The 72,089-nt window shown below is 41.6% G+C and overlaps 2 protein-coding genes and 1 pseudogene across 16 annotated transcripts; 1 reads left to right on the top strand and 2 right to left on the bottom strand.

Moving 5' to 3' along the window:
• The first annotated feature begins 13,008 nt into the window (after positions 1-13,008).
• On the top strand, positions 13,009-17,437 carry LOC120105386 (putative disease resistance protein RGA3). 5 transcript variants are annotated; one of them, XR_016399812.1, is made up of 4 exons: positions 13,009-13,457; positions 13,670-16,503; positions 16,911-16,986; positions 17,091-17,437. XR_016399812.1 is itself a non-coding variant. In XM_088717964.2 (3 exons), the coding sequence occupies exons 1-2, from the start codon at positions 13,167-13,169 to the stop codon at positions 16,928-16,930; spliced, it is 3,357 nt and encodes a 1,118-aa protein (XP_088574090.1). In that variant the 5' UTR covers positions 13,010-13,166; the 3' UTR covers positions 16,931-16,968; positions 17,091-17,437. The 5 variants fall into 5 exon arrangements, 2 of the variants coding, with proteins under 2 accessions (XP_088574090.1, XP_088574089.1); XR_005507752.3 differs by having other exon boundaries at positions 13,010-16,503; XR_005507751.3 differs by having other exon boundaries at positions 13,010-16,503; positions 17,087-17,437.
• Positions 17,438-30,486: 13,049 nt separating this feature from the next.
• On the bottom strand, positions 30,487-50,426 carry LOC103708303 (spindle assembly checkpoint component). 10 transcript variants are annotated; one of them, XM_039117774.3, is made up of 10 exons: positions 50,323-50,426; positions 49,069-49,300; positions 48,813-48,982; positions 48,671-48,733; positions 48,517-48,536; positions 48,362-48,406; positions 40,289-40,356; positions 35,416-35,555; positions 31,151-31,239; positions 30,487-30,983 (listed from the first exon to the last, which is right to left on the bottom strand). In XM_039117774.3, the coding sequence occupies exons 2-10, from the start codon at positions 49,139-49,141 to the stop codon at positions 30,854-30,856; spliced, it is 798 nt and encodes a 265-aa protein (XP_038973702.3). In that variant the 5' UTR covers positions 49,142-49,300; positions 50,323-50,426; the 3' UTR covers positions 30,487-30,853. The 10 variants fall into 10 exon arrangements, 9 of the variants coding, with proteins under 9 accessions (XP_038973702.3, XP_038973703.3, XP_088574082.2 ...); XM_039117775.3 differs by having other exon boundaries at positions 35,416-35,552; XR_005507757.3 differs by having other exon boundaries at positions 30,847-30,983; positions 31,151-31,255.
• Positions 49,990-58,690, bottom strand: LOC148714304 (putative disease resistance protein RGA3; annotated as a pseudogene). The gene is made up of 2 exons (XR_015976192.2): positions 55,667-58,690; positions 49,990-50,426 (listed from the first exon to the last, which is right to left on the bottom strand). The product of XR_015976192.2 is annotated as a putative disease resistance protein RGA3 (transcript).
• Between the last annotated feature and the right edge of the window lie 13,399 nt (positions 58,691-72,089).

Genomic DNA, 72,089 nt, shown 5'->3' with positions numbered 1-72,089 from the left:
AGGAATCCTACTCGAAGTAGGACTCATGTTTCAAGTCCAATTAATTAATTCCCTTTCCTTTTTCAACTTCTTATCAATCGAATTGATTACTCGTGATTCATAATCACTTTTCAACCATCGGATCGGTCAATACTTCTAGTGTGTGTGACCCCATAGGTTCTATTCTGACTGGTAGTGAGATATATTGTGATCTCTATCACTATATCATTGAAAACTCCTTTCAATGGGTTGGAACGATTCCAACTCAACTCATTAGGGTTTATCGATCATCGAGATAATCCCTGTGAGTCCCACCATCCACCAGTGACACCTAGCAGCATGTAGTGGCTACCCAGTAGAATGGAATGATGAACCTCTAGGTGCAGTTAACGTGTGATACAGTCCTACTATCGTGGATCCCTACAGAACGGAGGTCATGGACAACTCGTCAAACCCCATCGTCTGTCATATGTCAAGATTTATTCGACTTGAGTTCGATAGTGGAAAACTCTTTTTCTACTTTATATTACTGCCCTGGCCAAGGTCTTAGAACTCAGTCTAACAAATCACATAGGATCACTCCTCTTCTATCAAGGTCGATAGATTCCTTATAGGTGCATACCCTACTCCTACAGTGAACCTACTGCAGCCAATCTACACTGCATGGACCCATATGGCTAGAGACCATGTATGTGTGCAGTCAAACTACAATAACCTCACTGTGAGTAGCCGAAGCACCGCAGGTCAAAGGACCAGTCACACTACTGCAACATCAAGCAAGTCACTGACGAGTGGATAGACATCCAAGTGACTTCTTGTCTTGGTCACGCTCAGTACCCTTGTTCTCTAACAAGCACCTGCACTATCACTTCAGTGTCCCTACACTGTGGACTCAAGTCTCGTCCATCCAGAAGGAAAGTGATCTGTGCACTGATCGGATCGATCACCGTCCTCGTGATGATCCATTGATCAGGAGCATTTAGAAATTAATCACCAATGATACATGGCTCAAATTCTCAACTCTTGAAAATATGTATCATCATCTTATTAATTTCTTGGACGATTCATAGACACATAAATAATATGAATGAAAAGATGCCTTTTATTTATTCAATAATAAACAGTCAAGTACAAAATTATGTCCTTAGAATCAACAATGTGTCAGCCAAATTGGCTTCTAGGGCATACATCTAACAATCTCCCACTTGCACTAAAGCCAATTGGTCATATATCTTAGGCCCATCTTCTCAAGGTGGGCTTCAGTCTTTTGCTGACTCAGCTGCTTAGTGAACGGGTCCGCCACGTTATCCGCGGAGTCTACTCTCTGCACCTCTACATATTTCTTCTCAACATAGTCGCGTATGAGATGGAAGCGCCGCTCTATATGCTTAGACTTCTGATGAGACCTTGGCTCCTTAGCAAGGGCTATGGCGCCATTATTATCGCAGTAGAGTGTTATGGCATCTGATGTCATCACGTCCAACTCTGCAATGAATTTCTTGAACCAGAAGCCTTCCTTAGCAGCTTCAGAGGCGGCGATGTATTCAGCTTCCATAGTAGAATCAGCAATGATCGGTTGTTTAGAACTCTTCCAATTTACCGTACCACCATTGCACAAGAACACATATCCAGATGTTGACTTCCTGTCATCGATATCAGTCATGAAGTCTGAATCTGTGTACCCTTCTACCTTTAACTCTGATGATCCTCCAAAAATCAAGAATAAATCTTTAGTTCTTCTCAAGTACTTAAGAATATTTTTCACAGCTGTCCAGTGTTCTTCACCTGGATTCGACTGATATCTGCTTGTGACACTCACAGCAAGAGCTATATCAGGTCGTGTACACAGCATGGCATACATGAGGCTTCCTATTGCCGATGCATAGGGAATCTTGCTCATGCGTTGAATCTCTTCAGATGTGTTGGGGCACATCTTCTTGGAGAGATGAATTCCATGCCTAAGGGGTAAGAGACCCCTCTTGGAGTTTTCCATGCTGAACCTCTTCAGCACCTCCTCTATGTACATCTTCTGTGAAAGGCCAAGCATCCTTTTAGATCTATCTCTATAGACCTTTATTCCCAAAATACAGGATGCTTCCCCAAGGTCTTTCATGGAGAATTCTTTTGACAACCAGACTTTGACCGAGGTTAGCATGGAAATATCATTCCCTATTAGTAGGATGTCGTCTACGTACAATACGAGAAATACGACAGCGCTCCCACTAACCTTTTTGTAAACACACGGTTCCTCTTCGTTTTTGATGAAATCAAACGTTTTGATTGCGTCATCGAAACGAGTGTTCCAACTCCGAGAGGCTTGCTTTAGTCCATAGATGGACCTTTGCAGCTTGCAGACCTTGTGATCTCAATCACTGGAAGTGAAACCCAGAGGCTGTTCCATATAGATATCTTCATCAAGATATCCATTCAGGAAAGCAGTTTTCACATCCATCTGCCAGATTTCATAATCATGAAATGCTGCAATGGCAAGCAGTGTTCGGATGGATTTCAGCATGGCTACAGGTGAAAAGGTCTCCTGATAGTCAATGCCTTCGCGTTGACTATACCCTTTTGCCACCAGCCTTGCCTTAAAGGTCTCTACCTTTCCATCCGGACCTATTTTTCTTTTGTAGATCCATTTACATCCAATAGGTACAATACCTTCTGGTGGATCTACTAAGGTCCAGACTTGGTTGGAATGCATGGAGTCTAACTCTGACTTCATGGCTTCCAGCCATTTCTCGGAATCGATATCAGATATCGCCTCGTTGTAGGTTTTGGGATCCTGTATGTGATCCCTATCTCCCACTAGGAACATTTCCTCGGTATCCTCTTCTAGTATACCTAAGTATCTATCGGGAGGATGGGAGACCCTACTAGATCTACGAGGTGGTCGAGGGACATCGTGTACTGGCTCTTTATGAATGGGTTCTATAGGATCCATGACTCGTTGCTTTTCAGAGACTTTCTCTTCAAGCTCAATTTTTCTCCCACTGCCTCTATCAAGGATAAACTGATTTTCCAAGAAGATGGCATGACGGCTCACAAACACATTGTGATCCTCTGAGATGTAAAAATTGTATCCTAATGACTCTTTAAGATATCCTATAAAACGAGCACTTATGGTCCTAGCCTCTAACTTGTCTGCCTGTAGTCTCTTGACGTGGGCCGGACATCCCCAAATCTTGAGATGACCAAGACTTGGTTTCTTACCATGCCATATCTCATACGGTGTGGTAGGAACTGATTTAGAGGGAACTCTATTCAATAAATAAATCGCTGTGAGTAAGGCATCTCCCCAAAGGAACATAGGTAAATCAGTGAAGCTCATCATGGACCTGACCATGTCCAACAGGGTCCGATTCCTCCTCTCTGACACCCCGTTGAGTTGAGGTGTACCCGGAGGTGTCCATTGTGAGACTATGCCGTTTTCTTTGAGATAGTCTCGGAATTCCCCACTAAGGTATTCTCCTCCTCGATCTGATCGAAGAGCCTTAAGAGGTTTTCCAGTTTGTTTTTCTACTTCATTCTTGAACTCTTTGAACTTTTCAAAAGATTCAGACTTGTGTCTCATAAGATACACATACCCATACCGTGAATAATCATCGGTAAAGGTAATGAAGTAAGAATAACGTCCCCTGGCTAGCACATCGAATGGGCCACATACATCTGTATGTACTAGGGTAAGTATTTCAGTGGTCCTCTCTCCATGTCCTACAAAGGGCAGTCTAGCCATTTTTCCTTGAAGACAGGACTCGCAAACTGGATATGACTCGGAAGTCAATGAGCCTAAAAGCCCATCTTTATCCATTTTGTTCATTCTGTCTTCTCCAATATGGCCAAGTCTGAGGTGCCACAAATATCTTTGGTTTATCTCATCTCTGGATCTTTTGGGTCCTTTGGCACTCACTTCTTGCTCGGTAACATTTACAGATACATCCATATGTAAATGATAGAGACTGTCGATCATGAAACCACGTGCGACTATTTTATTTCTCAAATAAATAGAACAGCAGTCTTTGTCAAATGTAAAAACATGACCTTCCTGTGCTAGACATGAAACAGAAATCAAATTTCTGCTAGCAGCAGGTACATAATAGCAGTCTCTAAGTAATAAACTAAATCCAGACGTTAGTCACAGATGGTAGGTGCCTACAGCCACAGCAGCAACTTTTGCCCCGTTGCCAACCCGAAGGGTTACCGCACCTTCCGCCAGCCTTCTACTTTCCTTTAGACCCTGCATGGTAGTGCACAAATGAGCACTAGAACCAGAATCTATAACCCAACTAGAAGTAGAAGAAACCGTTAGATTAGTTTCAATTATGAGCAAGTCTATACCTTCTGAAGGTGTGTCACCTTTCTTGTTCTTCAGGCTCTCGAGGTATGAAGGACAGTTTCTCTTCCAGTGGCCTTCGACATTGCAGTGGAAACATTTTCCTTTGTCGTTAGCCTTTTTTTTTGAACTTCCTTCTTTGGCTTCTTGTCTTTCTTCTGCTTCTTAGCAGGCTTCTTTTTCTTCCAAGTAGACTTTCTCTTGGAACCAGAAGTCAACTCAGCAGCAAGGACATTGCCCCTTGAACCTTTCAAGGCTCCCTCAGCAGTTACCAACATGTTTATGAGTTCAGTCTTAGTGCATTCAATCTTATTCATGTGGTAGTTTACTATAAACTGACCAAATGAATTAGGAAGTGACTGTAGGATCAAATCCACTTGCAATTCCTTGTGCATGTTCATTCCGAGCTTCTCAAGCTCCTCCAGGTCCTTGATCATGGTCAGACCGTGATCATGGACAGACTGCCCCTTGCGCATCTTCGCTTTGAAAAGCCTCTTGGACACTTCAAAACGAGCTGTGCGACTCTGCTCACCATACAACTCTTGCAGGTGTGCCAGTATGTCCCTAGCAGTCTTCATATTTTCATGCTGGCATTGGAGTTCATTTGACATGGATGCCATCATATAGCATTTTACTCTAATGTCATCATCCAACCACTTTTTATGCATCTCACGCTGAACATCAGTAGGACGTGTTGGTAGTGTGGGGATATCTGAATCGAGTATGTAGCCTATTTTCTCACAGTCCAAAACAATTTTGAGGTTTCTAAGCCAGTCTTTGTAATTGGTTCCGGTCAGTCGGTTGGTCTCAAGAATACGGGTCAAAGGGTTTGAAGCTGACATTGTATCTGCAGAGAGTAAAGATTCTAGTTAGACTTTTGTACTTGATCCTAATCTGTTCTAAGGTCTTTTAGAACAAATGTAACTCCCACTATTTTCTCGAATTCCTCACACTCCCCTGGTAGGAAAAACGGAAATCCCACACGACTAGGGTTTCTAGTGGGTACTGCGGTCCCACCGATTTACATGCCACCTCACCTAACAGTTATTGGTGACACATAGATGGATGAGTGTACAACTCTTGTACAATGCTTCTCAAGCATGTTGCAGTGTAACTTGGTCTCTAAGCCATGAAAACCTCACCTAACAGTTATTGGTCCCATTTCTTAGTTAAGTCAGACCCACCGTATAACCGTAGGAATAAAGTCGTCATTGGGTCCTCACCTAACAGTTATTGGTGCCCAACCCCACCTTTACCCTACAACATCTCATGTCTATAGAGAGGTCCAGCCCCCCGATGCAACTTGACCACTGTGTCCAGCCGAGACAAATCAACATCAGAAAGGCCTTAGCAGCTCTACTACAGTGGAAGACCTATTGACTTAATATTGGTTAATCAGGTCTTAGTGTTTGCAACTTGAGCCCTTCATAAGAGGTAATCGAACAATTGGCTAGGTAAGCAGGTGGGAGGCTCCCCTTACTCAGAGAGTAAGGTCCTAATTAAGTAACCACCTTTCATGCTTTCCTAGACACCAATTAGATCAATTAATCTAATATGACTTGCTCATGTCGGTTCACTCTCGACTTGATTGAGGAGGTTTTGATTTAGGTCTCAATTGGGTTTGCTACATCACATGTAAACCTATCTACCCGACTCGCATTCACATCACATGCAAACGGTACATCACAGGCAGTTATAATCGCAGCATCAAATAAAGTTAAACTTTAAATAAGTGATGATCATGGATTCTAATTAGGTCGTATTACAAGCACATGCACATCAATCGATCAAGTGGTCTTCAACTCTTGAATTGGTTCCAAGCCTCCTTGATTCGATCCTTGACCAACTCTTGATCCAATCGCCATCAACCGCTTAGACCCCTGTTCATCTCATGCATCGTCTTCGACTTGATCGTTGACGTACATCACATCACAGAAATACAACCAGATGTAAAATAAAAATAAAAATAAATTACATCTCCTTTTAGGAGGCACGCAGGCCTCTCAAAACATCAAATAAGATGCATGCAAGCATCTGAAAAATTACATGACATCACAGATCACATCGCAGGTCATTACATTTGATACCAAAAGGGTTTGAATCCTATGATCATCACCATATGCAACAATTATAATTTTCAGATCTGAAAACTAACTGATTATATCATGACATAGGTCGCTGATCATGCTAATCATGATTCTAAACTTTGTAATCCCATTAACAATGTAATTAGAATCATCTTTTTATCACATAAAAATCAACATGCAAAAATCAGCACCCCTGAAAAATCTGCATGCAGAATTTTTCAGCATGCATGATTATTCAATTTTCAGATCTAATAAGCCTTTAGATATTTAATTCTTACCTTAATCTACGAAGCCTAGGCTCTGATACCACTGTTGGAAACCCGCCCATGCCGCTGATATTTTAAAAAATTCAGATGGCAGCGGAAGAGGCATGTGCGGGATCGACGTTCATCGCATGAACGTTGTTTTATGAACCGTTCGTAGTTAGGCAAGAATTAAAAACTTTTAAATACATTAGAAGATCAGATCTTCACCTTGTGCGGGTAGATGATCACCGCAAACTGAAGTTCGTGGTCTAGGATGAAGGTTCGCTTGAAGCCCTTCAAGTGTCCGGCCTCTACGGGTATCCACACGAAGCAGTGATCCGATCAAAGCTCTGTAGTCTTCCCGGGGTGCTAGCTCCCTTGCAAAGACTTCTTTTGATGGCTGATTTTCTCTCTTTCAATCAACCCTTGATTGTGCTGGAGAGGAGGAAGAAGAAGGATGAAGAAGAGGAAGAAGAAGAATCCCCACGCAGCCTTCTTTTCTTCCCTGCGTTGGAACCAAGGAAGGAGACCAAGGAGAGGTGCACGCCTCTTCTTCTTTTCCCCTTGCTGATGGCGGCTGAACCAAGGAAGGGAGAGGGGTGGCCACGGATTGGAAGAGGAGAGGGAGAGCTCACGTAGGGTGCCGGCCCCCTTTGCCCCTTTTTATAACCATCTAGGGCTCCTACAATCTAGGAGCCCTAGAGTTATTTCCTAAGAGGGGCTCTCTTCTCCCTTCTCCACATAGAAAAGGGAGGGGCATATTCCCCTCCTCATGGTAAACCCTAATCCACATTAAGTAGGATTTGAAATGCCCTAATGTGGTCAAGCCTTAATCCAATTAGGCTTAGTCCAAGGGTGAACCAATTAGGATCCAATCTAGGTAAGTCCTAATCCAATTAGAACTTAAATCAATTTTGACTCAATTGAACTCTTCAATCCTAATCCAATTAGGAGTCTTATTGATTTATTAGATTAATAATTAATTGTGACTTAAGAAACCCTAATCCAAATTAGGACATATTTAATTTTAGTCCTAATCCAATTAGGACTCTATTTGAATCCGAAGTCCTAATCCGATTAGGACTCTAGGAATCCTACTCCAAGTAGGAATCCAATTTTGATTCAAAACTTCTAATCTCATTAGGATTGCAGGAATCCTATTCCAAGTAGGAATCCCAGTCCTACTCCAACTAGGATTCCCAGTCCTAATCCAATTAGGACTCTAGAAATCCTACTCGAAGTAGGACTCATGTTTCAAGTACAATTAATTAATTCCCTTTCCTTCTTCAACTTCTTATCAATCGAATTGATTACTCGTGATTCATAATCACTTTTCAACCATCGGATCGGTCAATACTTCTAGTGTGTGTGACCCCATAGGTTCTATTCTGACTGGTAGTGAGATATATTGTGATCTCTATCACTATATCATTGAAAACTCCTTTCAATGGGTTGGAACGATTCCAACTCAACTCATTAGGGTTTATCGATCATCGAGATAATCCCTGTGAGTCCCACCATCCACCAGTGACACCTAGCAGTATGTAGTGGCTACCCAGTAGAATGGAATGATGAACCTCTAGGTGCAGTTAACGTGTGATACAGTCCTACTATCGTGGATCCCTACAGAACGGAGGTCATGGACAACTCGTCAAACCCCATCGTCTATCATATGTCAAGATTTATTCGACTTGAGTTTGATAGTGGAAAAACTCTTTCTCCACTTTATATTACTGCCCTGGCCAAGGTCTTAGAACTCAGTCTAACAAATCACATATGATCACTCCTCTTCTATCAAGATCGATAGATTCCTTATAGGTGCATACCCTACTCCTACAGTGAACTTACTGCAGCCAATCTACACTGCATGGACCCATATGGCTAGAGACCATGTATGTGTGCAGTCAAACTACAATAACCTCACTGTGAGTAGCCGAAGCACCGCTGGTCAAAGGACCAGTCACACTACTACAACATCAAGCAAGTCACTGACGAGTGGATAGACATCCAAGTGACTTCTTGTCTTGGTCACGCTCAGTACCCTTGTTTTCTAACAAGCACCTGCACTATCACTTCAGTGTCCCTACACTGTGGACTCAAGTCTCGTCCATCCAGAAGAAAAGTGATCTGTGCACTGATCGGATCGATCACCGTCCTCGTGATGATCCATTGATCAGGAGCATTTAGAAATTAATCACCAATGATACATGGCTCAAATTCTCAACTCTTGAAAATATGTATCATCATCTTATTAATTTCTTGGACGATTCATAGACACATAAATAATATGAATGAAAAGATGCCTTTTATTTATTCAATAATAAACAGTCAAGTACAAAATTATGTCCCTAGAATCAACAATGTGTCAGCCAAATTGGCTTCTAGGGCATACATCTAACATCAATCTCCTGATTGAATCAAATAACAAATAACAAAAAAATAAGATTTTAGGATTACAAGCTTCTAGATAAGCAGATATAGCAATATAAACAAAATGTAAAGGAAGAAGCCTTCAAACAGATTTTGCCGATGGAAGACTTTGCTTCTCCTTTACTGGATCCTCTCTTGAATGCATTGATCGTTGAGGATCACTTCAATGAGCCTTTAATGTGAAGAGTGCTCTGAAATCACTTGGGATGCAATAACTCCTCTTTTCACTTTGAATGGCTCTAACTCTTCTTCGGTGGTTGATAGACTTGAATGCTCTCAATGAATTGTCCCTCTTCTTGTTGTTTAAACTTAGAACCACCTTTTATAACTTAACTTCTTGAAAACTAGCTGTTGGAGAGGAGAAAAGAGTCGTTCTGATAAAACTGTGCATCCTGACAAAGTATCCATTAGGATTGGAGGCAACTCGCCCGTCTTGGAGTCGGCTCGGCTGAAACAGAGACGCCTCGTGAAAATCTAGAGTCGGCTCGAGTTCGGGCACTTACAAATAGGCTCTCTGTCAATCTTGTAAGAGTTGGCTCGAAGAAATCGGGAGTCGACTCGCCCACGGCATTTTCAAATGTGAACTACCAGCTGTTTTCCAGGAGACGGCTCGAGAAATTCCGCAGTCGGCTCGCGTTCTGATCTTTGTAAAACTGCTCTCGGCCTTTTTCTATAGGAGTCGGCTCGTGAAAAGTTAGAGTCGGCTCGCGCACTGTAGCTTGAAAATTTGTTCTAAGCTTTCTCTGTAAGAGTTGACTCGTGAACAGTTGGAGTCAACTCGAGCACTATGCCTTGAAAACTTGTTCTCTGACTTTTCTGTAAGAGTCGGCTCTCGAAGAGTTGGAGTCGACTCGAGCACTGTCTTTAAAAATTACTTCTGTCTTTCCTGTAAGAGTCGACTCATGAACAGTTGGAGTCGACTCGCGCTCTGCACTTGAAAAACTGCTCTCTGTCTTTACTGTAAGAGTCGACTCGCCCTTTCTAGGAGTCGGCTCGAGGAAGTGCCAAACAGTAACCATGTGCCAGAGTTGACTCGAGAATTCTGAAAGTCGACTCGAGTGCAAGGCAAAAGCTTTAATGGTTCCAAACATGAGTAAAGTTCTACTTAAATTCCTTGAACCATATTCTAAGACATTCTTTCAAGTTTAAAAGTATTTTACCTGAAACACTCACTTGAATTCATTAGTACAATATGAAATATACTTAAGTATTTTGGGCTCATCAAAATCAAATAGAGGATCAACAATCACTCAGCACAACACATAAAGGCTAGTTCAATTCTTTATATATGTATTCCAAAGAGGCAGAAACTTAGAAGATGCAAAGGGTTAGAAGACTCACAATCAAATAGCACATGAACATTTATGGAGTTGTCTAGAATGATAGCTGTCACTACGTGATCACTTACACTGGCATCGTGTTGGGTCAAAGCGAACACCTGTGCATTTTCTTTCTGCTTGTGATTAGTAGGTTTGGCAGGCCCAGAGTCATTCTTTTTGTTAAGACAATCTCGCACTAAATTCTCCTTCTTGCCGCACTCAAAGCATGCTCCAAGTTTCGTGAAACAAGGCCCACCATGATTTTTACTGCAATATCCGCAAGTCTCAGCTTTCTTCCTTTTGGCAGAGTTGTTCTTTGAATTTTCTCGCTGGTCATTTTGAGTTCCTGCAGGTATGGGCCTCTTCTTGTCACCCCTTTTCTTCTCTGGTCTCTTCAAATTTGATTCGACCTTCAAGACACTTTCCAGCATATCTTTATAACTAATGAAGAGGTGAGACAACAAATGAGACTGAATCAGACATCATAAACCCTGTTCAAATTTGTTAGCCTTGCTCCTTTCAGACTCTATGAGTTGGGGACAGAATCGACCTAACTCATTAAATTTATTTGCATACTCTAATACTATCATGTCTTCCTTCTGCCCCAATGCTAATAACTCATTCTGCTTTGCTAATTTTACTGACTCGAAAAAGTATTGATCATAAATATTTTCTTAAACTCTTCCCACGTCAGTTGGTCATCCTCATTCCCATCAGCAGCTTTTATATCAGTCCACCAAAACTCAGCATTTTTCTTGATCATCAGTATGGCCATTCTAACTTTTACGTCTCAGGATACTGTCGTGCATTGAACATCTTCTCCATCTTCCAAATCCAAGTCTCTATGGTCAGAGGATCAGCTCTACCCTCTAACATCGGCAGGTTGAACTTTCTGAATCTCTCATAATAGGACTCTCGAGGTGGTGCAAGTCTAGGAGCGGCCTACATCTGGTGTTGTTGAAGGAGTTGAGCCACCACCTGGCATACTCCAGCAATGTCTGCCCTAGTGGCTGGCACATTTGGAGCTTGCTCAACTGCTGGTCGGCATCTCCTCTCACGATAAAAAGTAAAAATTTGAAAATAATAAAGAGTGTAAGATCTACTTACCGCTTTCGTCTTAAACCGTCAAACTTCGCTAGGCGACTCTGCTAGATCTTTTTAAAATACGAACAACGAAATTAATTTCTAATTGATGACTTTAATAATACAAGAAGTCTTGACCGGACGTACGAAGGTTGAAACCTTCACTTGATGAATCAGACAAAATTAGGGTCAAGATTAATCAACATAGTTCATCAATGAAGGTTTCAAGGATATTTAACATGGCCGGGGTGATCAGTCCAATAGGTAGCTCGGACACTAGGGTGGATCGAAGCCCTTTATAAGGGTCAACTCGAGTTCGTAGATCAAGTCGACACTCCGATACTGAATTTCATAGATCTTCTAGAGAGAAATTAGAGAGAGAAAATAAGAGAGAGAAAGAGAGGAATGGTTCTCTCTGTCATCCTCTTCTTTTCTTCTTTCTTCCTCTTCTTTTCTTCTTTCTTCTTTCTTGGCACAGCAGAGGAGGAAGGGGGTGGCTGGTGGCTGTGATCATGGTGGTCCAAAAAGGTGGCACCAACGGTGGTGACGGCCGGCGGTGGTGGTCGGATGACGACAAAATTCTAGAAACAAGCCCAAAAAATAGGGAAATCGGACATTTCCTTAATTTTCAGTTATTGGCTGCTCACTGGCAGCCACGACTCTATTGTGGAAAAGAGTAGGGAGGCCGCGAGACTTAACCGGAGGTCCGGCGCCAAGTGGCGGCAGTGTTGGTGGCCGAAAAGTGGAAGAAAAAGTCAGCCAAAATAGGAAAAAAAATTGGGTCTCTTTTTGGCAGTTGATTTCTGGCCGATTTCTTAGATGGCAGCTGCGATTCGGGCCGTGGGAAGAAAAGGAAGGAAAGGGAAAGAAGATCAGAGTGTTCCTCGGCTCTGGAGGCGTCGACGACCTCGATTTTCGGTGAAGATAAAGACGGGCAACCATGAGTTCAAGAAAAGAAAAGAGAGAGGAGGGAGCTCGATGATCGTTTGGTGGAGAGCCAAGAAAGGTGGGGGCATTTATATAGAAGAGACCTAGGGCCCCGGTAGCCCTAGGTCTCCGACTCCCGGTCAAAGTCGTCGGGGGAGAAAGGAGATTTGCGTTTGGATGTGGGAGGAAGGAGACTCCTAGCCGAAGTCCTCCTTCTCCTTTTCCTCACGTGCAGCGCACATGAGAAATCAGGTTGGACTCTTAGGGCCGGCCTACTGGCCCAAATCATGTGCAAGCCGGTCAATGGACTGACCCTCACACATTCTAAGCTAACTTATATCATCACATAAAAACAAAGAGACAACTATGTGTTGGAGTTTAGTTGACTCCAGCATCCTCGGCGTTCCCCATCACATGTGGCTGTGATTGTCCGGCCTCATTTTCTGGTCATCTACGTTCTACAAAAGTAGTTTCCAGGAACATGAACTGAGGTTAGCTCCCGACATAAAGGATAGCTCAAAGTCCGGACGGCTTGATGGTTGCCCAAAAGTAGCCTTCCTCGCATCCACCTAATTGTTAATATATACGTCGGTCAACGCAAGAGGTCTGACCGACAACTCTTTGGCTTCCCCCATTCGTCTCTTTTCTGTGGACACGAGCGTTCTCAGACAATCTCTCTCCCCAGATCTCAACCTACCTCTTTTGCTGCCTCTTCGTCTCTTTTTGTGGACGCAGGGGCTCTGAGAAGCAAGCAACGAAGCACATGGATGCAGCGGTTCTGTCGGCCTTTCTGCAGGTCTTGTTTCAGAACTTGTTCACTCTTCTATCAGAGGAGTGGAGATTGGTCTTGGGAGTGGAGGACGAACTGAGAAATCTCAGGGACAATCTCTCCATGATTCAAGTTGTCCTTCGTGATGCAGAGGAGAGGCAGCGCACTGACCACGCAGTGGGATTGTGGCTCAACGAGCTCAGGGTCGTCGCCTATGATGCAAACGACGTGTTGGATGAGTGTGCTACCGAAGCTCAACGCCGGCGTCTGATCCCATACGCACAGGTACGCAACTCCTTGTCTGTCATCAATCCTAAGCGTGGCTTGTTCTGGTTCAAAATGTCCCATAGAATGAAAGAGATAGCCGATAAACTAGATGCCATCGGAAGGAGAAGGAATTCCTTTGGCTTGAGAGTGGGGAATGGAATGAGAAATCAAGAAGAGCGCGGCGACCTTCGTCAGACCAGCTCACTTAATCCTTCATCACCTCTTGGCAGGGAAAGCGATAAGCAAAGGATAGTAGAACTCTTGGTATCATCGCAGATGGAGGACAGTGGAAACATTTCTGTTGTTTCCATTCATGGAATGTGTGGAATTGGAAAGACCACCGTTGCTCAGGTAGTCTATAACGATGAGGCCGTAGAGAGATATTTTGAGCTCAAGCTGTGGGTTCATGTATCCTATGATTTCAATGTAAAAAGACTCACGAGAGCCATGATAGAATCCGTAGATAGCTGTGCATATGACCTCAGCAATCTCGACAATCTTCAGAAACACCTCAAGGAGAAGCTGGCTGGAAAGAGATACTTGCTCGTCTTAGATGATGTATGGAATGAGGATACGGAAGAATGGGAGAGGCTTAGAGTCCCCTTGCTATATGGAGCCAAAGGGAGCAAGATACTAGTGACCACTAGGAGTGAGGAAGCTGCGCATATTATGAGAACCTCGACTACGTACTATTTGCAGGGTTTATTAGATGATGACTGCTGGTCTTTGTTCTGCCAGTATGCATTTGCCCGAGATCCAAATGCATTTTCTGATCTAGATGATATCGGAAGACGGATTGTGAACAAGTGCAAGGGCTTGCCTCTGGCAGCGATTGCTTTGGGCCATAGGATGCGCAGGGTAGCTGACAGAAGCAAGTGGGAAGCAATTCTCCAAGACGAGAAGTGGGAATTCTCTGGTGGGAGCAGCGACATCTCTCGTGCGGTTAGCTCGAGCTACCAGCAATTGCCTGCACATCTTAAGCCATGCTTTGCATATTGTTCCTTAATTCCGAAAGGCTACGAGTTCGAGAAGGAGTTCGTAGTCCAACTGTGGATAGCACAAAATTTCATTCAGCCAAGTGGGGGAGAACGAATCGAAGACATAGGCAGCTACTACTTTGATTCGCTTGTGCAGAAGTCATTCTTCCAGTTCTCACACTTTGACTATAAAAGCAGCCGACCTAGGTACAAAATGCATAATCTTATTCATGACTTTGCTCAACATGTATCAAGGGAGGAATGTTGTATAGCGGAGCTTGGCAAACCATGCAATCTCTCTGCAAAGACTCGGCATCTGTCGTTGATCTGTGACCGGTTTCTGCGGGATAACTCGACGCAATCCCCTCTGTCTAATCAAAGGAAGAATATTTTTAAGACATTATATGGATACAGTGGCTTGTACACGCTCCTGCTGGCTGGTGGATCCACAACACATGAGATAAGGGTCCCCAGCAATCTTGCAAAGAGATTGGAAAGACTACGGACCTTGGATCTGAGCAACTGTGGCATAAGTACGCTGCCTGAATCAATAGGTGATTTGAAGCACCTTCGGTGCCTCCAGCTTCGCAACACAAATATTAGAAGGCTGCCTGAATCAGTGGGTTGCCTTTACAATCTTCAGATATTGGGTCTTAGAAATTGTGATATTCTGGAGTTGCCTTGGAGCACAAGAAATCTCCGAAAACTGCGCCATCTCGATCTGCATCTTGATGAAAATTCAGTGATGGCACAGGCTGCCATGTCCAGAGGGAATAGTCTGAGGTCCATGCCACCAAAAATTGGACTTTTAACTGATCTCCAAACATTATCAAGATTTGTTGTAGGTACACAGCATAGATGTGGGTTAAGAGAGCTGAAGGATTTGAACAATCTCCATGGAGAGCTTCAAATTTCAAACCTTCATTTTGTTTCAAAAGCAGCAGAAGCCAAGGAGGCGAATTTAGCTGGAAAGCGATACATTCACAGGTTAGAGCTACGATGGAGCTATGCACTCGGTGTGGATGAGGAGAAAGTTCTGGATAGCCTCCAACCTCACACTAACCTCAAAGAGCTAAGGATAGTAGGCTATGGAGGTGCTTCATTTCCGGATTGGATATGGCATTCTTCCTTCTCCAATCTAGTAATCTTGTCGCTCTCCGACTGTGGTAAATGTGAAAAACTCCCACCGCTTGGACAGTTGCCACTTCTGAAGGAACTCTATGTAAAAGGAATAGATTCAGTGAAGACTGTGGATTGCTCATTTTGTGGTCATGACAGAAGAAATTTCCCATCATTGCAAAAGCTACATTTTGAGAGCATGCACAGCTTGCAGGTTTGGTGTGGATATGATAATTGCCTGCTTCCTTTGCTTCGAGAGCTGGTTTTTAAGAACTGCACTGGTCTTCGACAACTTACTCATAATCTTCCTTCCCTGTCAAAATTGGAGATTGAGGGATCCCCAAAATTAGTTGGCTTGCGAAGCTTCCCATCGCTCCAATCTTTAGAGGTGAAGGCCAGCGGCGACTGGGTTTTCGACTCATGGTCCAGTCTCGCTTCTCTTTCCTCCCTGACCCTCAGCGGGTTGCCAACAATAAGCTTGCCTTCAGAACTCCAGCTTGGCCGTGCTTCTATACGCTGCTTGGAAATCAGTTACTGTGACCACTTGGTATCATTGCCAGACAATTGGCTCCCCACTGACCTTACCTATTTTGCGATCAAACATTGTTCTCAAATCCGTGCACTACCAAGGGGACTGCAGAACCTAAGGAAGCTGGAAGACTTGGAAATCCAGAACTGTGGGCAGCTAGAGTACCTACCAGATGGGCTCAAGAACCTGACATCACTCATGCGTTTCGAGATTTCAGACTGTCCTCAGCTTTTATGCTTGCCAAATGATGGTCTGCCAACTAAACTTCAGTTCTTGAGCATCAACAACTGTCCGGAGCTCGGGCGACGGTGCAAAGTTGAGGAAGGTGAAGACTGGCCCAAGATTGAGCACATCTTCTCGGTATGGATTGATAAGCAACTAGTGGGTCATCTAGTTCAGCCTCAATACGAAGATCAGAGCACGCGCCCACTGTATGAAGGTACGAGCTCAAATTAGTTGCTCTTCTAGCGCGCTTCTTTTGTTTTGGTATATGCCTCGTAGCCGCTTCGAAAATTAGTTACTCTGTGATTGTATTTCTCTGAGCTATACCATACAACATTTGATCTTCAAGTGTTAAGCTTGAGATTCTAAATTTAGAAGAACAATTACACAAAAAAATTTATTTCTCATATGTTTTATAGTAAGAGTCGAAAGTCTGAAAATTTTGTTGTATCTCCATTGATTCCCCCTTTAGAAATCCATATATGATATCTTCCTTGATATCGAATTTATTTCTAAATGATTCATTCAATATATATTTTTTCAATTAGTTCCAAATCGACGAAACCGCATCATCACCCAAAAAAAAGGGGGAAAAAATTGATGATATCGCATGGTTTTTTACAGGGCAAAGCTCAGGGCAATAAATCGGAATGATTGCAAAGGTGCCATCACCTCTATCATGGTATGCTATCCTATAAAGGTAACAAATAAGTTATACTTATTGAGGCCAATTAAACAACATATGTTTTACTTTGCTACATTAGATTGACATATTTTTTTCATATTGGTTTGTTATGAAGGCAGGTATCAAGGCAATGAATTCATTTCATAGTTTGATGTTTCTATCGTGATGTGGAGCAGCAAAGTCTCACGGATGGGTATCATATGATGAGGAGCATAGCTTCAGATGCTCTCTCTCTCTCTCTCTCTCTCTCTCTCTCTCTCTCTCTCTCTGTGTGTGTGTGTGTGTGTGTGTGTGTGTGTGTGTGTGTTTGTGCTTTATAAGTCAAGATCTTGGAAGTGTCAGGAGCATGGCTTTTGGTGCTTGCAGTATTCCTTGTGAGGACTTTGATGCAGTTACATTCTAAGTTCCATACTCTGTACTTTGATTTGTCATGAACCCACGATCAGTTTCAAAACTTCTTTATGTACTTGTGGTTCAAAACACAGAGTAATTGCCTCAAAAGAGAGAAGGATGAGGTTTTGAGAGAATCCAAAATAGATAAGTCATACCAAATGATAGCCCTAGGTACAACATTTCTACCACATATGACAGATGGACAGATGGACAGATGGAATTGAACAATACTGCTGTTCATGAACCAAAGCTTCTCCAAAATGTTCAACAACCGTTACTGGAAAGTAAGACTCCCATTTAATCGCTGCAGTACCTTATACTTTTCTGATTCATTCTTAAAGCATTTTTTAAATAGCTTTACATGTTACATTAGCATTGCTCCTTTCTTGAAGCATGTTAGGATTGGTTTGCTTCTGATTCACATCTTACAATACTTTCTATCTTATAAAAGCCTCCTCTGTTACCCGAGGCAGACCTCTGCTACGAACAATAGTCTCCTGGTAAAGCTTCCATTCAGCATTCCAGGTGGGCTGAAATATTGACTGGCTCTTATCTTGTCAATGTTCTCATAAACTCTTGAGACTAGGTCACATGACATCTTTTCTTCTTCCAATAAACTCACCTTATAACTGGTTAAACAATACTCTAAAGCTTTCTTGCAGATCGACACCTAGAACTCCCAGCATCCCATTCTTCTTAACCTCTTTTTTCTTTCTTTTCTTTTTTTTCACTGAGAAATTCGTTCTTGTTAACCTCATTCCAAAAGGAACCTGCAACTATTCGAAGAACTGCATTTCATGCATGCACATTCAGATGGTATAGGTCCAACCAGTTATACCGAATTAGGACGATTTTTCGGGAAAATGGCCAACCATAATGACCTGGGTGAGCTCTCTCCGAGCCGAGTCCACGACTTGGCAAGCTCGGCATTTAATGCGATTAAGGTGTTGTCAGTTTTTCAGCTCCCAAGGTGCCAGGTCTCCCCACTTCCATGGGTTCGCCCTGTCCTTCTCTCATCGAGCTAACTACTGCTTTGTTGGGGCGGACTGTTCTAAATTTCAAATCTCCTTTCTTGGCCACCTACTCTAATGTTTCTTGCAGACCCTTAAAAAAAAATATGAGACATCTCAATTTTAGGTCAGACTAATTTTTCTGGCCTCGAACATAAAGCAAAATAAATAATTTCGACTCCAACCGAGAAGTGCCAGCCGAAAAGAACCATCAGCATGCATAGACAAAGGCTAACGGCCTTAACAATCGACAACCCTCGCAGTCCGTAATCAATGCAGCCCTACATCAACGTCAGACCTATGTTGCGCTCTTCCCATGCAGACTGACCCCCGCACAGTAGTCGTACCACCGGCTGCTGCCTAGCATCATTTCACATCACGTCTCAATCTCGTCCCAACCGCCCGTGTCGAATGAGTGCCTCAGCTCCGAAAACACTCTTCGGTGTCGTGGTCATGGTCTTGGTGGAAGCAGCAGTAGATCTTCTTATCCCTGTTGAATGTCATTGCCTTCATCCGACAAGGAGAGTGTAGGTAGCCTTGGCCTTCAATTTATATGAGGATCTGGGTTCTCAAAGCAGTAAGAGCGGTGTACCTCTCAAACTTTCTAGGAGGGGGCTCTTGGGTCGTCGCGAGCCCCTCTCACGCCGAGGTGAGATATTTCTCGGCTCTCTTTACTTTTCGTGTCCCCTCTTGCTTCCTTGGGGGGTCTCCTGTTGGCAGACACGCTGCAGGAGGCCATGGCTTTCTCAACATGGGCATACTTGTCAACCTGTGCCAACATTTCAATAAAGTCGTCGGAAAAGTGCCTTTTTAGGAAGAAGAGGAAGCTCGACGGCTATAGGCCGCTCTTCATCGCAGACATCATAACCGACTGGTCCATGTTGTGGACCTCCAATGTAGCCACGTTAAAACAGATGACATATTCTCTGAGAAATTTTCTCTCCCTCTGCTTGATGTCGAGCAGCGCGTCTGAGCCACGGTGTTGTCTTCGGCTGGAGACGAAGTATGCCGCGAAGAGGCAAGCGAGTTGCCCAAAGGATTGGATGTATTTGGGCCGAAGCTTGGAGATAGAGCTGATCACGGGCCTTCTGGCCCGCCCAGCCCGGCTCGAAATTTTTTGGGCTTGGGCATTAAAAAAAGGCCCATGGGTCGGGCCTGGGCAAGAAAAGCGGCCCGAGCAAAAAAATCGGGTCGGGCCTGGGCGGGCCATTTTGGCCCATTTCCATATTCCAAACAAAGAAAAAATCGGGCCTGTCGGGTCGGGCCTATCGGGTCGGGCCAGGCTAGACGGGCCTAGAATCAGATTTATAAAGTCGGATCGGGCCTGGACAAAAATTTAAGCCCGACAGTCGGGCTGGGCCGGGCCTGGGCATAGCCATCGGGCCTAATTTCTGCTGTAGAGCCCGGCCCGAGCCTGGCTCGGCCCGGGTTTTGATCAGCTCTACTTGGAAAACTAGAACTGAGCCACTTTGCGAAGGGTCGCAAGGAACGCCTTGCAAAGTACGACATCAGTGGCTCCATGCTGCATTATGAGAGCCTTGAAGCTATCAAGGTGATCTAAAGGACTGAGGTGTCGTCGTACGGCTCCACTTACGGTATTTTGAATCGAGGTGGAAAAAGGGAGGCTCCAAGGAAAAGTTGAGTGGTTGCTCACCCTCGAAGCTTATCCTTTAAGGGCCTAAATCTGTCGACCCATTTTCTTGATTCTCCTATCAAGGTTGGCTTCCCACTATAGTGGGGGCTCCACAAGATGAACAGGCTAAAGGCTCCAGACGGAATCGCCGCCAAACTGATAACTTGAAACGCATTGTTTCCTCTTTCGGTCGGGGGCACTCCTCTGGGTATGTCGACTCTGACACAATGGTTCAGGGTCTTGGTCTTAAGAGGAGTAGCTGACCAGGTGCATATGGTGTGCCAATTGCTCAGAGCGGGGGCTAGGCTGGCCGAATTCTGGTAGGTCCAGCTCCGGTTGCCCCACTGCCTGTTGCAGGCTCTAGACCGCTACGGTCAACGCCTATACCTATTGAGTGAGCAGGTCGAACTGCTCCTTATCCACAAGCACGGCGGGTCATTCCGACGGAGCGGGTTCGGGGCTCTCAACAACCCTCAGGAGGTTGGAGCGCGACATTGCGTAGCACGCGATGTGCCATGGGTTCCTTGCGACCTCATGCCGATTGTCTCTCCCTTCGATTAGGGTTGATGTAGCTGAGGATGGGCCATTTCTCTAGCGCCAATCTGTTCCCATAAAATTCAAACCAAGATAGAAGTACAGTTCGGACAACTTTGAGGTCAGCGAAAGGTGAGCTGTGCAACTCGTTGAGGCATTGGGTGCCAGTCTCCTCCGTAGGGAGGCATGCAAAGAAGTTTGCTTGCCGAAGAATTTTCGGTGGGAGACCCCCCGATGCTTGAGTCAGAACAACGAGACAACAATATAAAAATGAGAGACTTAGCAGAGTATCGCCTCCCTAAATAGTATTGCATGTTGCGTACCTCAAGTCTCCCGAGCTACCCCTTTAAATAGAGGAGCTAGTTTTATTGTTACTTGGGCTGACGTGACATGCAATGATGCCAAATAGTAGTCGGTGGTACAACCGCAATGTAGGGATCAGTCTGTGTGAGCAGAGCGCGGCGTAAGTTTGATGCTGGACATGGGGCTGCCATGATTATAGATTGCCAAGGCTGTCGATTGTTTGGGTCGTCATCCCTTGTCGATGTGTGCTAATGGATCTGCTCGGCTGGCGACTCCTTAGTTGGAGATGAAGTCGTTCACCTCAGTTCATGTCTGAAGTCAGAGGGGTCGATCTGGCCCGAGGTCGAGGTGTCCAATATTTCTTCCATCTAGATGCAACCCCCGAAGACCGTCAAAGAAGTCCAGTGCCTGACTGAACAGATCACCGCACTTATAAAATTCGTTTCCAAATCTGTGGAACGCTACCTCCCCTACTTCAACGCCCTGAAGCACCCGAAAGACTTCCAATGGATCAAGGAGTATCAAGAGGCCTTCGATTAACTAAAGGAGTACCTTAGCTTATCGGCCCTTCTCATTAAACCGTAGGCCAAAGAAACACTACCTATACCAGGCCATTTCTCCCACCATTGTGAGTTCGGTTTTAGTCTGAGAGGAGTAGGGATGCCAGAAATCGATCGACTACACAAGTCAGAATTTGCGGGATGCCAAGACTAGATAATCCAAACTAGAGAAAACGGTCTACGCCCTTATCATTTCAGCTCGGAAGATCTAAGTATACTTCCAAGCCCTTCAATCAACGTCTTGGCTGACCAACCGATGAGATAGGTTCTCTAGAAGCCTGAAAATGGAGGACAGCTAGCAAACTAGGTGGTGGAGCTCAGAAAATTTGACATGGAATATCGACCTCAGTCATCTATCAAGGTGCAAGTGTTGATAGACTTTCTAGTGGAGTGCACTATCCCTAATTAGGATCATGCCAAGCTCCCTAAAAAGATGAATGTCGTAGTGAAACCGTGGATTCTACACATGGACGGGTCATCAAGCTTGGGGGGCAGTGAAGTTCAGCTCATGCTTACCAGCCCGAAAGGATTAATCACCGAGTACACCCTATGATTCGAGTCCTTGTTTTAAATAATGAGTGCGAATATAAAACACTCATCACCAGGCTCAAACTCTCCAAGGAGCTTAGGGTCCAATAACTCAAGGTCTTTAGCGATTCACAATTGGTGGTCGGCCAAATACAAGAAGAATTCGAGGCTTAGGGGCCCTCAATGATCAAGCATCTATAAAATGTAAATGACATCACCTCAGTCTTTTGTAATTTTGACATACAACAGATTCTTCGGATGGAAAATGCGAGAGCCGACCTGCTGTTAAAGTTGGGCACCTCAGAGATTGTCGAGCTAACCAAAGCCACCTACCTTGAAGTCCTAGAGGCACCAAGTATCAACGAACTCGAGATTGTGCTAAATACCACTATCAAACCAAGCTGGATTGATCCACTTGCCGGCTTCTTGAAAGACAAAATGGTACCAACGGACCAGCTTGAAGCCCACAAGATAAAGCGACAGACCACCCATTATGTCCTCCTCAATGACGTCCAACGGTGACAAGCAATGCCATTGACACCGATCCATGCCCCTTGCCTATTCGTGCAGTAGGGGATTAACATCTCGAAATGTTCCTAGTGTAGCCGGGCAGCACAAGTTTTTTTTTGTAGCCATGGACCACTTCACCAAGTGGGCAAAAGCCGAGCCAGTTGCTCGAATTACTGAGGCAAAAGCTCAGAAATTCGTCTGGCAGAACATAATCTGCAAGTTCGGGCTTCCTCGAATAATCATCACCGGTAACGGGCGTCAATTCGACAATGCCTAGTTCAGAGAGTTTTGCACCAAGCAAGGAATCAATCACTAATTCACTTAGGTAGCCCACCCCCGATCCTACAAGGAGGCTGAAGTGACCAATCGGACGATCTTGCAAGGGCTGAAAGCAAGACTGGATCAGGCAAAAGGGCTATGGACTGAAGAGCTCCACAGTGTCCTATGGGCATAACAGACTACATCTCGAGTCCCTCTAGGAAAACACCCTACAACCTTGCCTTAGGAATAGAAGCAGTGATCCCACTAGAGATCGGACTTCCGTCACTTCGAGTGTTCAACAATCAAAAAAATTTGGACCAACTCTGAGCCAACCTCGACCTATAAGAACAAACCCGAGAGCGAGCTTGGATCCACATAGCGGCGTACCAGTGAAGAACAACTCGGTACTATAACTCAAGGGTCAAAAGCAAGCTCTTCCAAGAAGCATCCCGACTAGGAGAACTTAGAAAGCTGAGCCCAAATTGGGAAGGCCCATACTGAGTAACCGAAGTTGTGCGACTGAGAGCATATCGACTGCAATAGCTCGACGTCACTTCTATTCCACAAACATGGAACTCCGACAACCTACGCGTCTATTGTCAGTAAAGTCCATTGTACTCCAGGCTCGTCTCTAATAAAAGATTCTCTTGTTATATTTTTGTCTCCAGATTGGACAATCATGACAAGCATGCTCTGCTTGGGACACCTCGAGGATGCCTAGGCCCCAATAAAGGAGACTCTCCAAGGATGCCTAGGGCCTCCTTAAACCGAGATCGCTCGGGATTCCTCTGAGACCCCAGTCCGGAGATGAGAAGACCAAGCCCACTCGGATTTTCTCTAGGTAGCCAACCTCAGAGATACCTCCGGAAGCATCCTCCGGAGATGAGAAGATCGAGCCCACTTGAATTTTCTCTAGTAGTCAACCCCAGAGATGCCTCTAGAAGCATACTCTAGAGATGAGAAGATCTAGCCCACTCAAATTTTCTCTAGGTAGCCAACCCCAGAGATGCCTCCAGAAGCATACTCCGGAGATAAGAAAATTGAACCCATTCAAATTTTCTTTAGATAGCCAACCCCAAAGATGCCTCCAGGAGCATACTCCAGAGATGAAAGGAGGCATCGACCTCGTCAAGATCAGGCCCACTCGAAACTCCTCGAGAACCGGACTTTAGGAAAATTAGCCGAGGAGAAGGGTTCGGCGAGATGACCTAAACTCGAATAAAGATAAAAATGACAAGTAAAAATCAAAGCCAGGTACTTCAAAAAATTCTTTATTTATATTATCATCTGGTACGAATATTAATGTCGACAGAAACCAAGCAAAAAGAGCTACAGTGAAAGGTCGAGGCTTGGCACAATCTCAAACAAAGAGCAAACAACAACACGATGCAAACCAAGACCGGAGTCATATACTTCGAAAAATCTTTGTTTTCGATAAAGTTGTGAATTTTTACGCTGACCTCAGCAGAGGCCAAATAAAAAGAAGAGTACATTGAGCCGGCTCACCCAAGCAAAAGAAAGAGCAAAAATGCTGAGGTAAAGGGCTTCGTTCGTCGCCTTCACCGCCCCCACCGCTACCGAGGTACCCAATTTCCTTCGGTTGAAAACATGTAGATCTTCATGAAGATCCTTGCCTACAAGGTCGTCGCCCGAGGGGTCGGATCCTCACACGTGATCTGCGAGGTCAAGACCAAGATCTAGGATAAGAAGCGCATCCCCCTGGATCAGCTCCTTCGCCTCTCCCCTTCGACACCTTCACCGTTGCTGCCACCAACCTTGCCATCTTCGAAGACTTCGGGGTCGTCGCCTTCATCACCATCTTCATAACCCTCGTTGTCATCATCGTCGTCATCAAGACTGAAGAAGTCCATCCTTGGAAAGAGCTGTTGTGTCCGAGCTTGGCATTCTGTGAAGCCCTTCCCAAAGGTGTCGATTGCAGTCTCCAAGGCATCCTCTTTGAACTCCTCGAAATCGCAGTATTCTTTGACCACCTCCGCAACCTTCGCCTTAGCATGAATGACTTCGTTCATGGCTTCGGCGGCCTTTCGCTCGACCTAGACCAACTTCTCGGCAAGCTCTAAGACCTTCTACTCAAAAGTACAATAGGCCTCCCTGTCCGAGGACCATTGCCCCTCAATGATCATTGTCTGGGTCTGCATGGCTAAGGCATGTAATTCCGCCGATCCGAGTTTATCTTCAGCTATCTTCGCCCTCAGCTCGGCCTGCCAAGCCCTCGCCAAGCTGCTGGAAATTGTATCCTAAGTGTCAATCGTCAGCATGTTGATGATTGAATTTTGTAAATGAATTGACAAATTAATAAAGTGTTATTTGGCATTATTTATCATTTCATTGTACATCTTCAAATGAACTCTTATATGATGAAGTCCTTAGGACTTATTTTATGATAAAGAAGGATTTATCTTCAAGTCCTTAAACCTGTTCGCGACCAAATGATATGCTATTAATAGGACGACAGCATTGTCGAGATTAGGTCGTTGTAAGATATATACGTTGGTTGTCTTCTTAACCAAGAAGTGTGGAGATACTGATATGTCACACAGATGAAGTATAGGAGTATATTTTACTGAACGTGACCAATTTCGAAACGCTCTACTGTCAAGAGATGTTCCGAGTGGATATGGGTATAAGTATCCCTCAGACCTGAGATCACCATAGTGATTAGCAAACAACTCACTGTACTTTGGTACCGGACTAGCAGAATTTCTAATTCTGGGACGGAAGGTTACTAGGTGCAGTCAAGTACTTATGAAATAGGTGTGTGAGTCAAGATAGAATTGACCCCTCATGAAAACAGGAGATAATGCTTTGTGTTTAATTTAGCAAAATCTTGGCCAGGATAATCCTTGTGAGGAGTCACAGGATTTCTAAAGTTGAATCACATCATGAATGCACCGATTACAGAGTTAACAGAACTCTGAGGTCATCTTGGCATTAGGAGTCAAATGGATGAATTATACAGTAACCATAGTCCAGAATTCCAGAATATTTGCTTCGCATATATTCGGCCTATCCGGATGTTGGGTACCATTGCTAGATGGTCACATCGATTAGTTCAGAAAATCATTTTCGTACTACCAGCTTAGGTTCGAACCTATGAGGTCACATGCATAGAAGTTTTCTAATTGATCAAGATAGCTGATGGATGGTTGAGAATCATTCAGGGATAATTTGGTCAATTCGATTGGCAAATTATTCTATAAAATAATTAAAGTAATTATTGAAGGATTAATTAGTAATTAGATTACTAATAAACTCAATTTGATTGAATAATTGGACTAAGGATAAGCCAAATTGAATTGGATTTAATTCTGGGCTCAATCAGGATTTTTGACCTATTTGGATTAGGTCTGAATTAAAAGGACTTAAGTTGACCAAATTGAATTAGATTCAATTTGTGCTTAATTAGGGTTTGACCTAATTGGATTAGGTTTAACCCAAACTAATTAGACTTCACTAATTGTTAGGATTTGATCGAATTAAATAGGTTTGATCTGAACTGTTCGGATTTCGAAGTCCATATGTCACTTGTTCAATCATGGTGCCATGAATTAAATTTTAATATGATTAAAAATTTATTTAAATTATTTATTGGCACCATGTGACACGTGGCAACATCAGGGACCATCCATTTGATGGGGCGACATGAAGAGATCATGAAATAAATTTGAATGATATCATGCAGCACATCTTCATGGCGCCATGACACATGTATGTATCTCTCTCTCCCATTTGCATTTGAGTTTGAATTTTGAATTCAAACTCCACCCACCTCCAAAAGATCCTCTAACCATCAGATTGTGGGCGTGGGAGATGGAATGGAGTGAGGGAATGGGCGACATGATGAATGGCCTTGATTAGATCAAGCTTCATCATGATGATGGCGCATGAAACAAGCATTTGAATTCAAATTCAAAACCCCACAAAATCCTTCCCAAATATGGGATGGTTGGCGTGTGAAGAGGAGTGAAGTTAGAGGGGATGGCAACAATAAAAAGACCTCCATCAGTTGGTGGTCGAATTGAAGAAGCAAAAGAAAAAGGAAAGGAAAAAGGCCTAGTGCATGGAAAGAAAAAATCTGCCTACCCTCTTCCCTCTCGCCATTAGATCATCTTCTAAGTTCATATTTCCATAGCTATTAGGGATCCCTGATAAGAGCCTTTAGATCAGATCTAAGTCCTCTTCAATCCCTACTAACCATTCCTCCAAGTTCTTCCAAGAAGGCGAATCAAAAGTTGATAGCGTCGGGAAGATCAAAACTCAGCAAAGGAAGATCCTGCGCAAGCTAGCACTTCCGCGAGATTAGATCACTCCAAGAGCTTCACGTGGATTACTCGTAGAGGCCAGACGAGTGTGTGTCTATGAAGCTCGAGCATCGGATCCATTACTTTCATATTTCATAAAGGTATGAATCTAGATCCAAAGTTGTATCTCTTACAGGTTCCAATTTCCGAGGATTAAACCACTTTTGGGGCTCTTCACAGAGTAATCTTCAGAGCCTATTCAATGGGCATTCGAAGATTAGTTGGGTGTTAGATTAATTGAGTTTAGAACTTAATTAGTAATCTCATTTCAGATCTGAAATTAATTATGCAATAATTTTAGCATAATAATTTAAACGATTCCGGCATATTGATCATGAATACTTGTAGGGGTACTTTGAAATTTGATTTCTTATACATGCTAGAATTAAAATGTTTAATTCGATTTTTCCACTACGAATTTCAAAATTAAAAAATCTATATATGGCTTGATCCCCCTTGTGAAGGGGTACGTAGGCAACCCAAATAGGTACAACCATTAAAATTGAAAAAGTTTTAAATTTCAGCATGCTATCACTACTAGCATCATAGGATCACTTTCACAAGCAATCTCCGCCCTCGCCTCAACCGGATGGGTATGCTCCTTGGGGATCTCCACCCTCGCCTTGTACTCCAAGATGTGCCACGAGAGCGTCTTGATCCTCTCATACACGCAGCTGACCTTAAGGGCATGCTCAAGAAAAGAGGAACTCATTTAGTGAGGAAAGTAACTTGGTAAAGATTTATGAAACTCATCCGAATAATCGTGGCATAGGCCCCATCAAAGAAATCGGTGGCATCGAGGGAGAATACGAGCTCCCTGTTGTCTCCGAGCTGCATGGCTTGGACCAGCTCCCTCGCCACTTTGGGAGTCTCTAGAGCCGAAACAGATTCTTCAACTGCGCGATCCGAAGAGTAGGTCCAAGACACATGGGTCGGGGCTGAAGTGTCCTCCCCGTCCAGGGCGGACAACTTGGGGTCCGATCGACCCAATGCGCAGATTTTAGGAGATGGTTGGCGTGGGGGTAGAGTGTCAAAGTAGGGTCCAGCAAATACAACCCCTTCCGGAGGGGCTAACCCAGCTGGTTGAGCGACCTCGACCTTGGAGTCGGGCTCTACAATCTCCCCCTGAGGAATAGGCACCTCATAGAAAACTTCAGGAACCAAGGCCTTGACGCCGACCTCGACGGTAGCCTTGGTGGCACGAGCCGAGGAGGACTTCCCCCTCGACCTTTTCCTTCAAGGAGCCCGGTGGTCACAGCCGAATTCTTCACCTTCCTCCTTTCGCGAATCAGCGAGAAATCAAACTTCATGGCAACAAGAGCTGCAAAATCAAAGACAAAGTTACTTCACAATACCGAGGTGAAAAGATAGGAAAACCCAGGAAAAACTTACCCTAGGGGTCGGCCGGGCTCAAACCGGCCTTAATCAGAGCTTTCTCGGACAACAGCTCCTGCAGGATGAAAACTTGGATCGAGATTCTAGAAGCCTGTCCAAGGCCCTCTGATCATCGTTGGACAACCTCGAGGAGGACCGATTCAAGTATCTCTGAGGTGCCCTCCCCATGGTGTCAAACTTCTATGGCTACTTGGAGTGGACGAAGAAGAACCTCCCTTTCCACCCATGGATAGAAGAGGGAGTACCTCAGAGCAAGTGGCAGTCTTTCTAAGGAGAAAAATGTCATCAATTGCTATTTTGAGGATGCCTCTTTAGGGTGAAGCACCCTCAGAAAAGGGGGACCGAGGCTCAGATGCTCCGAAGGAAACAAAGAGAGAGAAAACCGACTAAGACCTGCCAAAAGTTTCGTACGAGTTGGGTTGGAACAAAGTTGTAGGACCCCATCAGTTGCATAAAGAAGGGGTGGAGAAGAAGTCTTGGCCCAGCCTATAGAGTCTCCTTATACAAGCCAAGCTGAGAAGGATGCGGGTTAGTCACCCGATCATCGGGACGGGCGAGCTCGAAGATGAACTCGGGGGGCACAAAGTATTGAGCTCGGATGAGGTCCATTTCCTCCTGAGTAAGGACGCATACATCATAGTCTGGGCCCGGCCAGACCTCAAACTCAGCTTCACCCGAGGGTGAAGGCTGATGACCTCGAGAAGAGCCATTAGACGGACGACTCTCCCCCGAGGCAATGGCCTCAGCCCCCCTTATGGTGACAGGAGAAAGACGAAGGGAAAGACCTAGAAAAAGATAAAGAAAGACGGAGTGAAGACAAAGAAGAAGACAAGAAAGGGCCGAACATCAAAAAGCGAAAACCCACTAAAGATGGAGAAACATGGAAGACGCCGACATCGGGAGCAAAACGGAACACCACCCAGAATCCTGGATGCTCGGGTACTCGAACGGAGGGGCAGATGGAGCAAAAGGTAGAGTCTGAGGGTTAGGGATGCCTTATAGGCATGAACGGCCCCAATCGGAGCACCGGTCCGGCTACCCGAGTAGATTGGGCCACATGTCAGCCTAAGGTATGACACGGGCGATCCGAGTAGATCGCTGCATTAATTGCTTCTTTGGATAGCTCGGATCCAACAACACTTCGAGAAGACCAGTTGGCGCACTAAATGCCTCTGACAAAAATCTCACCCTCAATAGAAGCGACTGCTCGACTTTCATCACCCAAATAGGAATGCAGTTTGGCCTTGAAAGTGGGAGGCAAATGATGGAGAAAATATTGGACTCCTCGACCTCGGGCCAGACCGACCTCCTGATTTCGCACATGAACCAAAGTGAACGACTTTGGCTCTAACTAAGAAGTCGCCAGTTGAGGAGAACCATCAACATGCGTCGACAAGGACAGACAGCCCTTGCAGTCCACAGTCATAGCCGCCGCACATCCCACGTCAGACCTACGCCGCGCTCAATCCATACGAACTGACCGTGTGCCGCAGTCGTACCACCAACCGCTGCCTAGCATCATTGCACATCATGTCGATTTAGATAACGACAAAACTGATTCCCCTATATAAAGAGGGTAGCCAAAGGGACTTAAAGTACAGAATATGCAATACTATTCACAAAGGCAATACTCTGCTAAAATTTCTCCCTTCCATACTGTTGTCTTATTATTCTGACTTAGGCATCGAATGATCCCTACCAAAAATTCTCTAGCAAACAAACTTCTTGCAGACCACCTAGCAAAAAAAACCAATGCCCAATGCCTTAACTAGCTTGTTCAGCTTGCCTCCAGCCGACTTTAGGATCATCCGAACTACACTCCCATCTCAGTCTAGATTCCGTGGCAACACCACCCATAACTCCCAAAATCCCACTCTTCTTATTCTCATTCCAAAAGGAACCTTCTTCAAATATTTGAAGGGATGCATTTTAAACATGCAAGTTCAGGTGGTCCAAGTCAAGTCGGTTATACCAAGCCTGGAGGATGATTTTTTCAGAAAATGGCCAGCTATATAACAACCTTATATGATATGAGTGCCAAAATTTTTCCAGTCCAGTAAGCATGTCAGAAGCAAAATAATATTCAAGGCGATTTGTGTGCGAGTACACAAAGCAAGTTTCATTTTTTTCCTACGAATGCAACAATAATGCTTCACTAATGTAAAGCACCGGCATGAAAGCTGCATTATAGTCTTACATGAATGGCAGGATCATTTAGGAGTTGATAGCAAACAAGATCATGTTGTTGCCTTTTCTCTCCTTTCACTTTTTCTTACATGTCCTGCTGAAGAGCATAGCAGAAGCAAACAAAAATGACCACTAAGACATGAATGTACCAAGATTGTCCATGGCATATATACCCAAGCATCTGCCACTACATGCTCTGCTTGCTTGCTGCATATACAGGACTTGAGTTCTTCATATGAAAAAAAATCAGTTATTTTCAATAGCTTCAGCTCCTCCCAAGTCTCCCATGTTGTTACAACCACATCTGGGACATACATACCTCCTCTGTAACTCCCCCCCAGCTGAAGCATAAGCCTTCTCCAGTTCATTAGTCTGCTTGTTTCTAGTTAGAGAAAATGTTTGTCCAAACAGTGTAGAATGGCATCTTAATTATCTTAAGGTGAGGTAAAAATTATTAATATCAATTCACTAAGTTGTTCTTCATGTATTAAACATAAATATTTGAGGGATGATAAGAGAAGTCTAGACAAAAACAAAGGATATCCTGCTAGCTCTTGCAGCAGTTTCATTTCTCCCAAAATAGCCTCCACAAGGAACCCTCTTCTTTTAACATTGGGTAGCTCCTTGGAAACCTGCAAGTGATACTCTCTAGATATAAAATGGATTAATTCCCAACACATCTTACAAGAAATCAAAATTTGCAACAGACGATACAAGCATAGACTATTTCGAAAGTAGCTTGAATTAAAATTTGTTCCATCTAAAAGAAAGGGTATGGCTCATGGAATAGGAACAAGCATCAATGACTTGAAGCCATTCTTCAGCCACAAATAAACAGAAACTTGCACAGTTGAAGTTCACCATATACTTACGAGCTGTTTCTAATCATTTATGTAGCAACACCACTGGCAGTATTGAATTCTGAAATCTAGACCCCAAAATTACACTAGTGTACATGGAGATCTACATCAGATAATGTTGGCACAAAATTTAGTAATAACCTTCACCTGTTACATATTCTAATTTGATTGCAGATAAGTAAACACCATAGCAAGGTCATGATGAACATGAGAATGTCTATTTATATATCTTCAGAAGAGAGTCATAATACAACTTTCCCAGAATCCTTTTGATGCTTAAGACAAACTTACACAGGCATCATACCTAATGAACTTACAAATTATAGACTAGAGTGAAGGTGACCGTTATCAACAGAATGTGTGGAATACAAAAAGCCATTGAAAGGAGTTCGAGCTTAACTGGAGATTCATCCATTATGAAACAGCTAAAGCTGGTTTTCCTTTTTACTGAAACAAATACACATCAGCAATATTACTTACAGGACCCAAATGATAATGCAAAGGGCCTTCGACTCACTTACAAAGCATCAGAACTTAATCATAAATCATGAGGACTACAGAAAATTGACCTTTGACCATGTAGTATCTAGTATCTCATTCTTAAAGCATGATACCAGAATTCGTGCCAAAATGAGTGCATATATAGTTAAAAGCTAACCTAATAACCTAATTTTTGAGTCCATGTTGTTTTCTAGATCATATAATTGATGCTGGAAGATGGCTACATTACTCATTTTTTTTGAAACAAGAGCACTTTAGTGAAGAAAGAAGAGGAAAACAATGACAGCTCATGTAGACCAAGGACCAACGATTATCAAGATTGTGAGGCAGCCTGTAGATCCTGAACCATCTTCTACACTGAACTGGTGTTTAAACAGTGTTAGAGCCTCCCAAAATCAGGCCAGGCTATAGTGGCCCATACTTGACAAGTCAATTGTTCGGGTTTTGGATCAAAGTCTATCTGTATTAGGATTGGGCTGATGAGTCAACAAGCTTAAGTGGGCCAAGAGTTAAGTCCTACCAGGACTTTAGAGTAGGAGTCCTATTAAGACCATGGATTTCCTTGATGGGTACGGAAAGCAAACTATAAACTCGTAGGGCTTGGTCTCCAGTAACTTGAAAGCATAAAAGTTCCATGAATTTTCCCATCGAGTTCCATGCTTCTTGTCTCTGCTTGCATAGTCTGGACTGGCTGAGTGCCTGCCTGCAGCAAAGATCGTGGTGCAGTTAGGTTTTGTGAGAGCATACTCAGTTGGCTTCATGGGAACCATGTTTTATCATTTTATTAAATATAATTTTTTATAATTATTTTGCTTGAATCTTTATTCTTTTCTAACCAGGCCTTAATCAATACCAAGCCTTGATTGGTGATGGGATCCCATGGATCCAACTTTAGTGGGAAGGTCGAAGAGAAAAAGAGAAATCCTTGTTGGTTTCTTGAACCCCAAGTCAAAGTCAGCTGGAAGCCAAAAGAATTTTTGACCCAGAATTTAAATCTATTCCCTGATAGCAGACTTTTATTCATTCAGAACCATTGCTGTAACAGTTTTCATATTCAGGGAACCTGAATGTTATATTCTATTTTTCCAGATTTAACTGTAACAGCTTTATTTATGTGTTGTTTTGGCTCTTTGGATCCCTTTTCTTGGCCAATTTTCTATTCTATTATACTGGATCATAAAGAAACTTTTAAGAAATTTTCTCACGTCAAATTTGAGGGTAATTTGAGGGTAAAGACAAGAAAAAGCATCTTTACATGATGGCATATAGTTGATTATTGTACTCTTCCTTCCTTACGGTGACAAGCGAAGCATCCCATATTATTACGATGTGGTAAAGTTTAATCAAATAAAGAGCCTAATAATTACCACATTATATGTGACATTAAAATTGCACTATGAATTCGGATGTAGTGGCCTGACCTCAAAGCCATCACATTTAAAATTGATATAGTGTATAATTACTAACTTGGTTTTTGTCACCTGAAGGCCTCGAAAACTTCTTGATTATTATGATTTTATTAATAGCTTCATCACGTGGATAAGCATGTTACTGCATAGTAGCCTATAATTTAGAAAAAGTGTTACATTGGTTAGTAATTTGGATTTGGTTTGCATGCCCTATAGCGTGCAAACCAAGAAGGAATTTGGATCATATTTGCAGCTTTTCTCTCTAATGTAATTTGGATTTGGTTTGCATGCCCTATAGCGTGTAATATTAATAGTAAGCAAGGATCATATTTGCAGCTTTTCTCTCTAATGTTGTTTCTCTTACTGGATCACATAGGGAATGGTTCATATTTTTCGAGTAGAAAGATAGAATTACTTCAACATTGGAGTGCATGGATTTAGACCTGGCACTTTGTGAGGATATGCCACCTGTTCCCATGGATTCTAACACTTTGTGAGGATATGCCACCTGTTCCCATGGATTCTAGCATGCTTGAGGATAGAAAGTTGTATGAGAAGTGGAAGCGGTCTAGCCGCTTAAGTCTTTACTCATACAAAGCCATATCTCCAGAAATATTCAAGAATCTATTCCTGCTCTTATAACTGCAAAGGAATTTTTAAATGTAGTTGAAGAGCAATTTGTTAGCTCCGGCAAAAGTATTGACAAGCATCCTAATGTCTAAACTCTCCTCCATGAGGCATGACGGCTCTAGTGGTATGCACAAGAACAAAATGGAGATGAGAGACATAGCATCCCAAGTCAAATCATTAGAAGTTGACATGTCCAAGTCGTTTATTATGCACTTTGTGCCTAAGTATTTTCCACCAGAATATGGACCATTCAAAATTCATTGTAACACAAAAGGAAAAATGGTCCATCTAAAGGAGCGGAGATTGAAGCAAGAGAGACCAGAAAGTGTCCATTTGACCTCTCATAAAGTGAAGGAGCATGCAGATATGACAGCTAAGGTCATGGCATTCCTACTAAAAAGGACATGAAGGTGCTATAATGAATTTATTTCTGATATTGCACAAGCTATAAGTAAAGATCCAAACTGAAAACCAGTCCTTTTTTTAATGAATAATACCAACTGAAGTTAGTTGATCCATGCTTCCTGAAGGTAATTAGTGCTCTAGGTGGAGGATTCACCATTTGTTCATGGGGCCTTTTCTCTTTGCACTTCCATAGGTGGATTGCTGCTGACATCTCCTAGACACCAGGCTATATTTTGTAATCTAGGTCTGAAGAAAAAATTGATTATGTACCAAACTGGACTTACAGAGAAAGCTTCCTGAAAAATCATTTATCTGTACTAGGGTCTTTAGTAATTTGTTACATTTTTCTTGTGAGAGATGAAAGTAGAACCAATAGCAAGTAGCAATTTGACACCTTTTTCCTTCATCAAACTGTCTCTCTTATGCTGCACACTTTCCATAAACAAATCCTTCATAAGATTGGAACGTTGATCTACCTATCTGACTCCATCTTATATACCCACTTTCAGAGAAACATCACATCTACGTTCCGCATTTTAAAGTTGTCTTTGTAATGCCGTAAATAAGAAGTCTGAAGCTCCTCCATTCTAGTATAGAATTGAACAATGTAACTCCAAAAAAGATCTAGAGATTATGTATCAATTTTTTTCCTTTTAAGTGATGTGCAATTAAGCATTAATATTTTCCATAGTCACAAAAACAATGGGAATTTGACACTCATAATGATTCATTAATTCATTTTATGATTTCTTACTATAAAAATTGGAAGAGTTTCTTTGAAAATGAACAATTAGACATTGCAAGTTTGAATGATAAAAGATATAGCTAAAAGTTGTAGATTTTTCAGTTCCTTGAGTGTTTCAACAGTTGAAATGTTCAGCATTATCTGTCTATGCAGGATGATATAACAGAAAATTTAACATTAAATGTTGAAGTCAAGTAATTCAAGCAAATATACATAAGGCATCAAAAGAAAAAGAAAAGAAAAGAAAAGAAAAACAACCTCATCATGATAATGTAATTCTCTTTGGTACTCATCTTCTGATTTATGCATCTGAGCATTGATACACTCAATCCTATCCTTCAAATCTTTAAGAGCATCTTGCACATCAAGAACTTGGTTGCAACTATTATATTTGTCTGCTTAAAGGATGATGTAACAGAATCAAAAAAAGAGACCAGAATTAGGAATAAGGGATTTTATCATATAATATAACTACAGATTTTAAAAGAGAAATTACATTGACCAAATCACAGTGAGACACCAATTATCTGTTGAACTATCTATTATTATTCAACAATCTGAAAAGAATTTGCAGATGGCAGCATAAGTCACTGTATTTCTCACAGAAACAATCTGAAAGAGATATTTAAGGACTGGGGTACATGAAAAGAACTACATGGTTTATAAATTTTGGTTTATATAAAATGCTTGGTAATTTTGCCACATAAGCAAGAGCAAAATATTCACCCTAATATTTCAAACTAAAAGAAAAATTAAAGAAAGAATGGACATTAAGTATGTATTTCAAATCTTTGACAGAGAGGAAAAACTAGGAAAAGCAAGAGCATAAAAGCAAAACAAATGTGCAATTCCACATACCCTAAAGGAGAAGAAATTCATGGTGTCACCAGCTCTAATAATGATGCCACCCTTCAATGGACTACTTCATCAGGAAACTCCTTTTGAAAATCAAAAATAGTTAACATAATCTATATGTCAAAAAAAATGATGATCTCTCAATGAAACAGCCATAAATTGACTCTATTAGAGTGCTCGCTTCCAGCCACCATGTACACCCTCTAAGAGTAGTTCCCTGTATCAGCAGCTCCACATTAATTTGATCATGGGACTGCCAACCAAGGTCAACTGGCTTAGGCAAGAGGAGACCGACACCTACACACACAGACATACAGAGAGAGAGAGAGAGAGAGAGAGAAGAAATGACATGTTTCTTTCTTCAAGCATCACCACATTCTCCTTAATCCAGGCTACGTTGCTCCACCCTATGAGGTAGCCTCAACCAGGTAGAATCAGATGTATTCACTATTATAATTTCGATTCCAAATTCCTGAGAAAAGTTTGTCCAAGATTCCAAGCAACATGAGAGTCACATTGTAGCTTGGGCTTGGAACCGAACCAAAACACAACACACATGACCCACCACTGCTCTCTTCTCTCATGCATGCACCCCAGCCCCATTTCCCCTTCACTCCCTTGCTCTTCTCCTCTTCTCTTCTCCACCCAAGCATCACCACTGCCACCACCTCCTGTTCCGCCACTGTTCGGCAACCATTCCTCCAACTTCCTCCCTCCTTTCCATCTCTCTCCCTCTCACTCTCACTCTCTTCTTTCCTCTCTCTCTCTTGCTCACCCGCCCTTGCTCCTCCCTTCTCTTGTCTTTCAATCTGCCCCTCTTTCCCCCTTCTTCCTCCTATCTTTCACCATTTTGTTCATCTGTTTGATGAGATTCCATCTCCACTCTCTTTCCCTCTTTATTGCAGTTTTTTCCTCCTAATCCAATCATAATGGCATGTTCTATGTGTAGGGAGAGATCATCACCATATTGAGCAGGAAGAACATGGATTTGAGGCCCTAGTTTCTAGGTACATGCCTGATTAAGGTAAATGCCAAACCCATTACATTTAATTTGGTGGTATGTTGTAGTTTTGCAGTTGATTTAGGGAAAAACCTAGGTCTAGGTTTATGTTGTCAGTCATGTCCGACGAGTTTCCAGTGATATGGCCTACATCGCTAAAATTCACATATTCTAGAGATTCCAATAAGACCAACATCAAAATGGAGCTATATTTTGATAATTGTGGACAACTATTATTGTAAAGAAAGTCTAGATCTAAAATCGATAGTGTCTATCGGGAGCACCGATCTGGCTAAAAAGCTAACTATAAATTAGCTCTCCTATCTATTTAAAATATTTTTCACCGAGTTTCATAATTTTTGGAGTTTCGTTTTATTAGTTATGATTTTTTTGTCTTGCATGAAATTTTGGGGGTTAATTGGATGAAGGAATAATGTGGATTTTGATGATGTATTTAAAGTTATAAAAGGGCTCTAGAGATTAGGTTTTATGGTATAGGTTGTTTGTAACTGTTTGGTGTAGGATACGATTGTATTCAAGTAAAAAGACTCTTGTTGGACTTAGCAAGTTTGGTAAGCAACCTCAACCTATATATCCAAATTATATTTTTATATTGTATTGCAAACTTGAAAATTATAAAACACTGTTTTTGATGAATTGCATGTTTTTGTACCAAAGGCAAGGAGTTTCGGACGACCATCCATATCATGCCAAGCTAATACGGTGTCAGCACAAAGCATTGGTTAGCACAGGATGCATGCCACCATGAACACGCATCAGTACCAATGCTTTCTTGTCAGCATGTGACATGAATGTCACGATATGGTACAGTATTAGTTAGCTATTGGCAAGGCACAAATCCAAAATTTCAACCTTTGTTCTTACCGAATGTTCCTCGCAAGGTTCGCCAGATCCTGTACCAGTGCCACACTAGCACAGTAACGGTACGGTATGGTACAGTACGGTATAGTACAGTACGATATAAATTTTTTTTGATGTACCAAGTGTCGGTATGCCATCTGTACCGAGTACCGGTACTAAACCGATACGGTACGCCCCGTACCACTCAATTCGAGCTGGTACAACGTACTTTGGCTCCTTATATACATGCAAATTTGAATCAAGCAAGTAAAGATGATGATGATATTGAAACTTCTGAGTTTCTTTTAAAAATATGTGCTTCCATAATTATGGATTATTGTCATGATTTGAAAATTATGTTGAATTTCTTGAAAACCTTTGCATGAAACCTCTGAAACCACGTACCTTTGGATGTCCTTTGTAACAACTCTTAAAACCTTGCATGTTTTGTGAATGTTTGAAACTCTTGAATAAATTACGCATATTTGGAAATTTGGTAACTCTTTGTGCCACTGTTATGACTTAGAAATCAAAATGAATGGAACATGTAAATATTTGGAATCATGATTAATCTGTTTTGGACTCTCAATCTGGCTACATTTTAGACCCTACTAATATGGATTATACCGTGGCACTTTGATATTTCATAATTTGATTACATCGAACCTACTTCGCAAGGTTGCATGAGCTATTTTGGATAGGGGTTAAATGTAGTACTTTGGAACTATTCTGCAAGGGTTAAATGTGGTACTTTGGACCTACTCCATAGGGTTAGATAGGGTACTTTGTGCCGTGTCATAGGAATAATGTGATTGTAGTCTTGTAGACTAATAAATTAAGGGTGTCACACAAGTTTCACACTATCGATGTGTATAATTTACAGTACCGGTGCAAGCCAATACTGGGTTTGGTGGCATACTAAATATTGGTACACCGAACCTACCCCCATACTGGGAGTGCCAACACTATACCAACATGGTACTAGTACGAGGTTTAATACCGAGATTGTGAACCTTTGTCACACCCATACTTATGGTATCAAAAGGACAACACACTAATTTATTCTACCAATTATTCAAGTGTCGGTGTTGATGGGCACATTGGCCAATGGCTAGCACGTCACATACCATGTCATGCTTTGCCATGCAATACATAAATAGATACATAGATAAAAAGACCTTGGTACCAAAGTGTATCAACCTATGCTACAGTAGCAAAGTCGGGCATAGGGTTAAAATACCCTGCGATATGCAGGGTCACATTTATGTGCCTAGTACCAACACCAAACTCGTATGGCAATGGACTGGCACTTGAGTTATTTATTCATATTCCACTCGTTTGAAATATTTCCCACCATGCACCAATACTAAAGGACTGTATATATTTTATTTTTCTTTCTCCTTTCTTTCTTGAGGTAGGTGGCACAAGAAGTACAATAGAAATATTTTCAAAATTTAGAGGAGTTGATGCAGCCTAACATGCCATGACATGGACTAGCACTTGAGTCCTTGCTTCATATTCCACTTCTTGACAAAAATTTCCCACCATGCACCCATGTTAAGGGAAAGTCATTCCTTTTTCTTTTCTATATTTTCTTTCTTCTTTCTTTTTAGGGGAAGGGACCTTCGAAGTACAATAGAGATATTTTCAAAACTGAGGGAGAGCCCCACCTCCCACCCCACAAAGCTTCATTTCTTGCCTGTTCCATCATGAGGCCTATAAGAAAATGATAAGGTCTATACAATGCCTTTTTTAAAAAAAAAGAAGATAAATTTACCCATAAATCCACTATTATCAAAGAATATATTGCACATTTGCACTTATGAGTAAATAGTATAACCCAAAAATATCCATAATGAGGTAAATATTTATAATAGTGTCTCTCATTTTAGAATTTTCAAGAAATTTTAATAAAGCCAAATATTTTTTTGACAAAGATATAAGAACATCATCAAAAAAAAATTGAAGTCTCACTTTTGATTAAAACCAATTTGCATTTAAATTTCATATATCTTGTACTGCAACATGCAAGAAACTATAAATCCCTTTATACTTATTACAGATTACCACTTTGCAAACTGGCAACCTGTGATAAAAATGACTGTAAATTGTAAAGAGGTCCAATGGGGCAAAAAATTTTATACTAAAATCAAGTTGCCAGTTTTTTTATTTGACAACATAAACCAGTCTAGTGAAACACCAGTCCTCATTGAATATCATACATCCCACTGAAATTTTCCATGTTAGCTTTAAATGAGTCAGAACATTTTTCAAGGAAGAAGATATTGACTACAGAACAAAAGACTGAAGCTATTCCCCTAAATATTCCACTTCGGACATATGACAAGACTCATATTTCAGGAGATTTTGCCTATCCAGATTTGCTAAACTTTAGCATCAACAAAAGCAACTCACCATTATCTGATGAAAGTTCTGGGCATCGTTGTTTCTGGAAATCACAGACAACCATCTCCTGAAATTGCCTGCAAAAGTTACAGATATAGACAATCACACTAAAAGCAAAAAACTAGATATTTGTTTGAAGAATTAAGCTAGTATACCCCCAAAAGGATTGTCTTCAATCCTACCAGTGCAAAATCAAAGTATTGCTATAACAAATTGAGGCCTCAACCTAATGGTGCAAAATCAATGATGGATATTTTACATATTTTACACTGAGGTTCCTAATTGTTGATTATGATATGCAGCATTAGATTTTGTAGAAACAAAGGGCAAAGTAATCATGTTTTTAAGAGGTTTCTTACCTGTGAAAATGAACAGCATCAGCAGAATTATCATGCTAAAACATACTACTGACCATATAAATAAAAACTTTGAACCATCGCTTTGATCTAAACATTTTGGAACACATAAAAACCAAAATCCAACTGGATGCTTATAAACCATAAACCGAATAAGAAAAGATCATGCCATTAAAAATGTCTATTTTGAGACTACTTGATACATACAGAGAAAACCTCAATCAGAGCAGAGTTTTGATTCCTAGGCATTCTGGATGCAATATATGATGTTTAATAGTGTGGATTCTTTAATTCAAATGTCCTTTTACTGATTTTACACTGGTAGAATTGAAGCCTTACACTGGTTAGTTAGATTACAGAAAAGAAAACCTTAATTTTGCAACAAATGGAAATCATGAACAATAATATGCAAAAACTGCCTACTGAAGTTACAAGTATAGAATGGGAGAAAGGAGGAAAAAAAAAAAAGAAAACTAGATATTAGTTACATATCTGAACTAATTATCCATTCCCGTCCAGCAAAATGAACATGATATGAATGATATAGAAGGTGCGCATAAAATTTTTCTCAGGCAACATATAGCATTTTCAAATAAGATGAATAATGTAGAAGAATTTAAAGAAGCACTCTTTAATAATTTATCAGCATCTAAAAGGGGTGGAAAGTTCAGAGGTGATTCGAGACTTCATCAAAACGGTAGAATACTTAGATGTCTAACACACAGGGAGGAAGTGCATTCAAGTGATAAGACACGTTGCTTACGAAATACATTGTCAATAAGTTACTTGTCATTATTTTGAAAGCATTTGTTTAGCTTTTAACAACTTAATTTCACATGAAGTTTGATTCTAATGAATTAGGAAAGAAGAAATTTTATGCTTACATGGTCATGGTACAAGAACTCTAGCTCTTCTATTCACCTGTAACAAACACTTTCATTGAATAAATTTTACTTCAGATCACCAAATTTTATGACCAACAAGGAGTTAGTTAGTTCACAGTTTCCAATATAAAATGCTATTTGATAGATGTAAGTGTGCATCATCTAGCATCAATAATATATTATTCAAAAAAATTTCCGACGAGGTCATTGTTCAAAAGAAGAAGAAGAAGAAGGCTTGAAAATAAGAGATGTAACATGGCTACACACCCAATTCCTATAGTGCAGCCAGACATGGGACAAGGATTTTTGGTGGTGGAAATAAAATGCAAGAAATCATTCATTAATGAAAGCATAAAAACTTTATGGATGCCAAACCAAGCTAGATATACTCATATACAGCACAACTTTCATTTGTGACACGTATGGAGCAGGAGTTTGTGTTAAACTGATAATGCCAAAAGCAGCATATGCCGAAACAACCTGAATTGGGTAGTTCGGCCAGTACCAAACCATACAGGCACAAAATCAGAATGGTTCGGCAACCTATTTGGCTTATAAAAACCCACCTCAACCCTTACTTCGGCCACTTTGACTGCGCACTCTCTACCCTCCCCCCCCCCCCCCCCTTTCCTCCCTTGAACAGCACTAAAGACAACACCATCACCCTCAATCAAATATCTTTGGCCCCAATTGACGGTTAAGGTTAGGGTTTGGGGCTTTCGGGTGTCATCACCGACGATCTTCAAAAACCAGTTCAAACTAATCCAAAATATTTGGTTCGGTTCGGTTTATCAAGTTGGGCTGGGCTAACAGACTTCTGTCCAATGGGCTTAGGCTCCCATTTGAATTTAGGAAGGAAAGCCTTACCTAGCTTCCAGCTGACAAAGCCCAAAAAAAAATCTTAGAAAAGAAATTAGGAAAACAGAGAAGAGGAAGAGGAATAGGAGGCTTAGCTTAACCACTCTGCGACTAGGGTTCCGTTTGAAAACTTGGAATTGAGGAGAAAGGAATGGAATGGAAGGGAAAGTTAAAAATTTTGATATTTGGGAGTCTTTTAGTGGAGGGAAAGGAAAAGAAAAGGAGGGAATAGGAGGAAAAATTTTGGGCTCTAAGTCTCTCCTTTCTTTCCTCCCATAAGTGGGAGGATTTGGAGAGAAAGGAATTGAAACTTAATAAATTTTTTATAATACCTATTTTACCCTTAAATTAAAGAAGTACCAAATTAAAAGGACAAATATATCCTAGGGCATCTTTTGTTTTAACCTTTCATATGTCATCTCCATCTCCATATACCCATCTGCTGCACCTCTACGGAGCTCCATCTCCACAGCTGCACTTTCTTGGAGGAGCAACAATTGTTAAGCTTCAAAGGTAAGCTTATTCTCTCAATAGAAAAAATTAAAATAATTATTTTTTTCGTTAACTTGTTTTTGGATGTGATCTATTGTCTGATTTATGGCTTTTGGATCTGTGATGATTATATGGCTGTGGATGTGATAAAGGCGTCTCTTTTACTTATTTTGGATGTGATCTGTTGTCTTCTGATTTATGGGGTTTGGATCTGTGATGATTGTATGGCAGTGGATTTGATAAAGGCATCTCTTTTACTTGTTTTTGGATTTGATTTGTTGTTTTCTGATTTTTTGTTTGTTTGTTTGTTTCTTCTTCCGTTATTCGTTTTCTTTACTTTTTATTTCCTGCTCGTTTTTTTTACGGTGGTAGGTGTTGATCTCTTCAACCTGTTTTGGATCCGTTAAAAAGGAAAGTATGTTTCCTACATCATTTATTTTGAAAAAAATGAAGGATAAGATCTATTTTTTGAACCAGATTTTGGTTGTTATCCTTGAATCTTTGTGGATCTACTCGATGTCATCTAAATCACGGTCTTGGTTTCTGGTTTCTGGTTTCTATTTCAAGATCGGAGGTCCTGGTTTTTTGAGTGGATCCACATGTTTCTTTGTCCCGTCTTTAATGAATTATAATTATTCTTGCTGCTAAGCTCTGTTTTATTTGATTTTTTTTGCAATCGTACTGTAATAATGGACCTGCTCGTAGATGAGGAGGTTGTATCTTGATAAAGTTTGACTTGATTAGATTCAGTGATCCTAGCAATTATTCGCTTTAAGGTTGTGAATTTATATATCCTGTATTAATTATCCTCCAAATTGCCTGTGGGCATATATTAATAAGAGTGCCCCTTTTGCACCTCTACTCATAAGCATGCCCCTTTTATAATAAGGTGAGAATGTTAGTATTATTTTGATGTCTACAAAGCCATTGAGGTCATATGAAAGTGCTAATGCCATTAATTTAATTGATCAAGTAAATAAACACTCAAGGAAGAAATAAGCAATACATCCTCGATACATTCTGCACAATCGATACATTCTGCACAATCGATACATTCTTGATACACTCTTCCTATACATTTAAAACAACTTTCAAGAACTTATCTAAGGATAAATCTATTAGAAAAACTTGAGGAAAAAGCTAATTTTCAGTTTGATAAAATTAAGAGTGAAGTTCTCTTAATAAGGGGCAATTTTGTCTTTTTACCAGTCAAAGAGATGAAACTTGTATGAGCCTTGCATCCTAAATTAATTGGAATATATTTTATTGGTTTTATATGCTAAACTTATCTTAAGATGTAGAAAATCAGGATTAGAGTCGACCCCAAGAAGTTTAGAGTCGACTCTGATACATTTGACACGCTTTGGCACGCTGTGGCACACTATTGAACACTTGGCACAGAGTAAGAGTCAACCCTGGCACTACTGGCACATTTGGCATGCCTGGCACAAGATTCAGGTCGACCCCACAAATCAGCATTGAAGCTCGAGTCAACCCCAACAAGTTTCACAAGAAAATAGCTCTCTGGATTCACTGACAGAGTCGACCCCAAGTAAGTTCGAGTCGACCCCACTGGAGCCCGAATCGACCCCAGAAAAAGTCGAGTCGACCCCAACTTGAAACATCAGAAAAATAACTCTCTGGAATTTCTGTCAGAGTCGACCCCAACCAAGCTTGAGTCGGCCCCACTGGAGCTCGAGTTGACCCCAGAAAAAGTTGAGTCGACCTCAGCTTGAAACATCAAAAAAACTGCTCTTTGGATTTTCTGTCAGAGTCGACCCCAACCAAGCTCAAGTCGACCCCACTGAAAATTGAGTCGACCCCAAAAATATTTGAGTCAACCCCAGGCTATGGCACAGTAGCTCGAGTCGACCTCAGCAAAATTTGAGTCGACCCAAGCACGACTGACAGCATAATGGCTAGTTCTGCAGAAGTACATTTTGAGGCTCCAACGGCTAGAAACAGCTAGTTTCTCCATTCCAACAGCTAGAAAGTGACTAATAGAGGTTAGAGAGGTATTTAAAAGCCACTATTCATCAGAGGAAGGCATCTTTTGCAAAATCAAAGGGTGCATTCAAAAGAAAAGATATTCCTAGTGTTCATCATTCGTTGCTTCATTCAAATTCTGAAAGAAGGTGGTTGAGCAGTCTTCAAGTATCTTCAAGAGCTCTACCAACCCCTTGAGGAGTGAAACAACCTTGGTAAAGAAGAGAAGAGCAATCTACAAAGTGATAATTATTCTTGATGCGGGATTTGCACCCTGTCACCAGCAGAGTCCCCACCAATCCGAGCAGCGGAAGAGAGAGTGTCCCTCAGAAGGTATTGTCCGCTTTGGATCCGATTTGGGGGTCGAGCGTACCCGGAGCCCTCCTCACGGCGCCTCACGGTTTTGCCCCACAAAAGGCGCCTCCTGAGGAAAGGGTTATTGAGCCCCCCATTATATGGCACAGACCTTTCCGCTACACGGTCGATGTGGGACTAAATTCGGAGAACTCTCCGTAACACAGCCCCCCCAGCGGGAAGGTCCTGTGCCCGGGTCGGCTCCTTACTGGATAGGCGGAGGGCCGAGGCCCTCCTTCTAGCGCCATCTGATGCGGGATTTGCATTCCGTCACCAGCAGAGTCCCCACCGATCCGAGCAGCGGAAGAGAAAGTGTCCCTCAGAAGGTATTGTCCGCTTTGGGTCCGATTTGGGGGTCGAGCGTACCCGGAGCCCTCCTCATGGCGTCTCACAGTTTTGCCCCACAAAAGGCGCCTCCTGAGGAAAGGGTTATTGAGCCCCCCATTATATGGCACAGACCTTCCCGCTACACGGTCGATGTGGGACTAAATTCGGAGAACCCCCCGTAACAATTCTCTTACCTCTTCTTTGAGTGCATAATTGTGTTACTTGCTCATTTAGAAGCTTTATATTTTTTTTCTTTCATTCCTTGTAAGGTTTATTGGTGAGCCCGTAAAACCAACGGTGTAGGTTGTTGGTAAGTCCGTAAAACCAACGGTTAGGTTTAATTGGTGATCCCGTAAAACCAATTATAGGATTTTTGGATTGTGAGTCCGGTAAAACAATCCAACTGTAATCTGAGGGATTATAGTGAATTTCCAAGAAAACACTTGGAAAGTTGACTTAGGTTCCTTAGAGTGCACCGAACCACTATACTTTGCTTGTGTTTGTATTGTGTTTGTTTTGTTTCAATTGCACTTATACAATTTACATAAGCTAAAGTATTCATCCATCTATAAGTAAAATTTAAGGCCTTAAAATTTAGAAAACTCAATTCATCCCCCCCTCCTCTTGGGTTGTTATCTTGGGCAATAAGTGGTATCAGAGCGGGTGCTCTAGTATTAATTGTTGATCTCATGATCAAGAGCCAAAGATCATGACAACTCAAATTGGTAGCTCTCTATCTGAGGGACAATCAACAAATAGACCACCCCTATTTAATGGCACGAATTACACCTATTGGAAAGAAAAAATGAGAATATTTATACAAGCACTAGATTATGATATATGAAAAATCATAGTCGAAGGACCACACACACCCACCATTAGTATAGATGGCATGGTCATCCCTAAGCCACAAAAGAATTGGAATGACAATGATAAAAGAATGGCTCAACTTAATGCCAAAGCCATGAATGTCCTCTATTGCTCAATTAATGCAAATGAATTTAACAAAATATCAACATGTAATTCCGCTAAGAAAATTTGAGATAGATTAGAAGTTACGTATGAAGGTACAAATCATGTTAAAAAATCAAAGATAAATATACTTGTACACAAGTATGAATTATTTAAAATAGAACCTTATGAAAATATAACTGAAATGTTTACAAGATTTACTGATATAATAAATGGTCTCAAAAGCTTAGGCAAATCATATACTAACTCTGAATTGGTGCGTAAAATTCTCAGGTCTCTACCGCGTATGTGGAAGGCCAAAGTAACCGCAATTCAAGAGGCTAAGGACCTCAATACTTTTCAGCTAGAAGAACTCCTAGGGTCACTCATGACTCATGACTTGAATAAGAAGGAAAATACTGAAGAAGAGGTTAAGAAAAGAAAAACTATTGCATTGAAGTCTACAATCTCTAAAGAAGATAGTGAGTCAGATGATTCCGATGAGGAAGAGGGAGAGGACGCGTGGTTGTCTTTTAAACCTGGGCCGATTTTATATTGGAGAAGTCTGGGCCAGTTTTATCAGTTCGAATTGATTTTTTGAAAATTCGAACCAAAACCATATTTTTTCAGTTTAAATATTTCTAAAATGCTAGCTAAAAGATATTTCAACGAATAACCGATATAGGACTAAACACACGCCCACATGGATCCTCATATACTCCTCCATTTTAATCCTGACATCCTTGTCAAGCTAAGAATCCAAATCCATTCAAATCTAATCACAAATACCACGATCAGCCCTTATCCGCATGGGCTGGATCCGCTCCAATACTATTTGTAACAGCCTAGGACCTCATCCAAAAAAATTGGCCGGAAGATATTTTTTAGGTTCCTTATAAGTACTCGAGATCTTTCCGACGAATAACCTATGTGGGACTAAATACACGCCCACACAGATCCTCATACATAATTAGAAGCTTCAAAATTGGTCAATAAAAGAGAACATTCTAATTGCAACTATGATTTATTGGTCAAAGAATGCGTTTAAAACTCACCAATGACAAAATTACAACTCTTTGTAGCTGGTGAAAAAGATATCCTTTTGTGAAATAAATCAGATTTATATAGTTTGACCTGATTCCAAACTTGTAGATGGCAATCAACAACTACAATTAATGACTGATGGCAGGCTTCGAAAGGATAATTCTGGAAAGGGTGACGTTATAATATGTGATACTGAATATCAACAAGCACTATTAGGTAAAGCATACAGAATCAGAAACCTTCGTAAGGATTAAGAGATGCTCATAAAACCTGAGAAGTAAATGCTGAATGAATGTAATTATTCTTAGACTATCGAACCAAGTACATAGAGTTACAAAAGAATCCAAACATCAATTCAGGGGTGCATGTATAGCATCTATATTCGAACTCTGTCAATATAGTCCAATTTCGAAACTTTAAACATCAAAATTTACAGGGAAATAAAAGGAAACACACACCCACACATATATAAACACTTTATACATTAAAAAGTTTAAAGACATAAAAAGCAACAGAATGAACATTTAGGGGCTATCATTTATATAAAATCACTCAGGCAACCATGCTTCTTCTATCGGCGCAAACAGTAAAGTGCCTTATTTTGTTGCAGAATTTCTGTTTCATTGCTAAATCAAATAAATAGATTTCCAATATCATAGCATGTCTGTTGTAGAAAGTTCGTATGTTGATGCATGTAACAAAAATTAAACAGACATACATAAACATTGAAATTCAAATGATGGTCAAATTATGAAAGAAAATGAAAGACCTGTACTTAAACTACCCAAAGAACTCTAGATGGAATGAGATAGAGCAGAGGCAAGGTTGACCTTATCTTCACGTTCAACTCATTCATCGTGCTAATAAACTCATCTCTGCGTCGACAGACACAACACAAGAATTTAGGCATGCATTAAATTGCACAAGGGAACAGCATGGGGGACCAAAAGACCAAAAAAAAAAGAATTCCATATAAAGTATATACCGCTGCACGTTCTCTTCAGCCTTTAAGCGAGCAGCAGCAACAACACAACCATTGTCCAGATTTCAACCGAGAAAATTCCATAAACAAAATCAGCAATCTAAGTAAGAAGATAATACTCTAGAAAACTTGATATCAAACTAGCTCGGCACACTACCTTGAGTGCATCCAGATCCGATCCGACCTTCGAAATCTCCTCCTGCAGCAGAAAAATCCTCGCCTGGGACCAGGATTTCGAATCAGAGAAACGATTGCAGGATCAAGTCGACGATGATGACAAGAAGAAGAAGGATTGAGACCTCCTGAGTTTTGATCGAGGCAAAGGCCATGGAAAGCTGAACCTGGGAGCCTTTGAGCTCCTGCTCGCTCACCTCCTTGGTCCGCTTGGCCGCCTCCAGATGGGCATTGGCGGCGTCCAGATCGGTCTGGACCTCGAGGAATCGCTTCTTAAGATCCGCAACCCTGCGCTCTGGATCAAATTGGGGAGGAAGAAGGATGGATCGGGATGGAGCGAAGGGTGGAGAAGAGAAGGGAGGGTTAAAATCTCGAGGGTACCTCCTTGGGACTTCTCGGCGACGAAATCGCGGATTAGCGAGAGGAGTTGCTTCTGGGGCTCGCCGCTCGCCATGGCCGGAAAGCAAAGCAAAGTAAAAGGAGAGTGAGAGAGAGCTTCACTTCAGTCTCGCTCTCCTGCTTCCCGCTTTATGATCAACGAACCCCATTTATACAGAGGCTTTATGCTAAATGGGACGGCCGTTACGCTTGCGTCTCGGGACGCAAGCAAGGCCTAAATAACGGTAACGGTTGTTAAAGCAGAAGGTAATGGCGAAGAAGGGAACAAATGATGGTATTTTTCTTCCGAATCTCTAGTTAGTTAATAAAAATTGTTATTTGGAGCTGGTACAAATTCTTTCTGGAAGGAGTAAATGCAAAATTTAAATTTAAAATATCACTTTATTTAAATAAACACTGCACATACAAATAATTATAATGGATTCTTGTAACAATAAATAATTTGTTACAGTGGCTGCTATTTTTTTCTTTCATTACTCTATTTATATAAGGCAAAAGATAGGACCAACAGATATGGTAGCCATTGTAATGATTGTTATCAAATATCTGGGTTGTAACCTACCTAAATGTCCTCTATTCGCGGGAAAGAGTCCTTTTAGATCACTAGCTATGCTTTAGAGCTTGGCCCTACAATGTCCACGCCTAAATTGTCGACGCTTCCCTAACAATTTTGAGGTCTGGTGATAGGTCAACATAATATCAGAGCCAAAGGTCATGGACGCAAATCTCATTCAAGCCAATTTTACCTGTTTATGTGCTCGTGTCTTTTCATGTTTCAACTCATTCCTGTTATTTAAATCTTTTTTGACATTGTCTTGAACTGTTCTTGATTCGCAGGCATGACCTAGGTTGATATAAATTGTTGATCTCCCACCCCCAAAACAATTTAAGCTTTTGGGACAGTTTTCTATGAAGAAGCAATATGATACTATTAACTTGAACTCTTACAACAATTAAAAACTTATAGAGCCTCTCACATGATAGCCATGATAGATAAGGATTGCATATCAACTTTCAGACATCCAGGGCTCAAAAGGCATGAAAGATGATGTTGAGATTCAGAACCACTACTGCTGGTTATTTTTCAGCATAGACCTATAAAAAACAATGCATGCAAATACACATGCTATATTGTACCTCATCCAGTAAATTGCAATATTAAGCCAAGGCAACAATGATTTTTTTTTCTTTTCTTCCCGAAGCAAAAACAACATGTGATTTGAAATGTGCTTGAACCTTGGATAACGGCCGACATTGTATGCTGGGGCTCAACGGCAGAAACTACCAGTTCTTTGCGATCTTGGGCTCAGTCCTTGGCTTCCTCATCTTGGTTCCATTGCCTGAATTGAATGAAGCACGGTGGCAAAGCATCACTAAGAAAGAGGTAAAGAACAGGAGAAAATCTCAAAACAATTCATTCAAGTTAGGTTCATGCACATATCTGAGTAGGAATCAAACTGCAGAAAGTCTTTCATAGCTATATCTTCAGAAGTTTTGAAGTGCAGAGGGCAGCCAGGAAGCAGTTAATGGTTCCTAGATTGATGAGGCCACTAGAGATGTACAAATTAGGCGGCTGATTAGTGATTCCCCTGTAGCATATAGAACCAAGGCCACCTTCTGTCCTGAAGGCTAGTCAGGGGAGAGGGATCAAGAGACGGTCATGACCTCAATTCATTGACCCCTCACCTTGACATTGAAAGCATGATGAGATGGAAACTTGGTTCACTTCATGAAGCATGCAAGAAACTTAAAAGGCTTGCAGCTGAGAAAGGAAACCAGTCACCAATCATAATAAGCCAGGCAAGAGCACAGGTAATTACAGCCAATTTCCAAAACCGAGACAGTTGTTTTCTTCAAAAGAAAAAAACACCAAGACAAATTGTTTGAACCAAAGGGCCCCTAATCAACCTTTATGCAGCCCAAAGTAAACCTACCGAACTCCATCGGTCCATTCATCGCAGCTCCTTGCAGGAGCCAGAAAATTGCAAAGGCCAATAAATCTAATGTTGATAAGAAGCTTTACGGGCATCCTATGGGGCGTTATTATGAGCATTGCAGGATCATCCACTGGTTCCTCAAGAAAGAAATCATCAAAAATTTGTACTTCCTTCAAATGTTGACCTGCCTAAAAGACAGGGTTAACTCTATTAGCCAATGCCACTCAAGGTGTCATGTTTAAGAAAGTTTTTAAAATCTCTCACTTTTCACATCAGCCACTTTCTGTACGAAGCTATAGTATTAACCAGCAATGCTGTTTAACCATCATCAAGTAAGCACTTCTTCTTTAAACATTGTGATTTATCTCCCCGAGTTTTCTCCAACAGAAATTGTCACGCCCCAGATCCGGAGCATGACATGGTCGTGCTACCGTAGGATATTGCCCACAATAACACGAAGCCTACAATAACAATTCATATAGCATAATAAGAAAATATTTGTCCAATTCCATTTGCTAAACAAAAAGAAGCGGGTACAAGACATCTAAATCCAACATACGAATTCATAGACATAACTATACTTATTGATAGCTTGCAACTATGCTTCAAGCTTTATTGTTTCATTCTTCAGTCATTAATTCTTCCTCGCTCCTAGCAACCTTAATTATCTGAAACAAAAAAAAAACATAAAAAGACAAATGAGCTTTTTGGCTCAGTAAGTAACCATGCACCATCTTACCAGATCAAGCATAAATTTTTATATAATTCAATGCATCATTTGGAAAATAAAATTACACTATAATAAAATATTTCATAAACATAATAACAAACTGTCGTAACAAGCCAATCATGTATGCATCATGCAAGTTTGTCAAGCTGAAAGTACAATTTAAAATATTCATAATTGTCAAATATTTGCCATTTATCCATACTTTTAATCAAAACAGTGCTCACAGATTTTCGCGCTACGGTCACTATAACCCGTGACAGGGTCGTCTTCGTAATCGAAAAGATTTTATAATTCATATTCGTTACCAACTTTAACCCGTTGGCAGAGGGCCATTTTCGTTAGATGCTAGCTCTAGGGTATTGATTGGCCTCTATTTCTAGAGACAGTCATAGCTATCTGAGAGCTCGTAAAATATTTCATATTCTTCATAAATCATACCTTTATAAATAGATTGGAAATGCTAAATGGCATCGCAAAAATTTAAAATGGATAATCACGCCATATATATATCATTTTCATGCAATTTTTCATAATCATAATTCATATGTAAATCATCTACAATAAAGTATTTAGTAAGGATGCTATTTGGCCAAAAATATGGAACATTTACAAGCATATGCTTGATCCTAAATTTTTAAGAAAATGTAGGATCAATCATGTCAAATATAATTCATAATTTTATATCTAAAATTAATCAATAATTTGAAATTAATAAGGTTTGCGCCAGGGTCACTTACCTTGGTACACCCAAAGATCACTAGGTTCGATTTGGCAAATCGACTACACCTATTAGAAGCCATTTAAGAATATAAATTAATTCATATTCAACTATTTAAAATTTTCTTAAAAAAATTTAGAGGTTCAAAATGGACTTGATCGAGCTTCATACCCAAACTGGAAGGCGGAGGGAGAAGGATTAGCCAGGTGATGGTGCCCGACATCCCAAATTTGATCAGATCATAGAAGGGACAACATGATCAAGGTTGTTGATCTCGATCAGTTGGGGCAAGATGAGGATCTACTAGTAGGAGGGTCATAATGAAGGATCAAAAATCATTCCAACATTGACCGCTAATAGAGGATTTTACTTCAAACTAGGACGTAGTTAAAATGGGAAAAAGATATATTGGGATGAAAGACTTTTTGAGCAAATACAACTGAGCTAAATACCACTATTTGGTAATTTGTCATTGTATTTCAATATGATCTTACAAAAGCATACATGAATGGATGTTGTGCTTGCTTAATTTTGCATCAAGGCTATAATACAACCAATGTAGCCATATTCCTTTTAAGATCATAAGTCCACATGCCCTAATGGAACCATGCATTTCTGGATATGGAACCGTGCATTTCTGGATATGCTTATATGAGTTATGTGGGATTTGCAACATGGACTAGAGAAAGAAACATCTATTTTGACTAGCTACAGATGACCTTACGGCATATATCCAATTTTAAAAGCCTTTGCTATCAAACTCAAGAAAAACACATGTGGCAAAAGCAATCAAGAGATGGTCAAATACAGATAAGTCATAGACCCCACAACGATCAAAGTAGTTTGATGTTTAGCATCAATAGAATCTAACATGTAATTCAACATAATTAATGATCAAGCGAGATCAAAAGGGAAAAAAGAATCAATGGCTTTCAAATGTAAGTATAAGATACCATATGATCAAAGGCAGAAACAAGTCAATTATTTGAGCCATAGACTTAAACATGGAAAAATCAGCTTTATGAAACGGAATAGATTATAATTGGACAAAAAGGCAAAATTCGTATAGCTATTACAATTAGGTTGCCTAACAATGATCTGCACTTGGAAAAATGAGTTCAGTGTCCATATGAGGGAAATAAACATAGATCAAAATGTCTTATCTTGGATGGTCGGCTATGGCGACGCCCCAGAACTCTAGTGGTTCAAGGAAAGAGGTCGAGATCTTGATGGACCAAAAATCAGAGAGGTGAAATATGGGGATTTGATGGGTTTGGGCTGCCAATCTAGAAATAAGGTCCGACCAACACGGGTAGATCAACATCATTGGAGAGATAGAGAGAGAAGGAATAAAGCAAGAGATGGGATCTTCATTTTTTTTCTCTTTTGCATAACAAAAGAATAATTACCGAATTTTGAGACAACATCCAGTTGAGGCATCCATCAAACATGTGGTGAGCAATAAAATGATGCCCGTGATTGCCCAAAACCTGAACCCAAAAAGCCATGGAAATGAGAGGCTACAAGTGTTCCAGTTTCAGAATACGAACATATCCGATCATGTTGGAAGAGTAGAGTTCTTTGAGTAGGTTTCTCTAAAAAGGAATCTTAGCTTCTATTCGGTGAGATATGAACAAAATAAGTTAGAGAAGGGATAGGATCTGGAGACTCACCTTTGAAATAAGAGAGATGGAAGTTCTTTGGTTAGCGACTTGATCAAAGGTGTCGTCAAGGCCTGGTAATGGGTGCCAGCGATGCCGAAGACAGGGAGAGGGAGAGAGAAGAAAAAGAACAAGAAGAGAAGCAGGATAGGTGATGGTCGAGCTCAAGAGAGGAAAAGAAATAGGGAGACGCGCGGCTAACATGGAAAGTCAGCACTAGCCATCCCGCACGAATAAACATCCTACACTCAAAAATCTAGTTAATTCCAGCAATTACTATGTGCGGCCAAGATGAAAAGTCAGCACTGGCCATCCCACGCGGACAAACCTTCCCCACCCAAAAATCTAGTTAATTCTGACAATTACGACACACAGCCAAGATGGAAAGTCAGCACTCGCCGTCCCACATGTACAAACATTCCACACCCAAAAATCTCGCTAATTTCAGCAATTATGACATGCGGTTAAGATGGAAAATCAGCACTTGCCATCCTGCACGGACAAATATTCAGCTCCCAAAAATCTAGCTAATTTCGGCAATTACGACACGCAGCTAAGATGGAAAGTTAGCACTCACCATCCTGCATGGACAAACGTTCCACACCCAAAAATCTGGCTAATTCCGACAATTACGACGCACGACCAAGATGGAAAGTCAGCACTCGCCATCCCGCATACACAAACGTTCTGCACCCAAAAATCTGGCTGGGGTTTTTTTCTTTCTAACAACCCAGGACCTCACCTAAAATGGCTAGCTAGAAGGCACAAGTCCTCACATACTTTCTCCTTTTAAGCCCTGATATCCTCGTCAGGTTAAGGATTCAAATACATTCAAATCTAATTATAAGCACTACGATCGGCATGTGATTAACCCTAATGAATTCGCGCTACAATGTCCTCTACTCCGCATAGGTCTGAGTCAGATCTGCTCTGATACCATTTGTAACAATTTAGGATCTCACCCAAAATGGCTAGCCATAAGATATTATTCACGTTCCTTAATCTTATATAAGTACTCAAGATCTATCCGGCAGATAATCGATGGGACTAAACACATGCCCGCACAGGTCCTCACCGAAACAATATTGAATCTCAATATGCGACTCTTTAAACAATAAAACTAATATTCAGATATGAATTTGATATAAATATTTCAGATCAAATTCATCAAATTAATGATTTCAATGTATAACATATAATGTTTGATTGAAATGAAACTGAATTTTCATCCTTTTTCAAGAAGAAAACGAAAAAGGAAAAAATATGTAAGGTTAAATTCCCTCGGCCACTTCTTCTAAAATGACATGTCTTACATCCTAAACATGGCAAATTCACATGATTTATGATACAGTTTTCTGCAAAATATACAAGCTAGTATAGTAAATAGTAATCAACTGATCATAAATAATAGATAAAAGTAAAATGTCGATGCTGCCATATATGAAAAAATTGTATAACATATGCCTGCATCTTGATCAATGTGTCATCCATAAAGATGTGCAAATCAAAAGGAAGAAACCACTGGATAGCAAACCTCAAGAAGATGTGCAGGATCTTTGGCACTTCAGCGGAGATTGGGTCGGTTGTTGATGCTCAAAAACTTAACAGAAGGGGGAAGACCGTCAGTTGGCAAGGACAAGAGACATGGGCAGTCTGAAATCTCAAGGCGAATGAGAGAGTTCAGGTTCTGGAACCCTTCTGGTAAGTGTGCAAGCTGCTCACAATCATGAATTTCCAATTCTTCTAATGCTTCGAGGTCTTGAAGTCCATTGGGCAGAGAAGTAAGCTGAGGACAGTGCTTAAGTTCAAAGTAGACGAGGCCTCTGGGAAGCCCATCATCAGGCAATGATAGCAGTTGCTTGAAGTGACTGATTTCCAGGCGACGCAGAGAGGCATGGCAGCTAAGTAGTCCTGAGGGAAAGGTACTTGTTGGCAACCAACTGAGGGTCAGGGAGGAGAGTGAAGCAAGACAACGCCATGACTCCCAAATCCAGTCACCACTCGCCCTCGCTTCTAAGGAATGAAGTGATGGGAAACTTGGCAAGCCAATCAATCTTGGGCAACCTTCAATCTTCAATATTTTCAAGGAAGGAAGATTGTGGATGAGTTGCCGCAAATCAATGCAGTCCTTAATAGCAAGCTCACGAAGGCAATGGAGCGCACAGCCATCATCTCCATACCATACCTGCAAGCTGGGCATGCTTTCAAAATGTAGCTTTTGGAGAGATGGAAAGGCCCTGTTGCCATGGGCACCACAAAATGCACAATTTACAAGCTGCACTCTGTCCATGCCTTTTATATAGAGATCTCTCAACATAGGCAGCTGTCCGAGTGGTGGGAGACTTTCACAGTTCTTGCAATCAGAGAGCCTTAAAGTCACTAGATTTGAAAAGGAAGAAATTCCCATCCAAGTTGGAAATATTGTGGCACCGTAGCCTACTATTGCGAGCTCTTTGAGGTTATTGTGAGGTTGGAGACTGGGTAGAACTTGCTGTCCAACTCCCATAGCATAACTCCACTGTAACTCTAACTTCTGAATGTATTGTTTGCTTGCTAAATCTGCCTTCACAGCTTCTTCTCCATGCCGAACAAGTTGGAGGTTTGAGATGAAAAGTTCCCCATGGATGTCATTCAAGTTCTGCAACTCTGATACCCCACATCTAGCCTTTGTACTTACAACGAATCTCGACAATGTTTGGAGATCAGTTAGTAGTCCTATTTCCGGTGGCATTGATCTTAACTTATGTCTTATAGGCATAGCTTCCTGTGAATCATCATCAAGATGCAGATCAAGATGCCTTAGCTTTTGCAGATTTTTCATGTGCGCGGGCAACTATTCAAGGTAATAACAATTTCGAAGCCCCAAAGTTTGAAGGTTGTAAAGGCAATCCACTGATTCCGGCAGCCTTGTAATATTTGTGTTTCGAAGCTGGAGGCACCGAAGATGCTTCAGATCACCGATCGAGTCTGGAAGAACAACCAGGCCAGAATCGCTCAAATCCAAAGTACGCAGCCTTCCAAATTTCTCAGCAAAGTTGTCAGGGATGACCAAGCTATTGGATGCGGATCCCCTGACAAGTATAAGTGTGTACAAACCCTTCAAACTATGAAGTGCATCAAATATACTCCGTTGATTACGTGCACGTGAGTGCCTTGAGTCATTCTGCACAAACTGGTCATAGATCAACGACAAGTGCCGAGTCTTCTCGGAGAAATTGTATTGCTTGCCAAGCTCCATTGTGCAACACTCCCCTGCCGACACATGCTGTCCATAGTCATGAATAAGATCATGCATCGTGTATCTAGGTTGGCCGCTCTTATACTCAAAATGCGAGAGCTGGAAGAATGACCTTCTCACAAGGGAATCAAAGTAGCGGCAACCTGTGTCTTCTATTCGTTCTCCTCCTGTGGGCTGAATAAAATTTTGCGCCATCCACAACTGGACTATGAACTCCTTCTCAAACTCGAAACCTTTCGGAATTATGGAACAATACGCGAAGCATCGCTTAAGATGCGCAGGCAATTGCTGATAGCTTGAACCAACAGCACGCGAGATGTCGCTGTTCCCACCGGAGGATTCCCAGCTCTCGTTTTGTAGAATTGCTTCCCACTTGCTCCGATCGGTAATCTTGCGCAACCTATGACCCAAAGCTATTGCTGCTAAAGGCAATCCCTTGCACTTCTTCACAATTTCTTTCCCAACCTTATCTGGAGAGGAATATGCATGCGTGTTCTGGCCCATCGCATGCTGGCAGAACAAAGACCAGCAGTCATCATCTGATAAACCATGCAAAAAGTAGGTTGTGGTGCCCATCATGTCTGAGACTTCCTTGATCCTTGTAGTAACTAATACCTTACTTCCTTTTGCCCCAGAGAGCAAGGGGGCTCTCAGCCTATCCCACTCTTGCGGGTTTTCATTCCAGAAGTCATCCAAGACGAGCAGGTATCTCCTCCCATCCAGTTTCTTCTGAAGGTGTTTCTGAAGAGTGTCTAGTTTGGTGTTCCCACATGCAACACCATCTATGGATTCTGTTATGGCTTCGGTAAGCTTAAAGACATCGAAATTACGGGAGACATGAACCCACAACCTCAATTCAAAATGCTTTTCCACAGTCTCATCATTGTAGACTAGCTGAGCGAGGGTCGTCTTCCCCAGACCACCCATCCCAAGAACAGGAAGTACAGAAATTCCAGCTTCAACCGCCCCATCTGATGATATCAACCGCTCAACAATTCTCTGTTTATCATGTTCCCGACCCAAAGCATTTGGTGGATCCATTGAGGTGGTCTGAGGGAGTTCACTCCCCTCCCCATGATGCCTTGCTCCGTCTGCCCGTCTTAAACCGAACTCATTCTGCCTTCTTCCAAGAAATTCCAGCCTCTGCTCTATTTCTTTGATCTTATGGGACATCTCATACCTAAACTGTGCACGCTTGGGGTTAACTATAGATAAGGAGTTGCGTACCTGCGCTATGGGATCAACTGCCGGCGTTGAGCTTCTGTGGCAAATTCATCCAACACATCAATCGCATCATACGCAACATCCCTGAGCTCATCAAGCCACAATTTCACTGCACTTCTTGTCTCCTCTCCTTCTTCCGCATCCGTGAGAACAGCTTGAACCATTTTGACAGTAGTCGTGAGATTCCTCAGTTCTTTCGTAAGTCCATCTTTCAATCTCAGCTCCTCCAGCAGTAGACGAACTGAAGTCTCCAGTATGACCTGAAAAAAGTCTGATAGCGCGTCGTCTTCCATGAGAATCGGCTGTAAAGGGTGGGGTGGCGGGCAGGAGATGGAGATTGGGTTGCAGAGTGAATTGGTTGGCGACAAACACAGGAGAGAGTAGATAACTTTGTGAGTGGTTGTTAGATCTTCTCAATACAGCTAGTGTATTTGGTAATGGAAATGAAAGTCAAGGCGGAGACTTGGCGTGTGGTGGTTGGCGTGATACCCGGCTTTTGAATTGCGCCTGGTTTATTTGGCCATCTCAGTTGAATTTAATCTTCAAAAAAAAAAAAAAAAAAATCGGCGCGTGCCGCGCACGTGCCTAGAGAGAAGAGGACTTCCGATGAAAGTCTTCTTCCTCCCAATTTTACCAGATGGAATCCGACTCTTGGTTGGATTCCGGTCACGACCGAGGCCTATTTCGAGGCTCTCCCCGAATCTTCTTCCACCTCACTCGAAGCTCGCCGTAGGCATTTCTCTTGATCTTCATTCCATGTGCCGATCACCTTCTCATTGTTGTCACAGCCAATCCTCACCGAAAAATCAGTAAGGACCCTGCCACCTCGAGCTACTCCTCTCCTCTCCTTCTGGACTGTTTGGAGCTACAATTCCGATCGGTGATCGCTGGAATTGGTCGAGAAGGCCAGCGTCCTATTTTTTCTCTATTTTTGGAAACTAACCTTATTTCTTCTTGTTTCCGGCACTTGCCGCCGGAGGCTCTCTCCGATGCCCCATAGTGGCTTATGGCCATGGCCGAGGTTCCGGCTGCTGAGATGCTCTGTTCCACAATTTAAGAGGTTGGAACCCCTATTTTTTTGATGGATTTGGTGTTGCCGGCTGCTAGTCGCCGCCGACCGCCCATTGGCCACCTATGAGTCTCTTGATCCCAAAACCACTGCAGCCACTGTTTTTGCTTTGAATATGGTCAGCGAGTCGTCGGATTGCTAGTAATAGGGTCTCCCATGTTTTGTTACTTCTTTTCTTCCATTCTGTCTACCGTTGTCGGGTGTGGCACACTGTCGTGGGTCGTCCGTCGTTGGGGGTCGCCGACCATAAGCATCGTCGAGGGCCTTCCTCTATTTTGGAAAGGAGAGGAAGGGAAGGAAAGAGGGCCTCACACCTCTCTTCTTTTTCTTTCCTTATTTTCTCTCTCCTCTCTCTAGTTCTTCTTTCTTGCTCTCTCTATTTATCACTCTTTCTCTCTCTACTCGTTCTCTCTCTACATATTTTAGTGGACTAGTGGTGGGTCTAGATATTTTGTAAAGTCGGGCTAACCCTTAGAGAGGTCCCAGCCAGTGTTGTGTGATTTGGAGCTTCGAGCCAATATTGGTTTCAGGTCGACATTATGCAGCCGTAGGAAGGGTTCCGAATCGAAGTTATGCAATGCGAGGGGTTCCGAGTTTTTGGGTTGACTTCTCTCTCTGTCTTGGTATTTTCTCTCTATTTGATCTGTAAAATTCTTGGTTAAAAGGATTCGGTGGTAGTTTGACGTTACTACGTGATGGTGGACCCTTTAGTAGACTAGTAGAGGGTTCTGGGTTGTCGAATACCTCGGATGATTTTTGATGTTGATTTGATTCTATCAGAAAACAATCTTTAGGGCAAGAGGACGTCGAGCAGAGCTTTGTGTGATGCGGTTGGATCCACTAGACCGCCTCCGACTGAATCATTTGGTTATTTTTGCTTTTGAGTCCTTGATGTTAATCTTATTTCAGCATAGCCTTGCTCGGGCTAGCCGACTTGGCTTTTATTAGAGTCGCTTTGGGTTTAGTTGTTTCTTAAATTCAATTAGATCAAGTCAAGTTAAGGGGTCAGGTAGCCACCTATAAATAGATGTGGTGAGCACCTATTTCGGGATGCAAAAATTAATTGAAAGGCTTTTGCCCTAGCTCTCTTCCCTTCTCTTCTCTCTTCTTGCGACGCCTTCCCCCTCTCCCTAGGCCGCTGTCCAAGGCCGCCGCCCCCTCCTTCGTCCGGCTGCACCACCTCTGTCCCAAGAGGCCAGCTACCTTCTCCCTCTTCTTCCTCTCCTCCTTGATCCCTACCAGCCTCTACAAACAACTCCATCCCGTCGGATTATCAACCCATCCTCCCCTGCGCAGTCGTTAGTCGGAGGCTGATATCTTGAGATCCCGACGTCCTCTCTAGACCCACGACCTACCATTGGAAAGCTAACGCGAAGACCTACAACATATCCAAAATTTAGATCGATCTGACGGACGGATCTTCAGAAATCATTTCTGAAATCAGGTCGGAACCACCCTCCTAAAAATCAAGAAGAGTCAAGAATCTTGGGATACGGATCAAATTCTATCGGATCGCATCAATTTGGTATCAAAGCAGTTCAATCCTTGGCCTTGGAAGATGGTGAACACCCGCTCTACTGTTAGCAATATATCATATAAATAAACAATAAATCTATTATTTCAATTAATGGAAAATCTTAAAGGGAATAATATACATGCATATTATTCGGCATCCAAATAATTCTATTTTAATGCAAAATAAATCTATTCTAGCACAAAATAAATCTATGCATTTAATAAATTTATATTATAGAAATTCAAATCCTACAAATCTACTAATATTAAATTAAAAATAAAAGGAGAAGAAAGTAGCCTGATTGAAGGCAGGTCGAAGCACGTAGACGCTGTCCCAAAGAAGTATTTGCCCCCACGTACGGGTCACCCAGCAATCCTTCTCGGAGATACGACGACCCTACAACTTCTTCTTCGGCACGTCTCGGAAGAAGTCAAAGCGAACCCGATCGGACTTGCAGATCCAGCAAAGAACGGAATGAAAAGAACTAAATAAACTGAATAAAAATGTAAAAATAAAATTTGGAAGTGGCTAAGAGGGAGAAGAATTTTTTTAGAATTTTTTCACTATTTTTCTGAAATTTTTCGTACTTGAATAGGATGAAATAGGGGGTTTATATAGGAATTTATAATAGGGGCAATATGGTCTTTTCGGCGGACACGTCCGCGTCCGCGTCCGCGCTCTTCGCGCGAACGTGGGCAACGTGCGCCAGTTGGCGCCCGCTGGCGTGTTCCCATTTAAACCAAAAACGCCCGTTGGGCGTTTCCAATTCAAACGGGCTCGCCCGTTTTATTTCTCAAACGCGCACGCGGCCCGGTGCGCATCTAAATCCTTCTTTAAAAGCCCGGTTGTTTCCAAAACCAAACGCGCACGCGGACCGAGACTCGGCCGCGTGCGCATTTAATTTTTCCTACAATCCCCCATAAAAATTAATTTTTTTAAATAATTTCTAAAATCAAAACAAAATGCTGGATATCTTATATTATGTAATAGGTGTAGGTACCTTTCGGTTTGAACCTTCACTTAGTGACAATTGATTACATCTGTGGAGCTAAGGTGGTCTTAACCTTGAACCTCGGTCCATGGCTCAGATTAAATCAACAACACACATAATATAGCCCGATCTGGGTTCTAAGCGGGTTGCGCTGTTATGGCCATGCGCAGATATCTATCATGTGCTTTTTAGAGAATCGCCCATTTTCCATAATCGCGGCCTCACGACTGCACATATAGGTGAGTCCTAATAAGGAAGCTAGCAAGGAAGCTCCTGCCTCTTGGGTCTCGGACTCATTAAGAGTTATACAAACGAACTCATCCTACCGCTTGCTTTTATGAGCACTAGCGCCATAGGGATGAGGAAAACATGAAATAGTGCTCCTCTTAGTCACATTCCGGTTTGTTTCTACCCATTGAACCTTTTAAGGTTGGGTTCCCACCGTGGTGATCTATCTTTATGGGCTAAGCCCCATCCCCCTCGACGACTCTAGAACTACTGTTCTAGACAAGCCTTTAGTAAGCTGATCAGCCAAGTTATTTTCTGATTTAACAAAATTTAAGGCAATAACATTATTTTTCAATTTATATCTTAATGATTTATGACGCACTTTTAAGTGCCTGTTCATTTTTACATTGACATTTTCTTGGTTGCACTTATCTATTGCAGATTTACAGTCACAATATAAGGAGACAGGTGGTAAAGGTGACTCATCTACAGGAAGGTCTATTAGTAGATCTCTGAGCCACTCAGCCTCAGTGCTAGTAGTGTCTAAAGCTATCAGTTCAGACTCCATAGTACTCCTAGATATTAGGGTTTGTTTGGTGGATTTCCAAGACACAGCAGCACCTCCTAGGAGAAAGACGTATCCTGTGGTGGATTTAACATCTAAGGTATCGCTGATCCAGTTGGCATCACTATAGCCTTCTAGAACAGCAGGAAACCCACTAAAGTGCCAACTATAGGACTTGGTACCCTTAAGATACCTAAAAATTCTCTCTAATGCTGTCTAGTGATCTCTATTTGGATTAATAGTATATCTACTAAGTCTATTTACAACATATGCTATGTCTGGCCTGGTGTAGTTTGTTAGGAATCCTAGTGAGCCTATTATTTGAGCATATAGGCTTTGAAGGACAGGAGTTCCTAAGTTCTTCTTAAGATGAGTAGAGGGATCAAATGGAGTAGAGACAGGCTGACAATCGGAATAATTAAATTTATTAAGTATCTTGTCAACATAATGACTTTGGGATAACTCAATACTTTTTGCACTTCTAATTATTTTGGTATTTAAAATTAAGTCAGCTTGTCCCAAGTCTTTCATATCAAACTTATGACTTAAAAATTGTTTTACTTCATCAATTATCTGAAGATCTGTCCCAAAGATCAGTATATCATCTACATAAATGCACAAGATCACAAATTTGTGTCCAACTCTCTTATGATATACACATTCGTCTGTGCTATTGATTTCAAATCCAAATGTCATTATGGTTTCATCAAATTTCAAGTGCCATTGCTTGGGAGCTTGTTTAAGACCATAAAGAGATCTGACTAGTCTACAAACTTTTTTTTCTTGGCCTGGGGTTTTAAATTCCTCTGGTTGGTCCATATAAATTTCTTCATTTAAGTCTCTATTTAGAAAAGCTGTCTTAACATCCATCTGATGAATCACTAATCTATGAATGGAGGCTAATGCTATAAGGACCCTAATAGTAGTTATCCTAGCTACAGGTGCATAAACATCAAAGAAATCTATCCCAGGTCTCTGAGTAAAGCCCTTGGCAACTAATCTAGCCTTAAATTTATCTACAGAGCCATCAGGCCTAAGTTTCTTCTTAAAGATCCATTTGCACCCTATAGTTTTACAACCAGGAGGAAGATCAGTCAATTCCCAAGTATGATTTTGGATAATTGACTGCATCTCATTGTCCACAGCTTCTCTCCAAAAAGGTGAATCCAAGGATTTCATTGCGTCCTCAAAGGTAGTTGGAGAGTCCTCTATAAGAAAAGTATAGAAGTCATCTCCAAATATTTTCTCTACCCTGGATTTCTTACTCCTTCTAGGTTCTGCTTCTACTTCTACTTCACTTGTCCTTATTCTACTAGAGCTACTAGCTATACCACTATCTATTCTAGTCTTAAGTGGAAAGGTGTCTTCAAAATATGTTGCATCTCTGGCTTCTATGATGGTGTTGTTACTAATATCACTTTCTTCTGAATTTATCACTAGAAATCTATTGGTATTACTATTGGCTGCATAACCTATGAATATGGCATCCACTGTTTTAGGCCCTATTTTCTTTCTCTTAAAATCAGGTATTTTAATTTTTGCCAAGCACCCCCACACTTTCAAATAGCTAAGATTAGGTTTTCTATGTTTCCAAATGTGTTAGATCATTATTTTTAGCGGGAATCCTATTAAGGATATAACAGGCTGAAACTAAAGCTTCCCCCCCACAAATTCTCTGGTACTCCTGAGCTTATAAGCATGGAGTTAACCATATCCATTAAAGTCCTATTCTTCCTTTCTGCTACTCCATTTGATTGGGGAGAATAGGGAGCAGTCACTTCATGAATGATTCCATGATCTTCACAAAATTGAGTTATGTCATTTGATGTATATTCACCTCCCCGATCTGATCTAAGAATTTTAATTTTCTTTTTCTGTTGGTTCTCAGCTTCGATCTTAAAAATTTTAAATTTGCTGAGCACCTCATCCTTGGTTTTAATTAGGTAGATGTAACAGAACTTCGATAGATCATCTATAAATGTTACAAAGTATTTGTTACCTCCCCTAGAAGTTCTACCAGAGTCACAAACATCACTATGGATCAATTCTAATAGATCAGAATCCCTATTAACAGATTTAAACGGCTTCCTAGGGAGTTTGGCTTCTACACAAGTTTGACATTTCTCATGGTTCTTGAGATCACTTTTTGGTATTAGGTTTAGGTTCATAAATTGCTTAATTGAATTATAATTTACATGACCTAATCTACAATGCCAAATAGAAGGAGGTTCTATATTCATAATCAAAGGATTTTCATTTATTGAAGGAGCTATTACATTCAACTTGAACAATCCTTCACTAAGGAATCCTTTTCCAATAAACATTACACCATGAGAAATTACAACCTTATTGGACTCAAAAACAAGACGAAAGCCTTGCTGGACAAGCAAGAAACCACTAATGAGGTTTCTTCTAACAACTGGAACATGTTGGACGCCGTGCAGTGACAGGACTTTTCCAGAGATAAGCTTTAAGTCCACACGTCCTACTCCTAACACACGCGCCTCCGAGCTGTTTGCCATGATCACAGCTCCTCCACTTGAGATCTGGTAAGAAGAAAACCAGGAGCGATCCGAACAAATATGAATACCAGCTCCGGTATCAATCCACCAATCAAGTGCTTGTAAAGTTATGTTAACTTCAGGAGTGAAGGAAACAGACCTGAAAGCTGTCTCAGAGGAGCCAGCGCCGGAAGTCACCATGTTGACTTGAGCACTGGATGTGTGTGGACCCTTCTTCTTAGATTGAAGAGGTGCAGTCTTCTTATAGAAGCACTGGGGAGACAAATGGTTGGTCCGACCACACATAACAGAAACGAGCACCACCTTCCTCTTTCTTCTTCTTCTGCTCCTGGGATTGAATAGGCTTCCCATTGTAGTGGTGGTTAGGGTTTCTAGGGTTGTAGGGTTTCTTCTTGAAATTCTTACGGAAGGGTCGGTTCTGATTTTTCTTAAGAGGAGCCTCTACATTATATGCATTATTCTTGGATCCAGTAGAGGTATTATTTCTGAGCCTATGCTGCTCTTCAATCCTAATGGAGTTTAAGACTTGGGTTAGGGTGAGAACTCCTTGGGTATGGCTCAGGGTCTTAGCAAAATCAGACCAGGAAGTAGGTAGTTTATCTATCAGACAGGCTACCTGGAATGATTCATCCAAATTGGTTCTATTAGCCCTAAGCTGGTGGATCAGGGTTTCAAATTCATGAATTTGGTCATTCATAGGCTTTGAGTCCACCATCCTAAACTTATTGAAGTCGGAGGCCTTGAACCTCTTTACCCCAGCATCATCAAGACCATATTTGCTATCTAGGGTGTCCCAGAGTTCTTTGGCACTCTTGGCTGTGTAATAGATATCATACAGCCTCTCAGAAAAAGCACCTAGGATTCTATGGGTACAATGATAATCTATCTCATCAGGTGTCCTAGAGGGTGTGCCAGTGGAGGCAGAATGTTCAGTGTTGGAAGAGGTAGTTGGGTTGGACCCATTATCAACTTCGGTAGTACTTTCACCTATGGCTGAGATTAACCCTAATGTGGTGAGCCAGAACCGCATTTGGTTCTGCCACCTCCTAAAGTTATGGCCATCAAATTTTTCAGGTTTGGCACTAAGGTGGTCACTAGTGTTTGAGGCCATAGGATCATAGTTACAGAATAGAGATAGAAACCTGATTGAAGGCAAAAAATCTATGTCAAAAGATTGCACTAATATTTATATTGAACTTTGGATGTCTAATTGATATATCCAAAAAAACTAATAGCCAGATCAGCTCCAGATCGGTGGTGGAGCACTAGGCTCACTTAAGTACCAGCCTTTTTTAGGCACGTATGCCTTTTTGACAAGCTTTTCTTAGACACTATTAGTTAGTGGATATAACCACTAGAAATCATACAAATTCAATATTTAAAATAACCTAAATGCAAATTTAAATGGATTAACTAATTTTTGAATTTTTTCATTTGATCTTTCCGAATTAGTAATAATTGATTACTAAATTTAATTCTAGCAAAACAATTATTGTAATTGAAATCTAATTTATCAATTCAATAAATTATATATATTAGAATTGATTTATTTTCTTATTAGAATAATTAATTACTAATTTTGTAGCAAATCAATTATTGTAATTAAGATGTCAATTCAATGAATTAAAAGATTTATTTCTTTATTAGAATAATTGATTGAGATCTAATAAGTCAATTCAATGAATTATAAGATTTATTTCTTTATTAAAATAATTGATTGAGATCTAATAAGTCAATTCAATAGATTAATTATTATGTATCAACCAATTTTCGAATTTTTCGTTTGAATGGGATCTGGAAATTACTCCTTGAGGAGTCCAAATGGAGGTATAATAAACCTCTTGGAGGTTAATCAAATTATTACCTCTTTAGAATAATTTATTATTAATGATGTGCTAGCAAAATAATTATTGCAATTAAAATCTAATATGCCACAATTGTAATAAAGAATTTAATTAATTATATATTACTAACAAAAAAAACAGATACTTCTTTGGATTGTTAGCAATATATCATATAAATAAATAATAAATCTATTAATTCAATTAATGGAAAATCTTAAAGGGAATAATATATATGCATATTATTCGGCATCCAAATAATTCTATTTTAATGCAAAATAAATCTATTCTAGCACAAAATAAATCTATGCATTTAACAAATTTATATTATAAAAATTCAAATCCTACAAATCTACTAATATTAAATTAAAAATAAAAGTAGAAGAAAGTAGTCTGATTGAAGGCAGGTCGAAGCGCGTAGACGCTGTCCCAAAAAAGTATTTGCCCCTACGTACGGGTCACCCGGCAATCCTTCTCGGAGATACGACGACCCTACAACTTCTTCTTCGGCACATCTCGGAAGAAGTCAAAGCGAACCCGATCGGACTTGCAGATCCAGCAAAGAACGGAATGAAAAGAACTAAATAAACTGAATAAAAATGTAAAAATAAAATTTGGAAGTGGCTAAGAGGGAGAAGAATTTTTTCCAGAATTTTTTCACTATTTTTTTGAAATTTTTCGTACTTGAATAGGATGAAATAGGAGGGTTTATATGGGGATTTATAACAGGGGCAATATGGTCTTTTCGGCGGACAGGTCCGCGTCCGCGTCCGCGCTCTTCGCGCGCACGTGGGCAACGTGCGCCAGTTGGCGCCCACTGACGTGTTCCCATTTAAACCAAAAACGCCCGTTGGGCGTTTCCAATTCAAACGGGCACGCCCGTTTTATTTCTCAAACGCGCACGCGGCCCGAGACCGGCCACGTGTGCATTTAAATCCTTCTTTAAAAGCCCGATTGTTTCCAAAACCAAACGCGCACGCGGACCGAGACTCGGCCGCGTGCGCATTTAATTTTTCCTACATCTACAACCTCGAAGCAGCAAGAAGCGGCATCTTCAAAGGGCGTCGACCCACATCAAGAAGGCTCGCGATCACCTGCGGCCTCGGCGGACCTGAGACCCGATCTTGATTCCACCGACTATCTCTTGGAGTTCTTGCGTGGGAATCAAACAACTATACAGCAGAGCCAACAACAATTGATGGAGAAGATGGATACCATGCAACGCCATATCGAGATGATGTTGCAACTATTGCTAAATCAGCGGCAAGAAACTCCACCGGGGGAAGCTCCGCGTCGGATCCGGGTGGAATCTCCGGCCCCTACCCATGGACGACCAGGACGGAGGGGACCCCCTCCTCGCGAGCCTCTCCTTCCCAACCCACCAGAGTGTTAGGGTTCCCAGTGCCCTAGGGCGCAGCGGAAGATACAGGATTATAAAATTTTCTTATAAAACCCATTATATGAAACCCTAATAAGCCATGATCACCTTAATAGTATAACTAAATAATGTAGAAAATATAATCTTGGTATAGAAGAATACCTATCACGCTATGTCCAATATGTCTGAAGATGTCCTAAGGTGCCCAAATGTTCACCCTCCAATGTTGATCCACACAGGAATGGGTTCAAGACTCTAGCTCCACCAAAACTTGATTCTAGTTGTCCAAGCCTTCCAAAGGATTTAATTGGCTGATTTTTCTTCACTTCTTTCTTCCTTTCTACCTCTAAAACATTCATTAGCCTTTTTGTCCTAAAGAAGACCCTCTTGTCTTGGGTTAGGACAAAAGAGAGAGGCTTGTAAGAAAGAAGGGATAAGGGAGAGAGAAGGAGAGGCTTTTTCTTGGATGAACTTTAGAACCCCAAGGCACCTCCTTATTTATAAGAGATGGAGGGATGCATCATAAAGGGATGCATCCCATCCACACACCTCATCATGATGAGGCATGTGCCAAGAGAGGCATCCCATCATGATGGGGTGCTAAGGAGAAGGGTGTATCAACTTCTTTCTCATGTCTCCCTCTTAAATCCTGATGATCCAAGGGCCCAAATGCAGTGAACCAAAGCCAATGGTCTAGATCTAGGTGCCATCTAATGGTCCAGATCAAGGCATCATCATCCAGGGTGCCATCCAATGGTCCAGAAGCAAGATGCCATCACCGATGGTCCAGATTCAGGCGCTGAGCAACGGTCCAGATCTTTCATCCAGAGAGCCATCCAGTAGTCCAGATTCAGGCGCTGAGCAACGGTCCAGATCTTTCATCCAGAGAGCCATCCAGTGGTCCAGATTCAGGCGCTGACCAATGGTCCAGATCTTTCATCCAGAGAGCCATCCAGTGGTCCAGAATAATGCGCCAACCAGTAGACCAGATCCTTCATCCAGGAAGCCATCCAATGGTTCAGATGAAGGCGCCAACCAGTGGACCAGATCCTTCATCCAGGGAGCGATCCAATGGTTCAGAAGTGAAAGCCCTATCAAACCCAATCCAATTGGGTTTAACCAACTTAAAGGAAACATTAAACCTAATCAAATCAGGTCTAATTAAAGCCAAATAGGTTCCAACTCTTGGCTAACCCATATTAGGTCATGATCCAATCATATTAGATCAACCTAATCTAAGAATCAGATTCGAATTTAATTTGAATCAGGAGCTAGGGTTTGCAACACGTGCTAGCATGTTCATCTTGCAAACATGATCTAATCCAATTAGACCCTTGATCAATTTTCTTGTGTGTGACCCATTGGGTTTCTTATCTTAGCCAGCAATAGGTGCAGGTGCAAATTGACCTAACCTGATTAGAATACCTCTAATCTAATTTAAGTTCAATTTAGTGCTAAATCTGACTTAGCAATCAGAACCTTTCTGATACTTTGATTTAATCAAACTCTTTGATCTGATCAACCCACAAGACAAGATTGACGTCTAGCAACGTATCATGTCTACCCGAAAGATGAGGAATGTATTGGACAAATTCAAACATACCCTTCAGTGGCAAGTTACCGTGCAATTCAATCCCTCAGTCATACTACATCCTGAATAAGTGCATGAGTATGGATCAATATCAAACTCAATCACTTATTCCTGTCTCTCTCAATCTTTTATATGATAATTCAAACAATGAAACATTAGAAACTCTTTCTAATTTTCATTTTGCTTTGATCAGAGGCTTCTTGAATCATCATAAGATTAGAGTAAGCAGGATGTTACCTTCTCTTACTAGAGGTGACTGATTTCTTGTTGACCTACTCACAACCTTCGTACAAAATCCACCATATCCAGAATACCCCGTACACAATGCAATGTCATGAATGAGGGTAAACCAAAATATAGGTTCAAGTGCACAAGGTACCATGGTGATCTCAGGTCTAAGGATCACTTGCACAACTCCCACTATGAGAACCATCTTTTGACAATTAAGTAAGAATCCATAAGATGTTCTCATAGCTGGTCATTTCAGTGAACTCATTCCTCTAATGAGCATCCACATCTTTGTATTAGTGTCTCACAAAAGTGATTGTGAGATCAATCACCCTCTACATCGAGCATACATAAGATGTGCCAGTCTTTCCAGTAATATTGATCCCCGACTCAATATACCAATTTGACTGGGAATATTCTAAATTAGGATTTTAGGATTTTAGGTCTCACTGGTATGATCTCATCATAACCCTAAAACCAATGTCCTAATTTATGGGGTTCATCATCCAATAATAAAACAGATAAGCAGCAAATGATGAAACACAATGCCTTTATTGATATATATCAAGTGTCAAAGTACATGATTTGGATGATTACAAAGAGAAACCTATCAAATGATTGGCTTATAGGGCATCTACTCTTTCATAGAGGAGACGCGGCTGGACCAAGGAGAAGATCGACCAAGACCCCGACCCGAGCTCATACCGTTTGGCGCAATCGCTAGGGCTCGGGGGATGAGCCCGATTGGCATCGACGACGGGTCGGATATGGAGGATGATCCCATCCAGAATTTTCAGATGAGGAACCAGCATGTGGGGGAGTACCCACGCCGAGGATATGAACGAGATCGGGACCGTAATGGAGATCGAGAGGGAGGAAATCGCGGACTGACTCTTAGGCTGAAATTTCCAAAGTTTAAAGACGGCGATCCTCTCGATTGGGTGTATCGAGCTGAGCGGTTCTTTCACTACCATGGCACAGCGGAGGACCAAAAGGTATTGATCTCATCTTTTCACCTAGAAGAGACCGCCCTACAATGGTTTCAAACCGCCGACCGAGCCCGACCTTTCAACGGTTGGGAGGATTTTTCTGCAGCAATTTGTCGGCGTTTCGGCCCTACCGAATACGATGACTTCCAGTCTATGCTATCAAGGGTCACCCAAAAGACTACTGTTAGAGCCTTTCAAGAGGAGTTTGAGAGGATCAGCAACCGAGTGGTGGGTGGAGCGACTCCACGCTGAAAAGCGTATACCTCGAAGGACTTCGTGTCGACATTCAAGCCGAGGTGAGGACTATGCAGCCATAATCGCTGGAGGATGCCTTTGCCTTGGCCCTGATGGTGGAAGAGAAGATCAAGACCACTTGAGCAGCGGCACGGGGCAGCTGGACCAATCCCCAGCCGGCCAAACTGCAGGGGGCTCCATCGGCCAGCCGAGAGCGCCGACGGCTGCAGCAGCCAACACAGGGCCGAGGACCCCTCTTTGCTTGTTAGGTGACGTCAAGAGGGTTGAGCGTCCACCCAGGAGGACCTTGACACCGCCACAAGTGGAGGAACGTCAAGCAAAA

Source organism: Phoenix dactylifera, chromosome 3 (assembly GCF_051530095.1).
Source record: "Phoenix dactylifera cultivar Ajwa chromosome 3, Ajwa_hap1_PhDact_Kaust_v1.1, whole genome shotgun sequence".
NCBI lineage: Eukaryota > Viridiplantae > Streptophyta > Magnoliopsida > Arecales > Arecaceae > Phoenix > Phoenix dactylifera.
The sequence above is the reverse complement of the archived record's forward strand: the minus strand, read 5'-3'. Positions and strand labels throughout refer to the sequence as shown.

What these genes read in the sequence shown, in the direction of transcription:
- LOC120105386 (XM_088717964.2), top strand. Translation starts at nt 13,167, where the DNA reads ATGGATGCAGCGGTTCTGTCGGCCTTTCTGCAGGTCTTGTTTCAGAAC. An exon ending in CACGCGCCCACTGTATGAAG is followed by an intron (nt 16,504 to 16,910) that starts GTACGAGCTCAA and finishes GGTTTTTTACAG; the next exon opens with GGCAAAGCTCAGGGCAATAA.
- LOC103708303 (XM_039117774.3), bottom strand. Translation starts at nt 49,141, where the DNA reads ATGGCGAGCGGCGAGCCCCAGAAGCAACTCCTCTCGCTAATCCGCGAT. An exon ending in CGCCGAGAAGTCCCAAGGAG is followed by an intron (nt 48,983 to 49,068) that starts GTACCCTCGAGA and finishes AATTTGATCCAG; the next exon opens with AGCGCAGGGTTGCGGATCTT. An exon ending in CGGATCTGGATGCACTCAAG is followed by an intron (nt 48,537 to 48,670) that starts GTAGTGTGCCGA and finishes GCTCGCTTAAAG; the next exon opens with GCTGAAGAGAACGTGCAGCG.